The sequence below is a fragment of the Juglans microcarpa x Juglans regia genome, chromosome 7D (genome assembly GCF_004785595.1).
Source record: "Juglans microcarpa x Juglans regia isolate MS1-56 chromosome 7D, Jm3101_v1.0, whole genome shotgun sequence".
Taxonomy (NCBI): Eukaryota; Viridiplantae; Streptophyta; class Magnoliopsida; order Fagales; family Juglandaceae; genus Juglans; species Juglans microcarpa x Juglans regia.
Genome location: NC_054606.1, coordinates 9,488,501 through 9,560,589, shown reverse-complemented (window position 1 = coordinate 9,560,589; position 72,089 = coordinate 9,488,501). Strand labels below are relative to the sequence as shown.

Genomic DNA, 72,089 nt, shown 5'->3' with positions numbered 1-72,089 from the left:
AATCTTTTCCATTCGAACGAACATATTAATTTCGTTCAAATAGATTCAAACTTCCTCCACCGAAATAAATTACTTCTCCCCCAAGATTACCATTTGAACAAATTATAAACCATTAGAACAAATATTAATTTTAGGTTCGAATGTATTTTTTATCGTTGAACGGTTTTGACGTTTTGTGACGACCTAATTCGTCTCAAAAGATTTGGTTTGAACGGATTTTTAGTTATTCAAATGTTTTTATAAGGTAATCTATTTTTTGAGACGAAATTTAATAATTACTTTTAGAGACAAAATTTCTTTCGTCCCTATAATTAAAATTTCTTGTAGTGAATATAATTTTCCAATGCACGAGAAGGAAGGCAGGCCGGACATCATCATGACGCAGATGATACTATATACTTGTGGGTCAGAATTAAGCTAGGCCAAAGAAATTTATTATGGCGTCTAGCTTTATAATATTACTGACAGAATCTCATGGACAGCCTTGAAATTAAGGTTAGATATATCGAAGAAGATATTTATAATGCTAAATCGAAAAATGTCAAACATTTGAATTTTGAATCTTCTGCTCTTAATCAATGATACGTCACGGCTTCTAATGCGACCCCAACCAATTACTTCCCTATGGACCACGGCGCTTATCGTCTCTGACTTGTAAAAAATAGTACTGATACTACTTAATTATATATCAATATTGGCGTCGAATATGTATGCATGCATGGTACGTACGTATGACATGTCATGTGTGGATCACAAAATTAGTCATTTCGTAAATATTCCTGATCTAATGATATATCATCATCGACTTTTCCAATTTTCGTTAATGATCAAGCTTTGAAAAACGCCACGTTCCAGGCATGCAGGCACCATGCACCTTACAAACGCGCGTCCGTCCCATGCATGCATGCATGCAAGTCATTTTCAAGCTAATTATTGTTAATGATCATCACATAAAAGTTGAGCACGCGCGTCTATTTCAGATTTGTGGGTTCCAGATCATCGAAGTTTCCTTTCTTTCGATCTCTACGTACAGACTTTTTTCTTTTAATCGTTTTTCTTGACAAGGAAACAAGAGGTGGAGAATAATCTAATCTAAACTTTGGCACGAAAACGAGTTATTTGCAATGAACATCATAACTCGTGGGAATTAAGCCCATCGAATCATCGATATCCATGCTCGAAGGCTTTTTCGTCAAAAGAAGTACTTGAAAAGAAAACTGGTAAAACCACACGTTGTATATGAAATAAATTAGCTAGGGTGGTCCGCTTGGAAGCCCATTGATAGTAATAAAGAGAAAGTTGACCGTAGCTATCCTCTAAAGGAGGAAATTAGAAGCATCTATAAAATGAAGGAATCACTATTAATGTGGGGATGGAATAGCTAGACTTCTCTAGCTACTATCTTGGGGACAGATCTCTCACTAGAAGGGAGGTATTTTCGTCAACCTCTTGGAAATCATATTTTTTCTATGATATTAAGAGTTATGAGAGAGATTGTAAAATCATTCGATATAATAAATCTTGCCTCCAAACAATTCATGGATATTAATTTTTATGCTGAAACACGTAAATGATCTCAATGTCTCTTTCCTTATTTAATTACATTTTATACACTGTTTATTTCATATGTTTAGGGAAAATTGTATCAACATCCATATTATCATTGTGGGCTATTAAATCATGGATAATGCTACATATCCCGATGGTGCATCCCGTTTGACGTGGCCTTCCACTTTTCACTTCCTTTATTCTTTTTTAAGCCCATGTAAAACACATCCCCATCCCACCTACCCCCTAGCTTGCGTAGAACTTCTCCCAAGCCCCACTACATCTTCGACTTCACCTCCCAGCCCCATTGCAGATCGACATCGACTTCGAGTTCATCTCCTCCTCTCCATATCCGAAGGAATCTCCGACCGGCACAAGGTTTTTACCGAGTGCAGTGGAATTATGTAAATGTTTTTTTTTTTTTTTTTTTTTTTGTGGGAGTTTGTTATAGTCCTTGCTATGCGTCACTATATTGTCCTAAGGGAATGGAAATTGAATGATGAAGAATGCATATGGAATGGTTGTGAAAATGCAAAGGAGAACCGCAATTTGTATTAACCACTGGAATGCTTGAAAATGCAAAGGAAAAAGTTTGTATTAACCACATGTATTTCTAGTTTTCATTACTACGATTTTAGAGAACAGTTTCCCGGATTTTCAAGGCTTTTGTTGGAAAATAACCCCAAAGACAACAATGTGAAAGATTCTTTCAATAACTTTAGGTTTTGGAATTTGTATTCACACACACAAAAAGATTGAGGGACATGAATTTGTATTTATTTAGCTGGTACAGTTGTTGAGCTTTCAAGCTTGATTTTCAAGACTTTATTGATGGTTGTTCTTGTTGTTGCTAGTTGTCTAGTGATAGGTGCATATAAACAACAGGTATGTTATCTCTACCCATTAAGAGTGAAAATTCTAAGTGTTTCCATAGTTGGGGTTACGGAATGGTATTCTAATAGCATTGTGAAATGTGATGGCAATTGACATGAAAAGCACCAGCACCAACAAGTGCCTCCATAACTAGCTCCTCAATTTGCTGATATAAATGCAAGTCTTTGTACAAGCTTGTTGATAGTTCTCGTGTCTGGTTATGGAGTAGTCTTTATTTTTGTCCCACGAAAGAAATGTTGATTATTTCTCCTTTGACTTTCTACTTTTGAAGGGGCCTTATAGAACAATAGAACAATATTGACAGAATGTCTAAAGCACGTAGTAGCATTAGCAATATCTCACGTTTAAAGAACTCCTGTCAAAATGAATACCCAATATGTTTTTGTGGCATTAAAGCATGTAGACGAACTGCGCGTACAGAGGATAATGATGGGCGTCGATTTTCAATTGCCAAAACTTTGAGGCATGTTATTTTACCCTTCTTTGCTAAGAAGTGAATAGTAATCTTAGTTTGCTAATGCGTTTGTTGATTTTGCAGGCTGGGCATTCTTATGGATATTTTTGTTGGTATGACTCAGAAATACCACCATATGGCGAGAAGAGGATCAATCGTTTAAAAACCGAAATTCAAAAGATACAACTAGCAATTGATGTCCAAACAACTCGACATCGGCTAGAAATAAAGATTGAGAGGCGCAAAAGAAACGTTGAAAGTGTCATGTACATCTTAGTAATTTCAATGTCATGGATACTTTTTTTAGGCATGTTTTTTGGTGGAAAATTTTAAGACAATATGTAATCTATGAAGTTAATTTCATGTAATCTTGTGTCTTCATGTAGTACTGGGTACCTTAATGATACTTCTATGCAATTACCAGTTTAATATTGTTATTGTAATCTAAATTGCATGATTATGATTATGATATTGCATCAACAAAGAGTTACAAAAACCACGAGTGCTTACATCAACGGAGGAAAATCACAAAGAGTAATAAAAATAGAATCAATAAAATCCCATGATTACAAAATTGTGACCAAGATTACAAATTTGTCTCATGGCGTCTACCAATCAAAAAGCACTGAAGTCCTGATGAAAAGCCTCCTCAATGTTGTCCTAAAGGGGCATAAAAAAATGTTAAAAGTGGCAACGCAATTCACTAAAAAGATTATCGAAATAATTTAGTTTTACATTACCTGTGAGTGATGAGCTGTTGAAGGAGTTGAAAAAAATTCCGGCGCATGTGTTCAAACTTGACTTCGTTGATTCTAGTGTTAAAAGTATAATTTAAAAAAAAATTAAATAAGAATCAACAAAACATTCAAAACAAAGTGAATCGTAAATTTAGTATACAACATTAATATAAAAGGAAAAATGAACCTCAGTTTCGTTGTGGTGCAATCGCCTTTTATTACTAGATTTCTTAATACTCTTTTCAACGGGATGCACTTTTCTCTTAGACGGTAATCGTCCCTTACTCCGAACTACCAATGGACTAAGAACTCTAGGGGTCGTGCTCTCCATAGAAGTAGTTGTATCAATTGTGTTGCTAGTATCATGATCAACGATACTAGGATACTGTGTCTTCAACTGTTCTATCTAACTAATCAATTTAACACAACTATTCTCGGCCTTTGAAGTATTAGAACACAGTTCATAGAAGCAATTTTGAATCATATCGTACCATCGCGCATCGTCGATGCTAGTAGTGTCATAACTAATTTTCACGAAAGTGTATTTTCGCTTAACATCTTTCCTCCACCGATCCAAGATGTATTTTGATGATATTGTATGTTAGCCCATCTGAGTTAAGACACGGAGAGCATATCTGCACAAAATAGCCCTAAACTCAAATAACTTACAACTGCATTTCACGTTAAGGGGATCTTGATCAACTTCCACATTAAAGGTTATAAGTTTTAATAAGTCATTACCAACTTGAACCTCATCTACAACAACGAACGTATATTTATCATCCTCACACCTCATCTCCTTAGTAATCAAATATAGAAATTCTCACAATTCCTCTTGTACTTCTTTGAATTTAGTAAAAGTATATGCACTTTGAAATTGCTTCTCAAGAAGATAGCGACTGATGCAATGAATGTCCGTGTTAAAAGAATTGAAATTAGCAATTACTTCATTCTTTACCTTCCTCTTAAAGGCCGAATCATACTGGTCAACAAATTGCTTCAGAGTAGTTTTAGAGTGAATGTAGTAGTCGAAAAAAGCATTCAATCATTCATTCTGCTGTGTAGTTGGCATTCCTACCCGGAATATGTCTTTAATATAGGACGGCACCCAATAATGTCAATCACTATACAGTGATACTAACCATGCATTCTCATGCAAATCATGTGTATCAAGCATACAGCACCAATGTTCATCGAACTCATGTTGACTGAAAGAGTCATACACGCACCTATGTATAGTACTCTTGATTTCCACATATCGACAATGTGATCCAAATTTAATAGGAAGCTTTTTCATTATATGCCACAGGCAGAATCGATGCCTAGAAGTTGGAAACACCATCGATATTGCAATTTGCATGGCCTTATCTTAGTCTGTGATAATTTTATTTGGCAGTTGGTTATTCATACACTGTAACCATGACTCAAATAACCACTCGAATGTATCTGCATTCTCACTGTATATCAATCGACACTCGAGTAGGACTAACTGCCTATGGTGGTTCGCACCCACAAAAGGTGCAAAAGGCATTTTATATGCATTAGTCAGATATGTTATATCAAATGTAATCAAATCCCCAAATGATTCATATATAGCTTCACTCCAGGCATCTGCCCAAAATACATTCTTTAGCCGCATCTCATTGTCAACGTCTATCTTATAATAAAACTCCATATTTCTTTTTTGCATATCTTTAAAATAGTTACATAGAGCTACACCACCTCCAACCCCGAGGCGAAGTTGTCATACTTTATTTTCTGACAATCTTATTTCTGCCTCATCATTTATTTCAAGCCTCTTAGCGAAATGAGCATCAACATTCTTAAATCATCTAAAATGTCTTGTTTTTCCCGAACTACAAGTGTGTGTGTGATCCAATATCATTTTAGATATTGTATATCCATCTTCATCATTGAATACTGCATTAATCTTAGCCTTAAACCCAATTTTTATTGTTTATTTTGATTTCATAACATTGACAGTCCTACTCTTTGATGTGCCTCCTCGCGCGCATACCAAGCAAAATCATCTTACCGTCCTTTCGCCATCCTGTCTAATATTCATTTTGCATACACCAAACTCCTTCTTCTTACCTTACTTTATATAGTAAGCATGCACTTTTTCTACATATGAAAATTGCATTCTAATCGTGGGTTCTTCAATAGTTTCATCACCTCCAATTTTTTTATCAATTCCTACATCATCATACTCATTATTTGAATATTCTATGTCGGTATCCATTGCAATGTTCAAATTGTCTACAAATATAGAACATGTAAAACGAGATATTGAAATAAAACTTTAATGTTGTTATATAAAAAAGACCAACGATTCAAGAATGAAATGAGACAAAATGAAAAAACAAATTCCACTACACTCAGTAAAAAAAACAACAAAGAGATGAATTCAACATTTACAAAATTACACTACACTCGATATAAAAACCACAAAGAGGTGAAATGAACAAAAAAAATCTAGAGATAGAGAATGAAAATCAAACAACAATATTTTAAAATCGCTCAAAAGACCAAGCAAATTCCAGAAAAAAAAAAAAAAAAAAAAAAAAAAGTGTTTATCTTGGTAGGTGCAAGGGAAAGAAACTGAGAAAAATTTTTTTTGAGATTCCTTCGGAGATGGAGGGGAGGAGATGAACTCGTGACACTAGGGGCGAAGTCGATGTCGATCTACAACATTTGCAAAATTCCACTACACTTGGTAAAAGAAACCACAAAGAGGCGAAATAAACAAAAAGAAAAATTCAGAGATAGAGAATGGAAATCTAGAGATAGATAAAAAAAAAAAAAAAAAAAATCACTCAGAAGACCAAGTAAATTCCAAATAAACAAAAAAAAAATGTCGACAAGTACGTGCAAGGGAAAGAAAGAAACTGGGGTAATTTTTTTTAAAAGTGAAACGTGGAAGGCCACGTCAAACGGGATACACCCACGGGATAAACCAATGGAATATGTATCATTATCCTTAAATCATATAATATATTCATGTTGAATTGATCCAATCCGGTCATTTAGAAGAGTACTAGAAAAGTCTTGATGAAGTTATATATATATATATATATATATATATATATATATATATGTGGTTAATTATTATCTACATTACCCAAGGGCTAACAACTGAGCCATCGATCATCTAAGGAAATCTATTCTGGCTTCTATACCGAACAAAACATGGTCGCTTCATTTTCCTTGAACCATGCGCCCAATCAAAATCTGGATTTGCCACCATAAACCCCGTGCGGTTTTATTATGTTTGACTTTTAATACTTTGTTGACCGGATTAAAGAGATTGACTTTTCCACGTTTCCTACCTATGGCCCATGGGATTATAACCCTGCATGCATGCCTAATTTGTTCTTGCAACTTTTTTTTATTTTTATTTTTTAGAGTGAGTTAAATTGAAATGTGATGAGATGAGAGTTGAAAGTTGAAAGTTGAATAAATTATTATTAGAATAAAATCTTTTAATATATCTTTTGTTTTGAAATTTAAAAAAGTTAAAATGTTTATTATATTTTATTTAAAAGTTGAAATAAATTATAATAATTAGATGAAATAAGATGAATTAATAAAATTTTTTTAATCCAAGCTCGTACGTCCTTATTAATTTACCCGTGTGTCCAGGTCTAAATTAGTATTCGCAATGAAGAGTAAGGCTGTGTATTTTTTTTTTTCCCAGAAAAAGGGTTTCCATTTTTTTTTTTCCCGACTCGTCATCTTCTGATTTCTGACTCCAAGCACCCCGACTCTAGCACATAAATAACATCCCTGCCTCCATCTGAAGTGAGCGTTTAGGACTTGATAAAGATAATTGGGATTGATCAGATGGTTTCTAATTTATGGTTTTGTGTAGGTGTGTAATTGGTTCGATTCTGATTTATTTTGGATATATTTTGAAACTAAATCAGTTTTAAAATTTTTAAAATTGATATAGACTAGTTCATCTAGGAAATTGAACCTTTCGATTTTTTCGATCTCGATCTAATTTAATTCAGTTTAGTTTTAGATTTTTTGTTAGGCTAGTTGGTTCTTCTTATCTAAATGAAAAAATTATACCAAAAAGGTGTAGAAATATGCTTATAAAAAATGCATTTATCCTTAATATATATATATATATATATATATCAAATGTGTACTCTTATACAATATTATATATGGAAGTATGTAATTTAATATATAAGAATAAATAATAACATATTAATAATTTAATATTAATATCCATGTTTAAGAGTAAATTTATATAAAAAAAAGTATAAATAATAAAATTAAATCTCATGTTATATTAATTTTATAAAATGTGTAATATATATCATAAATAAAATGTTATATTAATTTTACTTTGGTTTGGTATAAATCGATTTTCAAAACATAAAAGTAAGATCGAACCAATTTTCAATCGATTTGAAAATGACCGAACCGAGCAGTTCGATTCAGTTCGAGCGATTTTTAGATTTTTTTCTTGCCCCTAATTTTGTGGTCGTTGTAAAGAATGTATCTGATATTAATTATTAGAAACTTTTAGTCAATTCCGCACCTATTTTTAAAGAAATGTAATATTTAACTTCTTGAGATAATATTAAATATCAGCTCGATTATTTAAGGAAAATGTTGCTATATCCTCTAATTTATTAAAAAAAATGCACCACTTGACTTATTAAAAAAATTATAAAAATATATATTTAAAAAAATATGACTCTTGAAAATATAAAAAGATGAATACTAAAGTTTTAGATTTTTTCTACTTTTTTTTTTATATTTATATTTTAAATTTTTTAATAAGACACGTGACATCATATTTATAGTGACATATCATTGAGATATAATAGTGATATAAAGTAGGTGACATAATAGCATTTTTCATTTAATATTAGAGATCGCAATTAATTTAGCAATTAGAAAGAATGTGGTTGAAAAAGTGTATCAAGCCCGGCCCAGAAGTTACAGTAGATAATTTGCTTGCCGTTTCCGACGTTTAGTTAATAAAGAAGGATCAGAATTAACAGTGAAGCATTCTAAAGTTGCGTTTAAATGTTAAGTTGAATTTAATTGAGTTAAATTTTTTATTAATAGTAGTAAATTGAGTAATAAGAGAATTATGTAGAGTTCATTTAAATTAAATATAAAGTGTGTTTGGATATTAAAATGGGTTTAATACTTTTATAGAAAATTGAAAAAGGTTATGAGTGTCACGTATAAAGATGTTTTTATGTTGAAAAAGATTGTGAGTCTCACGTGTAAGAAGGTTTTGAATTTTGATGAGTTTAATAATTTAAGAGTTGGATCTTTAAATATTAGACTTTATTTAAAATTAGACTAAATTCAGTTAAGTTTAAAAACAAACGCAGCCTTAGAAAGTAAAGCCCAAGAGATACTTATTACTTCCTACTGCCAGCCTTCCTCATTGGAAAGTACATCTTCCTTCTTCTTACCTCGGTGTCCCTTCAAAGATGCCTGCATGAATTAAACACCAGAAACAAAAGAGCCTTCAACAACCGTGAGTTGGAATAATTACCCATCACAGAGAAGTCGTGAACCCCAGGAGCCGAACCTAATTTCTACAAAATACAAACATAACACATTATGCAAATTAAATGACCCTTTCAGATTCCATTTCCATGCTGAATATATATATATATATATATATATAATTACTGTGACAAGAAAATGATTTTTCTACCATGTTGTACTCTTCCCCACGAGTTAGAAAGCGAGAGTATCATAAAACCAATATAATGCAATATTGAAATATAATACCGAGGGGTGCTACCTGCATCCCATGGACTGGGGTTACCCTGTCCCGCCACCGCCCCCACATGGGGGTGGACAATTTGGGCTCCTGTACCTCGGCACCGCCCTCAGTGGGCTGGTGCCCCCGTCCGAACGCCAAGGAGCGGATTGAACCCATGATTGTTTGCCCCACTCCACCCACCGCCCACCCACGGAAAAAAGTTGAAAACAATAGGATAACACCAAAAAAATTCAAAACAACAAAAAATCCACAACAAATCGGAAAACAAGAAACAAAAATTCAAAACCACATATCTGAGCAAACTCTACAAAGAACCATGATCGCAAATGGTCGTGGGTCTTTTCGCAAATCCACGACCATTCGATTTCATGCTTCAAGAAGGATGAAAAAAAAAAGTGGAGGAAGAGCCGAGGAGGAGGAGAAGAATAGGAGGAGGAGGAGAATGAGAGAGAGAGAGAGAGAGAGAGAGAGAGAGAGAGAGAGAAAGAAGGAAGGGGGAGGAAGAGTCAAAGAGATTGAGAGAGGAAAGAGAGAGATGGGGGAGGCAGAGGATTAGGTTTTAAATTAAACCTAACCCTAAATGACGTTGTTTAAATTATTTCATCAAAGAAAATTATTTTTTTAACGTGTGTGTGTGTGTGTGTGTTTGGGCTTGGGCTAAGCGAACTGAGTAAACCACGGGCGGGCTTAGATACAACCTGGGCCCTGCTCTTGACTCCAAACTGCGTGTGGGCATCTGTCTGCACATCCCCCATTTGCGGATGAGGAACCCTACCCTGGCCAGGTGGATGTCAGACAGGGTGGGGCAAGTGCCGCCCAACCCTAATAATACTAGTGAAAACAACTAAAACACTACTAAAGAAAGTAAAAATTAAAAGGACTAAAAGAATTGTACAAGGCAGAATCCAAGACAATTCAAACGAAATCACCTTTTTGGCAGAAAAGACAAGTTACAGGAACATCTCATGTAATAGAAAAAAACCGGTTTGTCTTGGACAAAATCACAAAAATTAGAACAAAATGACTAGTTTGATAAAGGGCAAGTTGCAAGATAACTCTCAAATTTGGCTAGAGTTTTATAATTAAGGTAGTGTAAATTCGAGTAACTTATTATGATAATCATGACTTAAAGATAATAGAAATTTGAAAATCAAGTGATCCCTAACAAGACACGTTTAAATCATTATGATTATAATCATTGATATACTTGTGTCTATGCAAACTATACAAAGATATTTGTGAAAACCTGATGCAAAAGATCAATGACAATGGATATAGGTTGTGCCTTTCCAGTCATTTGAAAATCTCTTATGCGCTCAACTTCAAACACCTCAGTCCGTGTTTTGTCGATGCTAGCATAAACTCAACGGCAAGTTCCTTCCAATCCTGGGAGACTGATACAAGGGAATTTAAGTTTGATGATGTTGAGTTTACAGATTCCACATTGATCGCACTAGACTATCTCGAGAAAGCAAATCAGCACAAATATGGCAGGAAAATGTTATATGGCAAGAAAAAGTGAAGATTGGGCGAATTGGGACAATATTGCCCATATGTTAGTATTTTGACCATAACTTTGGTTACGGGTGTCAGAATCGCACATACGATCCCAATTCGAAAAGCCTTTTTTGGCGCACATGTCATGGTCACCATGCCACGCCTAGTGATCCCTTTTTCATCCTTTAAATTAATTATTTTCCTCTCCAAACAATCATTTTAAGTTATCTTTTTCTTTTTATAGTAATATTTTGCTGTCATTTTTAGATATGATTTTTATTCCGATTTGGACCAGATTTTTGGCGAAATACTTATTTTATTTCGTATTTTATATTTATGTAATAATTGGAATTTTGCCTTTCCGGCAAAATTTTCAAGATCTCAAATATTTTTCTTAGTTATTTAAGCCCGACTTGGGGGTTTTAGAACCAGTTTTCAATTTTTATGAATAAACTCTATTATCAAAATTTTCTTTGTGTTGCATCTTTTGTCAATTTAAGTCCTTAATTTTTGTTAATTAACTAGCTGTAAGCTCGGCATCAAAACCCGAAGTTACTTTATCAAAAGTTTTAGATGAAGCTATAGACAATATATAGATAATCTATATTATCAAAATTATATAGCTTATTAACAAACTCAAACTCATTTAAAGAATAAATTGAGCTATTTGTTAACATAGATTGTAACTAAGTGATAAGCTCGAACTCAATTCATATTTAAATAAAAACTAAATGAGCAAAGTTTGTCCACCCACCGCTCATATTTGAGTTCAGCATGTTTATCACTACAACAAATTAGGTTTTTTGGAACGAAAATTTTCATCCCAAAAGACTGGTATTTCGTCCCAAAAAATAAAAAAATGGTCCCAAGTTCGTCCCTATAAAACTGTCCCAAAATATATTTTGAGACGAAAATGAAAAATTCGTCCCAAAAAATATCTTTTGGGACGAAATTAAACTGGACCGTTCGATCGCGTTCGAATGGAATTTTTTTTGGGACGATTTAAATTCATCTCAGAAATTCGTTCGAACGCCTTAAATAACGTTCGAACCATGAGTAATTGTTTGAACGGGTATTTCATGACCGGTCGATCGATACAAATCCGTTCGACCAAATACACATGAAGAAACATTCGAACAAAAAAATTATCGATCGAACGCAAATAGTGAATTTCCTGTTCGAACAGCTCAGAATTTTTTACCGTCTGAACTCTAACTTTCAATGTTCGAACGGTTGTGTCCATTTTTATATGTTTGAACGTTTGATAAGAGTTCGAACGGTTATTATTTTCTTGGACAATAATACGAATTTAAAACCAAATAGATATTTGTATTTCAAAAATACATTAGAAATTGTTCAATATAAATAAAACTAATCTAATAATTCAGAACTAAATTAATAAAATACTAATAATACTAATAAAATTATCAGTACATTATACATAATTGTTCAATATGCAAAAACACTTATAATGAAATTCAATTGTTTGGAGGCCTGAATTATTGCATAAGTATCTGCATTTGAAGCTACATCTGTCTTTGTTGTTCTTGCATTTGGAGTTGCATCTCTCTTTGTTGATCTTCTTGCTGTTTTATGCGCATCTCCATGTCTGCTTGTTTCGTCAATTGAGCCTCTAACTCCTGCTGTTTTGCCATAAATTATTCGATCCTAGAATTTGCATTCTCTAACGCAATGGCAATAGTACTTTATGTTGATGAAGAGCCTGAAGGCTTTACACAGCGACCCAAACCCCTCAAATAGCCAGAACGTTGACCCAGAACTTGTGTAAAAATTTCAACATCACTTGATGAATTATGATCTGATGCAGCTTCAGCACGAATGGCAACCATTTTATCCTACACACAACATATAAAATTAATATTGACACAATAATTTAAATATGATTAATTAAAATAAATTATAATACTTACATAATTCTCACGAGTATCAGGATAAGTCCACTCTCCATTACTATTAGTATGTGATGCAGTATATAATTTTGTCAAATCATAATTGGTGTCTGACTCTTGCTACAAGAGACATTGTTAAGATACAAAGTCTATATTAAAAACAAATTACATAGAATAAAAAAAATTAAAAAAAAAAGTACATTTCCAATTTATGAGATAGTCGATAGAAAGATCTTGAGCCTGCATGATGATAAATCTTTAACTTTGATCTATTCGTTTTATTTATAGAACTTCGCTCCTGCATAGAAGTTGTAAAAGTTAGTAAGTGAAAAATTAAAAATATGACACATAAAGAATTCATTTAATTTATCTTATATGATGGATCCTCAAACATGTTGCAAAGTTTTCTCCATTCTTCAGCTCGAACATCCTGAAAAGGATGCTGGCGTGCATCTTCCTTGTTCTCATACTTCTTGTAATGCTCGTGACATCTTGCCTTATACTTACGGAATGCATTAGACATAAGCTCTTCGACAGTCCTACGTTCCTCTCTCCGACCAAAATTTAGTTCGAAATCATCATTGAAAAAGTATATACACAAAGATCATTTAGAATATTAAATAATATGAAAAAAATTATTTTTATTTAAATATTACGTACCAAACAACGCATCTATATAAGCTCTTTCACATCTTGCGGGACTTTATGCCATGGACTCGTAGCCAAAGGTGCATAAGTCCTTATAAGAGCACCCACATGCAAAGCAAGCCAAGCTGCTTGTTGTCTCTCTCCTCCGGTATGTTTGTTAGGAATGTTAACCTTAATCTTACCTACTTTACGATATTTCTCCAATGTCACGCCTCTAGTAGTGTCTCGTCCGTGACCAGATTGTACTGTTATCTCTATAAAATAATATTAGTTATTTACCTTGTATCAATTATCATATATCTTAATTAAAAAAATGAGTATTAGCTATTTACCTTATTCCGTAGAGTCAGTCTCTAATGGTGAGTCAGACGGAGAACTAGGAACAGGTGGAGATGGGATGCGAACTTCTTTCCTGTTTGGTGGCATAATTACGAGATACTGTATCATGTGAACACAAAACCGATCAATCATCTGTATCAGTTTCATCTATAAATTCGCTCTCATCATCTGTAGATACTTCAGATGAGTCAACACTTTGATCAACTATCGCTTCAACAATTTCAGCCTCAATATCTTCCTTATGTAATGGGATCATCTCATATTGGCTCAAATCCATAAATAAGTTAATGGCAGGTTGACTCTCTTAGTATGCTTTTTGAGTAGATGGATCATCTTCTTCTTCATCTTGTCCCTCTGCCTCAGGGATAACGTCAAAAATATTTCTAGGAGAAAACTTTTGTACTACTTGCCATTGATTTCCTAACTGAGGATCCTCTAAATAGAATACTTGAGATGCTTGAGAAACCAAAATAAAAGGATCATCTTCATACCATTTTTTTTATGTATTAATACTCAGAAAATATTCATCCTGACATTTTCCCGTTCGATGATTGCTTAAATCCCACCAATCACACTTAAATATATAAACCACAAGCTCCCTCACATATCTCATTCCAATTATATCTATGATAACTCCGTAGAAATCAACATTCTCTCCATCATGACTCTCTTCGACAAGGACACCACTATTTTGTGTTTTCCTATAAAGTTCTCGATCAATTGTGTGATATCTACTTTCTCAAGAAATACATGCAAAATATCGAGCAGCGCGCCTCGAAGGTCCACACGCCAGTGCATATAGTTCGTCTGATATATTGTTCGGATTACTCGCATGCATTTGTACAACCTATATATTAAATAAAGTATAAACATTGAACCGTTAACAATCCTTTGTATTTAAAATATGTTAGTGCAAAATTCCATCTGTATTATATTCATTACCCATTGTTCGAACCATTTCGGGAACTCCTATTCATGTCTCTGGTCTATATCATTTACTCCCAGTTCTTTTAGCACGTTAATATGATCATTAAAATTAAAAATTATCAACAATAAGCATATTTGGTATGTTTGTTTAATATGTAAATTCAATGATTAAATAACAATTAATTTGAACTTACTTCAAGTGGCTCTCTATCTCTGGGCAATTTTTAGCACATACCACTGAGCTTTCTTGAACTCCCTTTCACATAAATCATAACCACGCTGAGCACCAAGTGGACGTACTTGTTGAGAAAATACAGAAAATCCGTTCCGTTGTCTTGCTTAGTCAACATCAAAGTTTCTTTCAGGCCGATCAAACCTTGTATCAACGCCATGGAAGTATTTGGAATAGAATGTATGCCACTCATCATCAATATATGTTTCTGCAATTGATCCTTCTGGACGGGCCTTATTACCCACTATACGTTTCAACTTTCCAAGTAACCGTTCAATGGGATACATCCATCTATACTGGACTGGTCCTGCAAGTTGAGTCTCACGAGGCAAATGAACGGCTAAATGAACCATGATGTCGAAAAATGACGGTGGGTAAATACTTTCCAACTTACACAATATAATTGCAATTTCTCGTTACATACGATCCAAAGCTTCTACATTCAATGTTCTAGCACATAAATCTTTAAAAAATGCACCCAGCTTAATTAATGCAACCTGCACATCTCTAGTCAAGAATCCACGGATACCAACAGGCAAGATACGTTGTAAAAATACATGACAATCATGGCTTTTTAGTCCAGTAATTTTTCAGTCATTTGTTCGAACACACCTTGTTAAATTCGAGGCATATCCGTCCGGTAATTTAATCTTCTGCAACCACTCGCAAAATGTAGCCCTTTCGTTCCTTGATAATGTATACCACCCAATTGGCATGTAAACAGACGAACCACTTTGTTGCAAGTGCATTTCAGGTCTAATTCCCAACCGCTTTAGGTCTTTCTGTGAGTTTATATTATCTTTCGTTTTACCTTCAATTGACATCAATGTTCCTAACACGGACTCGCATATATTTTTTTCAATATGCATAACATCGAGATTATGTCGCAATTTTAACGTCGACCAGTAGAGGAGTTCAAAAATTATACTTTTTTTTGTCCAATTGAACTCATTCGCACTTTGTTTTCTCTTTCGTTGTTTCTTACCAAAATCATTACTTCCAACATTCACAAACTGTGCAATAATATCTTCGCCAGACAATAATGGTGGAGGGTGCCCCCATTCAATAGTGCTTTCAAACATCCTACTATTTCCACGCCATCTATGGTCACTAGGTAAAAATCGACGATGACCCATGAAGCATAGTTTCCTCCCATACATAAGCCATTCAGATTAGGTATGTTTGTTACAAGTCGAACATGCCAATTTTCCCTTAGTGCTCCAACCTGACAAGTTTCCATAAGCGGAAAAATCATTTATTGTCCATAATACCGCAGCCTGCATCTTGAATGATTTGCATGTTGATGAATCAAATGTTAAGACTTCATTCTCCCACAAATCTTTCAATTCTGCCATCAGTGGCTGCAAGTATATGTCTATATCATTTCTTGGTGATCTCGGACCTAGAATGAGCAAACTCATCATGAAATATGGATCTTTCATACACTTCCACGGTGGTAGATTGTATAGCATATGTACAACTGGCCAAGTACTATGACTAGTACTCATGTTCTCAAACGGATTAAATCCATCTGTTGCTAACCCAAGTCGAACATTACGAGGTTTTTCAGCAAACCATGGGTGTTTCAAGTCAAATTCCTTCCAAACTTCTGAGTCTGCAGGATGTGACAAAACATTATCATTCTTGACTCTAAATGATGAGTGCCATGTCATATCCACAGCCGTTGAACGTGACATAAATAACCGTTGTAATCTAGGTATCAATGGAAAGTAACATTCAACCTTCAGCGACACATTCTACTTCTCAATTGTCCATCTTGATTCATGGCAAATGGGACACTCGTTCAACTGCTCATTCTCTCGCCAAAATAACACACAATCATTCTTACATGCATGTATTACATTGTAATCAAACCCCAGTCCTTTTTTCAACTGTTTTGCTTTGTAAAAGTTACGAGGTAAAATATTGTCCGATGAAAGTGCCTCCTTAAACAGCTTAAGCAACATATTGACAGCCTTAATAGATATTCGACACATAAATTTTATATGAAGTAGTCTAACTGTAAATGACAACTTACTGTGCCTTCTACACCCTAGATATAACTCACGCTGTGAATCATTCCACAAGTGGGTAGAAGTGTCATGGCACAAATCATTTGAATTTGATGGATATGTTCCACTTTCATCCATAAACATTCACGCACTAATGTTGCCCAGCATTTGTTCCATATCCTCTTCGGCCTCGTCACCAACAACCTCAGGATGTACATCTTCATCGATATCTTTTTCTTCATCTTGAAGTTCAAATAACGTTGGATACGGTTCTCCATGTAAGACCTAATCGGTATAACCTTGGTCAATACCTTTGACAAACAGATGCTCTCTCACTAACTCTATTTTATGAGAACGTAAATTCTTGCAAAGTCGACATGGGCATCTAATACGACCATCACTGCCAATTGTACAGGACTTAACTCCTTCAGCATATACATTGTAATCATCACCCAACCGATCTCTTACTCGCATCCAACTCTTATCCATGTCTAATATCCTATTGCAAACAGTCACGTGCATAAACAAACAATCAATTATCTAACATGTAGTGCAATTTCTTCATTTCACCGGATAGTTGGTCCTATCCCATTCGGGATTGTAAGATCATAATCGCCAACCTACCAACTATTATCTATCACTTCCAACAAGATTTCGGCAGCATCTCCCAATAGTTCTCCAAATATGCTCGTTAGTCGTGCACACCAACGAGTAATACATCGATGCACATTCACCAAAACTGCATATCCGGAGAATAATAAGGGATGACTCTACCAAAATCATAATGTCGGATGTAACAGATATAGTTTCATAGTTTGCGAGAATGATTTTACAATCTCAAACTGTCCACTCTGGAGAATTCAAGAGTTATCAATCAACCGTTCAACATGATTGATAACTATTGAACGGGTCTAACGTTTATTTCAATACCAAGTAGAAGATACGATATTAAAACACAACAAACATATAATATATATTCAGTATCCTAACATATATGCCAAGTATTCTAACATATATTAAAACACAACAATTTATTTTTAATATTTGTTAAGTTAGTTCTCATAGTTTAATATTAATTCTCTTTTATTATTTGTTAAGTTAATCCTCATAGTTTAATATTAATGCACCCAGCTATTATTTGTTAAGTTAGTCCTCATAGTTTAATTATCTTTTCTAATATAATCATATCCCTTTTAAGTGTGTTGTAAGATAGTTTTTACAATAGCTATTATGAGTTTAACTATTAATGTGAGTTTAAGTATTAATAATCCTTATGTTTTTATAATATAATTTTAAGACATATTAAATAATTAGTTGTAAGATAATTTTTACAACTATTCTCTTTTAAATATTAATATGAGTTTAAGTATTATTAATCCTTATGTAATTATAATATAATTTTAAGACATATTAAGTAATTAGTTGTAAAATAATTTTTACAACTATTCTCTTTTAAATATTAATATGAGTTTAAATATTATTAATCCTTATGTTTTTATAATATAATTTTAAGACATATTAAATAATTAGTTGTAAGATAATTTTTACAACTATTCTCTTTTAAATATTAATATGAGTTTAAGTATTATTAATCGTTATGTAATTATAATATAATTTTAAGACATATTAAGTAATTAGTTGTAAAATAATTTTTACAACTATTATCTTTTAAATATTAATATGAGTTTAAGTATTATTAATCCTTATGTAATTATAATATAATTTTAAGACATATTAAATAATTAGTTGTAAAATAATTTTTACAACTATTATCTTTTAAATATTAATACAAGTTTAAATATTATTAATTCTTACATATATATACTATAAATAATCTACTACAATATTACATATTTATATGATATGTAAGATAGTTTTTAAGATAGTTTTTACAACCGTTCGAACAAGGTAATATCCTGTTCGAACATGTTTATATACCGTTCGAACGATATATAACCACGTTCGAACGGTCTCAACCCAGATTACAAACTCCAGCCAGTTCAGACGAATACTATTAGTATCTTACAAACTTATATTCAGAAAACACTACAAATATACTTCGAATGGCACCCTCTAACAAACATACAACTGTTGAACGTCTAATAGCAATCCTCTAACAAATATATTTTGTGTTTAAACTAAGAAACACCTGCACAATATATATATAAACCACAAAATCAATAATAAAAAAAATGATAGATTTAGAAGTAAAATGATAAAGAAAATCATACCTTTAAGCAAAATATACTAAGCAATCCTCTTTGAATGATGATAGAATGAAGGAGTTTGTGAAGAAAATGTAAGATTTTCGAGAGAAAACGCAGAAGAGTGAAAGAGAGGAGAGAAAAATGAGGGACTGACGGCGTGCGGAAAAGATATAAGTTCTGACCAACCGTTCGAACGTAAATAAAGTTCGGTCGAATGCAAAATTTTTCAGCCCGTCAATTTCCTGCCCGCACAAATTTCTGCATTACCGTTTGATCGGCTAAAAATTCCGTTTGAACAGTAATCCAGCATTCTTTAATTTGCGGGATATTTTCTCACCACTGCAATAATCCGTTTGAACAATAACAAATTACGTTCGAACGGTAGTCCAGCAGTCTTTAATTGGCGGGATATTTTCCCACCACCGCAATAATCTGTTCGAACTATAACAAATTACGTTCGAACGGTAGTTCAGCAGTCTTTAATTGGCGGGATGTTTTCACACTAGCAATAATCCGTTCGAATGTTTTTTTATACGTTCAAACGCCAAATATGTGTTCGAACGGTTTACGAGTAACATTCGAACACATCACATTTATGTTTAAATATAATTTTTTTCATCATTAAATAAAAAGTACTATAAGATCATATTTATTAGTTATATGTACTATCATATATATTGTAATCTATACTAAATATCTTCCGATATAGTATAGCATACTAAAGTATACTATAAACATGTAAGTTGATATCTATTAGTAATATATACTATGATATATATTAGTAATATATACTACATATCATATATATAGTATCATATATATTATAATATACTAAATTAGTATAAAGGAAAATATATTAGTAATGATTACGATATGATATATAATAATCTATACTATATATGATATACATCGTATCATATATATTATCCTATACTAAAGTATAGTAAAAAATATAAGATCATATGTATTAGTAATATATCCGGAGAACATATATATTGCCTCAAATATACTAAGGTCACATAATAAAGTATAGAGAAATTTATAAGATAATAATATATTAGTAATCTATACTCTATATATACATGTTGTATAGTATCATATATAACTTATATAGTAAAGTATAATAGAATATATAGTATGATATATATTAGTTAAGTATAAACTCATACCATATAGTTCTATATGCCATCATATATATATGAATATATATATAGATATATTACAACCTCATATATAACACTTTGATAGTAAAGTATTATGATATATTACTATTATATTATAAAAAAAATGCATATAAGTTATTATGTTTTCATTTAAATTATTCTACTATCATAATATATATTATAATATATTATAATATTACATATATATTACAGTATATATAATCTACTATAATAGTATATATATTATATTAATTTATAGGATTATAAATATAATATACATTTAATATAATTTTTACTAAACTTAAAATAAATTACGTTCAAACGTGAAATATTAACGGTCGAACGGTTTTATATTACCGTTCGAACGTTAATATTTAACGTTCGAACGGTTATGCACATATAAGTTATTGCGGGCAGATATTTCTCTCACGCCACCATCCCCACCGTTTGAAAAAATGAGAAAACATTTGAACGCACTACAATCACCACCGTCAGCCGCTGTAATCAGCATCTACGTCAAACACTCTTCCTCCCAAGGGAAGGTATCCATTTTCAAACTCATTTTACCGTTTATTTTATAATTTTATGGTTTTATTCGTTTTTTTTTAAATTAGATTTTTTCATCAATAGTCACCGTAGAACATCTTAAATCTACCGTAGAATGTTTAGAAATGAAGAGTACTATGTATTTTGTCGAAGAAACCACGAAATCGATACTATTTTAGGTGTTTTCATGGCCTTTGAGTTGACTCAGCCATGGTCGAGTTAGATCTGGTTTCCATTCGAACGATTTAACCTTTACGTTCGAATGGTTTTCAGTTTCCATTCGACCATATATTATATTCGTTCGAACGCTTTATATTAAATTTGAATCATTTTGTTTATATTAGATTATTATATTGTGTTCATCGTTTTATTGAATTGTTCTATCAATTAATTTATTAAAGTATATAATTTTATAAATCTTTCCGTTGTAATTAGATTTTATCACTAATGTTTAATATATATTTTATTTTTAAAATTTCAGGTTCATAATAATATCTTATCAGAGCCGTAAACGTGGTATATCAGGAGAACCTTCCATCCAAACAGTTCGAGAGCGAACTGTTTTACTTGAACGACAGGTAAAACTGTCTGATTTTGTAGCTCTTATATAGGAGGGTCATTCCCTCCCATCAGTATTCAATGATCATGGTTGGGCACTAATCTTAGATCAGCGAGAAGAAGGAATGAAGCCCATTTCCTTCATTGAGATCATTACTAAGTTCTATAAAGAGCACGATGCTGCCAGCCCAGATTATGGAGGGGCATACAGGATCTGTGTCCGATGAGTTCCTATTATATTTTCAGCGGACAGACTCGTTGCATATCTGGGTATTCCTAGGCTTCTTAATGCCTATCCAAACCTGCCGCCTAGAGAGTCTGACCTTCAAGTGATGCAGCTATGTCTCAGGACGAGGGACTAAATTACACAAATGAGATCGATACACTTGCTGATCATGAGGTCAGAGAATTGATTGTTGGTCCAGATGCTCTAGTGTACGATGGGACGAAGAGTATTAGGCAGGCAGATTTATCTTCTTTCCTCAAGATAATGAATTTGATCATTGCCAACAATATTGACCCACGGTAGCACAAGACTGAGGTCGGCATGGATCGAGCGAGATTTATGATACAGGTCGCTCGTGGCATCCCGATCGACCTCGTTGGTTATATATTTGAGAGGATCCGATCAGAGGCACGGTTCATTACGATAGATATTTTGCTATTTGGGATCCTCATCACTCGATTTTTGCTACATGCCGGGGTCGTGTCCGAACTTGCCGAGCGTTCCCGATTTTCGATGGCACCAATCAACAACACCACCATGTCACGGAGCACGGGACATTCGAGATTTTGTTTTCGTGGGGCTGTTCCTGATAGGGCTGAGATTCAGAGCGATGCACAGCCGGAAGATACTGGAGTATCGACTGGTGAGACATCTGTACAAGCTGAGGCATCACGCACATCTATTCGCGAGGAAATGGCTGACATATTGTGTGCTAAGCTCGGCGTACACACATCAGCAATGATTAATGCAGTACATACTGCAGTGCATATTGTCATGTCTGAGTTGCGTACAGAGATTATGGTTGCCGTCTCTGGGTTACGTACAGAGGTTAATGAGTTACGTACAGCGATTAATGCCAATAATGCAACTCCGGTCACGCTCAGTACTCGACTGACACAAGTAGAGACACAATTAACTGCAGTTGAGGATGTGTGTATAGACCTCGCATCATAGTAGTTTCTATTTTTTTATTTATATTTTCTTTTGTTATAGTTATAAACAATATATATGGTGTTTTGATAATTTATTTTATTTGTAAATTAAATATAAAATCTTTTCTGGAGTAATTATTGACTTATATTATATGGTGTATGGTTGATAATATTTATTTAACTAAAAATCTTATTTAACATAAAAGAAAAGTATTAAAATATTTTTAAATTAATTACATAAAATTAATTAATGAATTTGTATATATGATATATATTTTTTATATTTTGAGTTTCGTACCGAGATTAATATTATACCTTCGAATGTATAAATATGGTACTTGAATATGTTCTAACTAAATATATTTCATTCGAACGGTTTAGAAACTTTCCCACCAGGATTTGCCACCAAATATTTTCCGTTCGAACGCAACAAATAATCGTTCGAACGTTTGTGAACTTTTCCCGCCATAATAAATTAATTCTCCGCCAAATTTTACTGTTCCAACGTTTTTTTTATGTTTGAACGGGAAAAAGTTTTTTAGACGATTTAATTCGTCACAAAAAATTATGTTTGAACAGTTATTGTAACGTTCGAACGATTTTATAAAGTCATCAATTTTTTGGGACGAAATTTAAATTTCGTCCCAAGAAATGACTTTTAAGGATGAAATTTTTTTCGTCCCTAAATTAATTTCGTCCCAAAATCTCAAATTTGTTGTAGTGTATACACCTCAACATATGCTCTTTTCTTTTCTTTTCTTTCATTTTTTTTTCCTCTTTCATTTGTGTTTTGGTTACTTACAACATCCTATATCTCGTCTTATTTTAGATCAAGATCAATATTAGAGTTTATGTTTGAACTTTAAGACCCAAGATTGGAGAGAGTACTTAAACATAAAAGGGAATTCTAAAATATTTATTGAACAAATACACCATTTATTAAGCATTAATAATTAATATTAATATCTAAAACTTCACACAAACAATAATAAATATTTTAAGACCCATTTTATGTATCTATATGGATCTAAACTTGTCTAAATTTTAAAGCTCATACAATAATTCTAAAGAATCCTAATCTTTTATTTTGGGAGATTTTTTGGGCTTTCTTTCGATTGTTTTTGTGTCATTATATTAATTCAATGCTAAAATATCTTGGGCAGTGAAAAAACCCTAGCACACCTCTCGCTCTCTCCCTTTACTCTCTAGAGTAGCCCCTCTAAAAAAACTCAAACCAGAGGAGGGGGGTTGGAGCTTTGGCTCCTCCCTCCCTCATCCCTCCTTCCTCTTCTATCTAGTTTTTTTCTTTTATTTTTTTTAGTTTTGTGTGTTTTTCTTTCAAAATAGGGTGAAATGCCAATCTGTTGTTCTCTGGAGCCCCGCAACCACCACGCGCCCCACTGCAAGATTCCCAAGATGTCAATCCTTCAGGCGAGAGAAGAATCTCGTCGAACGGAGCGGCGTGTGAGCCACATGCGCGGTCCATAGTGCGCACGTGACTTCCACGCGCCACCGCAATGGGAGCTCTACCGTTGCCACGTGCGACATTTCTGGGACCAGGGCCATCGATTTCTTAAGACTCGACTATCCGCTGTACTTCCAAATTTTTACTTTTTTTTTTTTTATTTCCTCTAAGGTTGAAAATGCGGATTTATAGCTTTCCAAGCTATATTTCGCTATTTTCCCATGTATCATTTACGTTTTCAGTTATTTCTTTTGTTTTAGTTTAATAATAAAAAAGAAATAGTCTCTCGAACATTTTGTCTATAGAGTGAAAGTCCTCTCTTCATTTGGAGGGTGGGATTTGAAGTTTCTGCTTTAGGTTGAGTGTGGTCTCTCAGACGGTTTGTCTGTAGAGAGTTCTAAAAGTTAAGACCATATCAGTCACAAAGGAATTTGTGTATTGGTAGAGCCCCAACTGTGAGTAGTTAGCTTATAATCTGAATTTTTCACTGTACGTATCAGTCACAGCTGTAACTTTACTTTCATAAACGAATGAAGTCTATTTTCCATTAAAAGAAAATGCTAAAATATCTCATGAGTATAATAAATGCATAAATTTTAGGATTTAAGTAGGATGCATGAAACTGATTTTTTAATTGAGAAAATGCAACAAACAAAGAGGTCAGATAGACTTATAAAAGTTCAAAGGAGAAGGCGCTATATGTAAAATGTCTAGAGCAACTATACATGTCGCCCAAAATGTTATTACTTTAAGCTAATATATCCGCAAGCAAAAGATGGTAAATATGTCATCCCCAAATTATATATCTTTCAGAATTGTAAAAGGGTTGCACCCAAAAATACTGCTATCATTTACCAAACAAGTGTCTGCAAGGAATAGATCACGTGGATGATCAAAATGTTAGTGAGAAAGAAAAAAGCAAAAATATTTTAAATTCATGAAAAGAAAATGGCATTTCTCCTTCTTGTATATTTCTGCTTACGATCAGCTAGCTCATTCATGTTTTGACACTCGCAAGGATACAATACTCGGCTATAGAATGAAATTTAGCCACATGAGCTTTAATTTGCTAGCTAATTAAGATTGGTATTCCAAGTTTTTTTTTTTATATAATTTATTTTAGATAATATTGAAGTGTAGAAAGCTCTGATCTTGCAGTCTTTTGACATTTTCTTTTAGGTTTCTATTGATGTAGCATTATTTTTCTCAAGAAAAGCTTTGGCGCTTAACTTTTGCACTGATCTATATATTACTATATAGATTAATACTAGTTTATGTAATCTTCTCGCTTTTGCTTTGGCACATGGGTTGGCTTACATGATCCAAAAAATGTTAAAAGGGGCATGTATGCACATGATCATGTGCTTAAATGATCCAAAAAAGTTGGATTCCAAAAAAAAAAAAAAATGATGGAATCCAATATCAAATGATGGTAATAAAAGCGAGTAGGTGATACAACATTTCGAAGTCAAATCCATTTGCTTAATCTTTTTTGGGTCGAGGCGATGTCTCAGCACAAACATCAAGGGCGGATACTGTGACAAGAATCTAGCTATGGGGTGCATTTTGTAAGTTGCATTGAGAAATCATAAATAAATAAATAAAAGACAAACTCTGGTCCTCATGATTTTCATGGTAAGCATTGTTTTACATATCATATCGTACCGATTGGTATATGCTGTATTGGTTATTGGCCCGATACAAATATTACATATATTTTATATCGGTCTAAATATTGGCTGTATTGACTCATATTTCGGTTTGTATCTATTTATATTTTGGCCTGTACAGGACAATATTTTAACCTTTAATTTTTTTTTTTTTTTTTTTAAACCATAAGCTCATTTTTTTACCCACAATTCAGATTAGGCTATTTATAATTTATATATAATTTTTTCATATATAGACTATTATTTTGAAATATAATTTATATATATTTATGTATATAATTTATTCATGTATCGACTATTTCGAAACGATATATAAAATAATACTAGTATCAAAATATTTCGTTACAATACTTTGACCGATAAGACATTTGATACGGTATTCAAAACTTTGGTAGTAAGTACTAGACTAGGGATACGCTCGACTCGATCTTTAAGAAAATGATCAATAAGGTAAGTAAAGGAAATTTGACATATCATAATTTTGTTCATGATAATCAGAAACATGAGAATATCTGCAGTACGTACCGATGCGTAGGGCATGCAGGGATCCCGACGGTGAAGGAATTAATATTAGTGTTCATCTTTGAAAGATCTAGAGCCCATAAATTAACTAATGGATCGAGCGGCATAATCATGTGTAGCATATAGTGTCGACACAAAAACAGAATGACACAATTAGAAGCCCACCTGCCTGTTTAAAACATATATATATACACCGCGGAATTAATCAGAGAGGAAAGATGGGAAAGCAAGACTAGGGAAGATTCTCCCTCTTTTCCGATAGGTAAAGTACACGTATGGATTGATATTTAGGAGAAATGATATTTGTATTTATAGAGTCTAAAAATATTTTGTATTTTTTTAAAAAAAAATTAATTAATATGAGATTTAAATAAAAAAAATTAATTTTTTTAATAATAGATCATATTTTTTTTAAAATAATATAATTAATAATTATATCTAATATTACTCTATTTTAAGGGGGAGTAGGAGAAAAGTTTAGGCGAGAAGGAAACTAGCTAGGATTGGTACGTATGACGTTTCATATATAACAAGCTAGCTAGTATTAATTAAAACTTGAGAGTGCCGTTAGGTAAGATGACAAAAGACAATTCAAACGGAGACTCTTCTTTTATTGGTCGGAGTATGGACAAACAAGGCCTATTAATTGTACCGACAAAACGTTACGCATGCACTTAATCCAGGTGGTCTTGCCTATATATACTCTCTATGATGATACTGTAAAGAAAAGAATTAACAAGCATTTCATTAATTAAACCGATGGAAAATACATGATGGGAAAAGTGTACGTGGAAACTTTCAATTACAAACACCGCATTACAATTTGTACGTGAACGTATATAAGAATAAAAATCTACAAAATAAGATTTGAAACGAATAATTTGATATTCCCCCATTCTTATAATTCCTAAAGAATTCAAGGGAGAGAGTCGCTTTGAATATTTTTATTTATTTTATTTTATAATTTTATATCCTAGCTTGTGAATTATGGTGCCATGCACACATTGGAGATCATGCACCTTGGCAAGTTCAAGATCGTCGTTGCATTTCTTGGTCCTGGACAAACCGGCAGTGAAACTCACTTCATCTATCTTTCTTGTAATACTCGATTAGGGAAAGCAGTAACTTGGATGGATGAATAGCCTTCAAGTGACCTAGGGTTGGTGTCTGAAAATACTTGTTTGCAGTTTTCCTGACGTGTGGGATCATCCCCACGCTGGGGTGGTCATGTGATAAGGTGGGTCAAATATGGAGAATTGAGCTGGATGTTGGATCCATAGATGTCATGCCTGCCGCGCCATCAAACTTACAGAGGCACGGTAGCACATGACACCCACTCAATCTAGGCAGCACCTCGGATCGATCGTTTTGTGGCTATTCTTTGTAGAACCGAGATATCAATAATTGGGGAGTTGTATAAGGCTGTGCGTACGTGTGAATCTGCTAGCTTGTGTCATCAAAAAGGAAATAAATTGGGCCTAATTCAAGCTAAGGAGAAAAACCAAAATAAACCAGGAAAAAAGAAAAGGAAAAAGAGAGTATAATTAACATGGCTAGGAGAAGGAAAAAGAAAAAGGGGGAATATGGGTGTTTGTGTGGTAAGCTTTTGGAGAGAGAGAGAGTGAGAGATGACGATTCCCGTACATGCAGCACTCAGTTTTCTGTAGTAGTTAACTGCAGAAATGCGTCCATGCCTCCAATAACAGAGCGATGGTGGGCTTTAGTTATTACTATTGAACATAATAGAGCTTGGAAAACATCAATTTCAAGTCATGCATGGATCAGTATGATGAACTGATCTCAAAGTCTTGTCACGTACTTAAGGAGGAAAGAATCAAAGAGGGCATGGGGGATTCAAAAAGCAAAAGCAAAGAAAGAAAAAGGAAAAAAGAGGGCAATTAAGAACTAATAAAGGACCCCTTCTTCCTCCTAATTCCTTTAACTTATTAAAGAAAGACCCACATCTTTAAACGCGTGATTATACATTAACAAATGGCTTAACATGATATTATACATTGTAAAGTACTTGATCAGAGAGTCTGATAAAGGCTGAAAAGAAAAGATGGTTGATAAAGAAAAAAAGATGAGAGAGATGAATTAGAAGTATATATGCATATGGAATTAGAAGGTGAATGCATGTGCATGCATGCATACGTATCATGTACATATATAGACATTCTTGTACGTTTAAACTTTGATGGGGATCTGTGATCTTGGGAGATCCTTTTGGCTCATCCTTATTCATAATACTCGCACTTAAAACCCTAATTTTGAACATACAAGATATCTATATAGAGTACGTACTGAAACGTGATCAATCTGAATTAATCTGATACTAGAAATAGAACAAATTTATAATAAATGAAGTTGCTCTATAATATTTATTATTGCACACATAAATTACTAGAATAGTATCAAATATTGTTCAATAAAGAGTATTTATTCATTTTATGGGTCTCTATCTCATCTAAAAATTTAAACAATAACTTCACGAAATATAAAGGGGAGTGCTACTCCCATGACCATCATTCGGTACCGAAATGGGTACCGAATGAATGGTGTATTCTGTTTTTTCCTTCTTCTTTTTTCACTCTTTTTTTTTTGTGTATTTTAAAAAAATACAATACTTAATAATAAATAAATAAAAATGCTAAAAAAAAACACTATCGATATCATTTTCCAAACATAAATTACTCATCGTAAAAAAAAATAATAAACTTCGTAATAACCAGTTGAGTCCATCATAAATGCGTAAAAAAAAATATTTTGAAGAAAGGAAAATGATATTATACCATCTAAATTTAACCCCTCAATTTGAATTTTTAGATATTTTATTTTATTTTATTTTATTTTTGCCTAATAGTTAATAAATTAGTATATTAATTTTTTTTATTTTTAAAAATATTTAAAAATATATATAATTTACACTAAGAGACACACGTAACCATCAAAACTGGGCGTCATGGTAGCAACATCCTTCAACAAAATATACTTGATATATAGATCGTGATTAGAAGATACATTAGTGATTTTTCAAACTTTATTACTTGTCAGGAAAGATGGATGTTGGACCCACAGGTTCGCCATTTGATGGAGAACAGCTCAAGCCATATCCACACTTAATCATTAATGGCATGCATTACACACAGCCCTAAATAAATTTTAAAATAAGCTAAAAGTAAAACAGATACTATATATAGGGAAACTGTACGAAAAGAATGACATGTATTATTATCTGAAATGGAGAATATTGACCCTATTTTATTAGGAATAATTAATAGACTATGATTAGGACTCCTATTTTATTTCCATCGAATTTCAGGAACAAATTTAGCATATTTATGAATAAATATATATTAGCGTTGATATATATTGTAATTTGAGTGGAGAAAATGGCTAATAGTTTTTTTTATATGGTAATTAATTAGTATATCAAGATAATTCTGGACACCAAGAATCATAATAAATTCTTAATCTTTCTCTAAAATTTAATAATTTTTATAAATAACTAAAAAGCCATGAGTTGAGAAATAGAAGAATGCGTGAGAAAAATTACAAATTACTTAACTTTAAATAACAATTAGTAATTTTAAATATATTAATGTTTATTTAATCATATTAGAGAAGATGAAGTTATATATATATATATATATATATATATATATATATATATATATATATATATATACACGTTGGCTGATACGAACGTAAGATTGCTTGAACCCCAGCTTAGAGCATTAGTATTGGATTCATCATTTTCATATTCAAAATTTGATGAAAAATATATATTTTTCATAAATAAAAAACATCTCTATCCATAACCCTACATTGGATTAGCTATTGGATTCATCAAAATAATAATATAATATTATTTTGTTAATAATAATATTTTTAATTTATTTTTTTCATATTTTACAATTACACTAACTATATTTTAATTAATAATTTAATTTAATATTTAAATTATTATTTCTTAACTTTAATATATTGTGGCTCAAAATTAGGAAATAATAATTTAAATAAATAAAATAATGGTTATAGAGTGTGAATAGTGAGCCTTCAAATTTGAAAATGAAGATGAATGTACTATAACTAAAAGCTTGACATTTGAGCATATGGTGAATCCAATGCCAAGATTTTAAAACTAAAATCATCAAATTTTAAAGATTAGACTCATTTGATGAGTCCAATACTAGTGCTCTTAGATCATCTTCTTTTTACCCTAAATTCTAATTAATTATCTGCATATATCTTCCTAATACTTAAAAGCATGTATAAGATCTACAGTAGTGAACAGTGTTTCATCCAGTTTCTCGTTGTTCTTTCTCTGTTCTTTCTCGTTGCATTCGAAAATTTTGTTCCCTTCTTCGTTCAGTTAGCATGATCTGAACAATCAAAATATCTCAAATGATAAAATATCTAATCTACACACTTCAAATTCAGATTTACATAACAATTCTCAAACTCAACTACACAATTTACAGAACAATTCTCAAACTCAACTCGAGGAAGAAAAAAAAATTTCCGTGAGATTTCTTCTCACCGTTGGTACGCAATTCTCTTCTGATTTCACCTCTAACTTCTGCATCTTGTTTCTTTTTTTTTTCCTGTGTTTCTCGCATGTTTTTTTTCTTTCTAACTTCTCCATCGCACACTGTGAATCTCAGATTCACAGTGTGCGATGGAGAGGCAAACGGAACCTCGTGGTGGGTGGCTCTGCTAGAGGTTGTCGTCGGTGTCAACTGGTGGAGGTGCGGTGGCTTGGGTGGCTGCCTACGGCCGCAGAATCGGTGAACAAATGGGTGAAACCCATTTCGGTTCGGTTTCCGTGGGGGAGAGAGAGGGCTGCGCGTGGGGGACTTCGATGGTGGCTGGGATGGTCGCCGCCTTGAGGGAGACTCCTCGGTGGTGGTCGTGAGGTTCGGTGGCCACGTACGGCGGCGTAACATGACACAAATGGGTGAAACCCATTTTGGTTCGGTGTCCGTGGGGGAGATCGAGGGCTGCGCGTGGGGGACTTCGACGGTGGCTGGGTTGGTCGCCGCCTTGAGGGGGACTCCTCGATGGTGGTCGTCAGCTTCCGTGGCCGTGTACGGCGGCTGTAGCTCACATAAATGGGTGAAACCCATTTTGGTTCGGTGTCCGTGTGGGACATCGACGGTTGCGCGTGGGGGACTTCGACGGTGGCTGGGTTGGTCGCCGCCTTGAGGGGGACTCCTCGATGGTGGTCGTCAGCGTCGGTGGCCGCGTACGGCGGCGCTATCTCACACAAATGGGAGAAACCCATTTCGGTTCTCTTTCCACGGAGGAGAACCATGGCTGCGCGTGGGAAACATTGGTGGTGGCAGGGATGCTCGTCGGCGTGAGGGGAACACGCCGGTGGTGGCGGTGATCATGGCCGGGGCTCGGCGGCGCCGAGCTGCGCTGGAGGAGAAGAAGCCGCGCGGATAATCGCCTAGGAGAGAGAAAATTTGGGAAGAAAAATTTCTTCCTGCAAAATGAGTTAAAATCGATTTTATATGTTTTAATATTTTACAAGTTTTCATCTGAAAACATTAAATAACAGTAAATTCTTTTTTTTTTTTTCTTTACAACTTTGCTTTTGTCCTTACTAGAATATTATATTGTTGAATTTTTTATATAGGTTGAACTCTGTGAAGTTGAAAGTGGAAACAAGATATCCCAACAACTAGCTATTTATAAAAGTGTCAAAAGTATGAATCCTTTAACTTTTTAGTTTCATATTGTAAATTAATAACTGGAATAATCTATTTTTTTCTCTGATTTTAAAATCTTTTAAGTCATTTATTTAATGTTATTTATTGAATAACTTACATCAATATTTACAGTCTTCCTTATATACTTACATGTAATCAATTATTAAAATATTGAAAATTTTAAAAAAGAATTTAATAAAATAGAATACGTACTCATTAAAAATAATATTCTGCATAAAATTATACTCTAAAAAATTATTGAAAAATAAAATGAAATAAAAATTTTGTGAATATTAATAAGAAATTTTGTGAATAATAGAGATGTAATTTTGGATTAAACACTTATTGAATTTTAAAAAATGAGATATAACAGTTAAATAAAAAATATTATCAAATTAAAATATTTTTAAATTATAATTCTATAATTATACCTCTTTTAGTATTATCTTACTATTAAGCAATTTTTTTTTCGTTTTGGTATTTATATTTCAATTAAAAACTTCAGAATTTATTCTTATTACATAATATACAATAAAATTAATTGAATCAATCAATATAATTATATAATTTAATTAAAAATAAATTTAATTTTATAAAATTTAACATTTTTTTGCTCTTTGAGTTTATTTTTATCATCAAGTAATATCAATTTCTTGAAGTTATAAACTTATAAATTAACGTTCCGACATAATTACATGTTATATCTTATTAGTTATATATGCATATTTATCAAAAAAAAAATTTTAACAAAATTGCTATAAAATTATTCATAAAATTTTACCAACAAATTTAGTTCTATATGTAAATACTTACATCAATACTTAGAATTTTACCCATATAATTATACATAATTAATTATTAAAATGTTGAAATCTTTAAAAATTCAAAATTCAATTAAAGAATTTGATAAAATAGAGTACATATTCAATGAAAATAATATTATGCATAAACTTGTATTTTAAAAAATGCTTCAAAACTCAAACAAAATAAAAATTTTATGAATATTGATAATAAAGTTTGTAAATAATAAAATTTATTTCTATTGTAAATATAGATTAAATAGATTAAATATTTCGAATTAATTTAAAAATAGTACTACATTTTAAGAAGATTTTTTCTGAAATCTTCCACTCTAGATTATCTAGAGTATTTTGCAAATATAGCAACTTCTATATAAAAGAGAATCTATTATAATTCCAAAATAAACAATTAGTTCTACCTGTCTTAATTGACTTTAAACTATAAGTTTATTTCTTTTATAATTCCAAAATAAACAAAATACATTTGCCATTAGAAAAATTACATCAATATTTATAGTCTTACTTATATAATTATATATAATCAATTATTGAAATATTGTAAATTTTAAAAATTGAAATTTCAATTAAAGAATTTAATAAAATAAAGTACATACTCATTAAAAATAATATTCTGCATAAACTTATATTCTAAAAGATGCTTGAAAAATAAAATGAAATAAAAATTTTGTGAATAATAGAGATGTAATTTTAGATTAAATACTTATTGGATTTTAAGAAATGAGATATAACAATTAAATAAAAAATATTATCAAATTAAAATATTTTTAAATTATAATTCTATAATTATACCTCTTTTACTATTATCTTACTACTAAGCAATTTTTTTTCCTTTTGCTATATATATTTCATTTAAAAACCTTAGAATTTATTCTTATTACACAATATACAATAAATTAATTGAATCAATCAATATAATTATATAATTTAATTTTATAAAATTTGACATTCTTTTGCTCTTTAAGTTTATTTTTATCATCAAATCATATCGATTTCTTAAAATTATAAACTTATAAACTAACGTTTTAACATAATTAAATGTTATATCTTATTAGTTATATATGCGTATTTATAAAAAAAAAAAAAATTTACAGAATTGCTATAAACTTGCTCATAAAATTTTACCAACAAACAATTCTATATGTAAATACTCAAATCAATACTTAGAATTTTACCCATATAATTATACATATTCAATTATTAACATGTTGAAATTTTTAAAAACAAGATTTATTTATAAGAGGAAGGGAAAAAGTTGGCTTCCCCAAATCAGACAAAAAATACAAATAATAAAAGAAATATATATAAAAACTTGCAAACAAAATATAACATTTTTATGGATTTCAAAATTTGTTGTTTCTTTTTATTCGTTTAAATAATTGATTTAATTGTGAGTTTTTAATTTCTACTTTCTTCATCTGCAATTCATGCTATAACAGTCATATAATTTCTATACCTATTGGTTATTCATTTCTAATTTTCATTCTCCATTTTTTGCAGCTTCGTTGAATTTGCTGAATTGATTGGATTTTTTTAGTCTTTTTCTGAGACTACCAAGGTAACCAACGATGCTACAAATATATCTCTTTCAATAGATGATTTAATTTTGTTCAAATATATACTTAAATTGAAAAAGTTTTTGATTTTGCATTATTATAAGTTTTTCTTTTATCCAGTTATCGACAAGAGTTCTTTCATTCCATGTATAAATGAAAAGTGGTAAGTTTATATTAATAAATCAATACAAATTTAACATCATATAATCAATTATTTATTTCATATTATTCTTACTTTAATCTTTGTTTAAAATAATTCCCAAGGTGCTGCAAAACATCCTAAGATACACAATTTACATGAGACTCTTTCTTTAGAAGAAAAAGAACATGTACGACAAAAAAAAAAAGAAAGATATCTTCAACAAAGGAACTCTACGAATGATACTACTCAACATGAAGAACAATTTTTCTCCCAACGAATCGTTCATAATGAAACAAATGTGTTGGGAGATCATATAGAATTCATACACAATAATGAAGACGTCAGGCCATATTGTACAAAAAGACAACGCACTTTTCGTGCTGATGCTGGAACCAGTGATATATCTTCCGTTGGTAGTTCCGGAGCTCCCTATCAGGAAATAAACACAGTTGAAATTATGTCAACAGAACCTCTTTCTTTGGACGATACCACAATATCTTTAACACTTGGGGCAACAAATACATGTACAGAAAATGTACATACATCTGGTTCTCTCCAAATCGAACAGGTTTATTGTATTTCCTTTATTCTAACCGTACTTTCCCATCAATCATTTTATTCTTTTTTATTCAACATACTTAATTCTTTATTGAATAGGCACATTCCCTTCCTCAATGCCAACCCAACTTTGACACAAGGTTGTTAACAAATTCTCAGGGTAAGAAAGATATATAAAATTAAGTCGTACTTCTTCTCCTTTTTTTCCTCCCTTATATACAGTTTCATTCAACGATACCTTTATTAGAAATTATAGCAACTTTAAGAATTTACCTCAATTCTATGGTTCATTTTTCCTCCATAGGAAATCAGCATCAACAATCAGCTGGTCATAGGAAAATATTACAAACAGTGCCATTTGAGGCAACTTTCTTATCATCAGTTCCATTCTGTAGATTTTGTGAAGCAAAGAGATTTCAACATGAAACGAAGGGTTTTTGTTGTGCCGATGGAACAATCTCTTTAACTACAAATGATGTTCCAGACCAACTTTACCATTTGTTTACTTCTAATACAGTTGAATCTGTCAACTTTCTTACGTATGTTCGCACATACAACAACAAATTTGCTTTTACATCATTTGGAGTTAAATTTGATAAAGATTTGTGTAGAAGAAACAGAGGTATTTATACATTTCGAGCTCAAGGTCAAATTTATCATTACATTAATGACTTGGTTCCTTTGGATGGACATCCTTCATATCTACAACTATATTTTTATGATACCGAACATGAATTGGACAATCGTGTTTATGACATCGAAAGATTGGATTCATCAACTGTTGCTCAACTAATGGATATTCTTCATGTTAATCCATACTCAACATTCTTTCGAAGTCTTGGGGATTTGCCCAATTTAGAAAATCACAAAATCCATATTCGATCAGATGCGGGTTTGGATCAGCGTGTTTTTAACACACCGTCAGCTTCCCAAGTAGCAGTCATTTGGATTGAAGATGATGATTCAGAACATTTAAAAGGACGAAATATTGTGGTATTCAATCATGCAGGTGGAAGTCATATAGTCCAATACTATTTTGGCTGTTATGATCCACTGCAATATCCATTGTTATTTCCTTTTGGTGATACTGGTTGGCACCAAGGAATATTAAGAGTAAAGAAAGGGGAAAGACTACCACAACGAGTAACAAGAGCAACAATTGACCCTCAACAATCAGTATCAGCGGAACAACTGCTTATAAAGGAACAAGAAGGTTAAAATAATTAATTTTCTTTTAACTTTTAATTATTCTAATATAACAATATTATATTTCTAATTTGTTAAATTTATCATCTTACAGTGCTGAAAAAGAATAGAAAACAACAGGTCGTTTCATGCCGCGAGTACTATTGCTACAAACTTCAAATTAGGAAAAATATAAAATCTATTTTGTTGCTCTCGGGACGTTTACTGCAGCAGTTTGTTGTTGATATGTACGTAAAAATTGAGACATCAAGATTGGATTATTTTCATAATAAGCAACAAGAGATTCGATCTGAAGTGTATCAAGGAATAGTTGACAGTATATCAATTGGAGAAAGCAATGCTTCTAAAGTTGGTAAACGTATCATTCTGCCTTCTTCTTTTATTGGAGGTCCAAGAGATATGCGCAAAAGATATATGGAAGCAATGACTTTAGTCCAACGCTTTGGAAAACCGGACATCTTTCTAACCATGACATGTAACCCAAGTTGGAAAGAAATCTTAGATGAGTTGGGTCCACGAGAAGAAGCACAAAATCGTCCTGATTTGATTGCACGTATCTTTAGAGCAAAATTAGAAGAATTGAAGGATGAATTATTCAAACGGGAGATATTTGGGAAAGTTTCAGCATATGTATATGTCATTGAACATCAGAAAAGAGGACTACCACATGCACATTTCTTGATCATACTACAAAGAGATTGGAAAATCTATGCTCCAGAATCTTTTGATGAAATTGTATCAGCAGAAATACCTGACAAAGAAAGAAATTTACATTTGCACAAGGCAGTAATAAGACATATGATGCATGGTCCCTGTGGAGTACTAAATCCGAGCAATGTGTGTATGAAAACAAATGGCAGTTGTAAAAACCACTTTCCAAAAGGCTTTGCATCTAACACAACTGTTGGAATCGATTGTTTCCCACAGTACAGACGTTGTGATAATGGAATAACTGTCAAAGTCAGAGGTAAAAATTTGGATAACCGTTGGGTTGTTCCACATAATCCATATCTCCTCGCAAAATTTGATTGTCACTTGAATGTAGAAATTTGCTCAACAATCAAAGCAGTCAAATACCTTTATAAGTACATTTATAAAGGTCATGATCGTGTTGCTTTCAACTTGATTCCTGGACAAAACATCCAAGATATAGATGAAATCCAACAATTTCAATCAGCTAGATGGATTGCTCCACCAGAAGCCATGTGGAGAATATATGGCTTTATTCTTAATGAAATGTATCCATCAGTTTACAGTTTACATCTACATCTTGAAGATCAACATCTGGTAGCTTTTCATGCACATAACGACCTTAACAATGTTCTGAGATCTGATTTTACGGCAAAATCAATGTTGACTGAATTTTTTTCAACAAATCAAACTAATGAAAATGCACGAAGACTACTGTACAAAGAATTTCCTGAAGCTTTTGTTTGGAATCAACAACACAAAATATGGACTCCAAGAAAGAAGAAAACTGTTATAGGCCGCATTGTTACAGCAAGTCCATTCGAAGGTGAAAGGTATTACTTACGGATATTGTTAAATCATATAAGAGGCCCTTTATCATTTGACCACATCAAAACAGTTGGCAATGTCACTGCACCAACCTTTCGTGAAGCAGCTACATTACATGGTTTGTTACAAAGAGATACCAGTTTGCAAGATTGTATGCAAGAGGCTTCCTTATACCAAATACCACACAGTTTAAGACGGTTATTTGCAACAATTTTAGTATATTGTAACCCAACAAATCCTAGAGAACTTTGGGAATACTTTGAACAAGATATGTCAAGCGATTTCCAAACAAGTGTTGCAACATCAGCAGATATTAGGACAAAAGTCTTACGAAGCATCTCTTCTACACTTGAATCGATGGGAAAAGACATAAACATGTTCCATTTAATAGAACATGATGTTTCTTTTGATCAGAATGAAACTGAATCTAGGGAAATAAATGATGAATTTGCAGTTTTGATACCAGAAGAAGATCTTATGGCTTCGATGAGTCTTAATCCTGAACAACAACATGCATATGAATCAATTTTACAGAAAGTCCTTCTAAATGAATCTGCTGCATTCTTCATTGATGGTCCTGGTGGAACAGGGAAAACATTCTTATATAAAGCACTTCTCGCTACAGTGAGATCAAGAAACTTAATTGCTCTTGCAACTGCATCGTCTGGTGTTGCTGCATCTATTTTACCTGGGGGTCGAACAGCACATTCACGCTTCAAAATTCCATTAGATCTTGACAAAAATAGTACTTGTTGTGTAAGCAAACAAGGTGCTCTTGCCAAATTGTTACGTCTTGCAAAGTTAATCATATGGGATGAAGCACCTATGTCTAGAAAAGAATGTATGCAAGCATTGGATAAAATGTTACGAGACATAACTGATTCAAGATTACCATTTGGTGGAAAAATTATCGTATTCGGTGGAGATTTTCGTCAAGTCTTACCAGTGATTCGTAAAGGCACAAGACAAGAAGAAGTTAATGCCAGTTTAGCATCGTCATATTTGTGGTCCACTTTAACTAAGATTAGTTTAAGTGAAAATATGCGAGCAAGATTCGATCCAAACTTCTCAAATTATTTACTTCAGGTCGGAAATGGAACAACACCAATCACAATTGAGAATAAGATCAAAATTCCCAGTGAAATGCTCATTCCTTACAAAAATGATGTGGAGTCTTTAGATGATCTGATCGATGCAGTCTTCCAGGATATTGGCAGTTATTCAGAAAATTTATCCGAAATGACAAATCGAGCTATATTGACACCAAAGAACAACTCCGTCGATGAGATAAATACAATACTTATTCAAAGATTTCCTGGTACAGTTACACAATACTATAGCTTCGATGAAACGATTGATACATCAGAACAAGGCATCATGGAGGATTTCTTAAACACATTAACACCAAATGGACTTCCACCCCATGAATTATTACTAAAAAAAAATTGTCCTATCATGTTACTCAGAAATGTCAATCCTTCAGAAGGTTTATGCAATGGAACACGTCTTATTTGTCGCAACTTTGAACGAAATATCATTGATGCTGAAATTGCAGTTGGTCACCACACCGGAAAAAGAGTTTTCATACCAAGGATTCCTTTCTTGCCAAATGCAGACGATAATAGTGGTTTTCCATTCAAAAGAACACAATTTCCTATCAGATTAAGTTTTGCGATGACAATAAATAAAGCACAAGGGCAGACATTAGATTTTGTTGGTGTATACTTGCCTCAACCTGTATTTTGTCATGGCCAACTATATGTAGCACTGTCAAGAGCCAAAACTTCTGCTTCAGTAAAAGTTCTTATAAGACCAGTGTCAACTCATGATTGTGAAGAAGCTGAAACAAATAATATTGTTTATAGAGAATTACTAACACTAGCATATCCATCATAAACTTCTGTGAGTAATCAAATTTCAATATATACCTCTCAATTAAATACAATTTGTTTTTCCACTATGTAATTTTCACAACTTCTTATTATTCTTTTATTAAAATTGTTTTATTTAAATTCAATTGTTTGGACTAATATTTCTTTCTTTTAATTCATATGTAGGCTTCAACATGCGGACTGTCTATACATCAATCAAAAACATTACTCCAAGTACAAGAAATTGGAGCATCAAGATGATTGTGTCAGACAAATCACCCAAACGTACTGCACAACATTCACCAACAAAATATCAAAATCTGACATTGATAGACCCTGAGGTAACACATTGACATCAATATCATACTTGCAAGAACATACTTAATGTTTACATTGTATTCTTTCACATGATATATTCAAAATATATATGTTTTCCCCTTACAACATAGATTCATTCTAACTATATTTTTAAATTAAATCTTATATATATATTTAATAAGTACTATTTTCTAATCAATTGAATGCAAATAACTATTTACTTATGCAATATTATGCAGGGCAACTGACTACAAGCAACAATTTTCGGCAAAGATATAGACCTACGTAATGACATGTTACACATATTCCGGTCTTACTACATCAGTAATGCTTATGTTAAGCCTTTAGATCCCAAGCATAGAATTGAAGCACATGAATACCAGTGGATCTTAAATTCAAGAACAATCATCGAAAATATTCCAGATGACGAAGTGGAATTACAACCACCAGAATATGATATTATCCCATTCACCAATCTGCATGACTACAAAAACACTGGAACTGAAATAGGTAAATATCACATCAATATATTTAACATACTTCTTAATACTCTTATTCAGTTTTCACAAAAAAAAAAATTCAACATAATTGAACAGCTATTCTGGCGATCGCAATATACATGAAACCTCCCAGAGAAATTACCTCAATACATGGGCCAACAAAAATTCAAGAAATATATGTTATCGACCAGAGGTAAAGAAGATTTCTCAACTATATATGTGATATTAATAAATTCTTTAACTACCTTGTTTTCAATATTATTTCATCATACTACACTTTTAAATACTTTATCCTAAATTTTACAGCTTGATGCCGATATGGTTAACTATGTGTAGTCGATTTGTAGACGGTGAATGCCGAGCAATCTCTGATATTATTGAAGCTAAGCCAACTCTACTCGCAACACGTTTAAAAGTCGGTTCATACAATGGTATATTACACAACTTATAATATCAACATTTATTAAAAATAGAATGTTATTATCTACTAACAAATTTTTTTTCTTTATAATATAGGTCTTTCTCTTTCATCTCAACCGACAAGCGTATTTACCTTAAATCCTGTCATCCCTGCTGCAACTCCATTATGTCAATGGTAATTCTTCAAAATATATATTCATCAACTAGCTCTAAAATTGTTTTTTCTTTTATATCTTTTCCTCCATGATTTCTCTCATTCATTTTAAATTATTCTAAAAATATTTAGGACGATGCTTAATCATGCACTGCTTGAAGAAATCGTCGAAAAAAATCTACATCATACAACGGCATCAGCATCAGCATCGACATCAAATGTTGACATGAAAGACATAATTAAGCTTGATGATCTTGCTGGTTTTCTTAAATCACTACAACCAATGACGGTACAATTCTACGGTCTTCTTAAACTTTTTTTTCTTTATATATATTGCCTTCTAAAAATTTTACACATGCCTTTTCAAAATAAATATAACCTTATCTTAAGGCTACATACTATTTACAACCATTAAAAACATATATCTGTTCCAAAATTAATGCAGAAAGCAAAATTTTGGATTAAAGCAACTATTTGTGTGGTTGATCTCCATCAAATATTCTTCTACATGTCCTGCATTGGGTGTAAGAAGGGGACTGGATATGAGCAAAATGAAAAATTTCAATGTTATCATTGCAAATACATGAGCAATGCACAACCACGGTATATATGTTATATTCATATTTTACGTCGTAAATGTTTCTTTAATCAATTTTATGTTATATTTAAATTATTACTTAATCATTCAGACTAAAAAATATAGTTTGTTTATATAGCTGTCGAGCTTACATCGAAGTTGACGATGGTAATGGACGACTTGGGGCTGTCATGTTCGGTCAAATTGCAGAAGAAGCTCTGGGTTGCACAGCAATCGAACTAATGGAACATACAGGAAAGGTAACCAACTTATTCATATTCCAATTTGTATTTTAAAAACATTTAATCTTAGATATTCAAATAGAAAGTTATCAAAAATATCTTTTACATTATATTTATTCACCATACAGGAACATTTACCGTATATCCAAAATATTGCAAAATTATGTTCAACCAAAAAATGGATCATACAATTGGGTGCAGATTTGGATCAACTCCAAAAACAACGTCACAAAAACTTCAATGTTCTCTCCATAAATGCTGTAAATGACGAGAACACACCACTTTGAATCCATAACCAGCAAACTTTATTTTCAGTAACGAAAGAAACAATTATGTAATATTTAGTCGTTTTAGACTCTACTTTCAGTAACGAAAGAAACAATTATGTAATATTTAGCAGTTTCAGACTTTACTTTCAGTAACAAAAAAATAATTATGTAATATTTAGTCCTTTTAGACTCTTTTCTTCTACACTAGATGTTTATATTTTAGAATAATTTAATACAGGACAAACGTGCATCGCACGTAAATTCACTGCTAGTATATATATATATATATATATATAAGTTGTCCTCATTTCAATTTTCTATCAATTTAATGCAGTCGACCATTACTGACTATTTGACCTTTTCTCTGTCCCATTCGAAGGTAATCCCCGAATTATTAGGTTTCCAAATTAATTCTTTAACGACTTTTTTGGATTATACTCTTGAACTTGAAATTCCTTTTTTTTTTTTTAATCAGATGTCCGATGATGTCGGCAAAAATAGTTGCAGCAGGTGAAGGAGTTATCATAAAATTTATGGGAATTATAGGGTAGTCAAGCTTGTGAAATCATGCATGATTGGTTTTATTATAAAAATTGGTGGATTCTATTTTTTTTTTTTAAATAAAGTGTACAAGATTTATACACATTTTGCATACTTTAAGAGCGTATATAATATTACTCTTATGATCTAAATAGCCACGCGCTGCTGAACTGCACGGTTTCCATCTTATCCAACGTTTATATATTAATCAAATTATTCAAAAGAATATTGTTTTCTGTCGACTGAGATTATCATAAAGAGACCAACTCCCAGCTGGGAAACGCATGTCCAGTTCAGAATTAAAAAGCAATGGAAGTACTAAAAGTTATACAAATTGGTTTGCACATTGAATACACAATATTGCCACCCACCCCCTTTGCCCTATTGAACCTAACATTGGTGGCCGTTTGCTTGAATCATTGCAAGACTTTCAATATAGTGGTCCATTGCAATGGAAATGATGAGCACAATTTTCAAAAATATGAACAGTTCTTGAATTTGTTATAATTGTAAAGGAATGTCAAGTACTAGATGATTGGAGAATTAATTAGATCCAGCCATGCAGGCTAGTTACAAATCCCAAAACCAAATGTCCCACGTAAACATGAGTCGCACCTAGCTAGAATTAGGTTGCACTGCTGCAATAGTCGATGGCAAGACAATGATGTCTAAATAATATGATTTGCTTGATTTGAGGCTTTCTTTTCACTACTAGTAGTGGTAGTAATCATATCACACAAAGATGAGCCTAACCTTTTAAGCACCCCCACCTGTTAAACAATGAAATTAAAGGGAAAAAAAAAGGCTGAGACAACTTTAAAGGTCCAGATTAATCACATATCCTCCAAGGTATCAAGATTCATTACTCAACCTCAGTCCCTTTGGTGGGACCTTGCTGCTTCTTTTTCTGTATCTCTCTCTCTTATCTATGAGGCCTCTCTCATCCAAATTTAAAAGGAGATTAGTTGGCCTCACTCTGAAGATACTTTCTTTTACTTATTCCAGCTTACTTTGCTTCAGTTGCATATTCACAAAAGCAATCGCTTCCTAGTTATTCCCAACTACTATTCCCCCCAACATGAAGGGAATGGATCTTTTCTGTGCATCTCCAGCCTCCACAGCTATATGCTCTAGCATGGAACACCGTTATTCCATGGTTCGCCGTGGCCCGGCCAGACCCGACGTTGATCAGCGCCACAATCCACATCTCCATGGTCGAAGAAAAACCCAATTCCATTCTCACTTCCCCTGCACTTCAATATCTCAGTTGCCCATAAATCCTAAGCCTTATTATGAAAAGCAAAGGAGGAGTTCCGCCAAGCAAAGTGATTTGCGCAAAAAAAGCTCCGCTGACATAAATGATCTTAACAAGGCCCCAGGACGTTCCTCTAGATCATATCTCTTGAGTGACACACCCTTAATCGACTGGTTATCAGAGTCCGAACCCATCTCTGCACTGGTTCCAGTTGAAACGGCAAAGCCTAGCCGCCTGAGTTCAAATGACTCTCCTGCCTTGAAATCCTCTTCCTCGTCTCGCCCCCACGAACAGGTTCCTTTTATTAATCTCTCTTTTTCTTTAATGCTTACTCGAACATATCTACTTAAGAGTCTTCATGATATACATACGTAGTACTCTTTTAGTTTACTACTGATACTGGAATTTGCAGGTCGTGGTTTTGAGGGTGTCACTGCACTGTAAGGGCTGTGAAGGAAAAGTGAGAAAACATATTTCTAAAATGGAAGGTTAGTGATAGTACTAGACATATAGTCTTTGTCTCTTTAAATAGCTTAATTAATTATTTCCATGTACTAACATTGAGTATATACACTCACACTTCTAAACATTAAACCTAATTAATTGCTGTAATACTTCTTTCATATGTTGCTTACACCCTGGCTTTGGGTTAGCCAGTAAACTAACATTAATTTGCAGTGCTGCCATTTTTAAAGTGATTTTTTTTGGCTAATTAACTTTGTGCAGGAGTGAGATCCTATAGTATTGATTTGGAGACAAAGAAAGTTACTGTAACCGGGGACGTGACCCCTTTAGGTGTACTTGCCAGTGTGTCCAAGGTGAAAAACGCACAGCTTTGGTCGTCTCCTACATCATCATCCTCGTCCCCGATATTGCCATCTTCCCGATGGTCAGCATGAATAATTACAAATAAACTAGAGTTTCCTTTTAATCTTGATGTAAAAGTTGGGAATTCCAGATGGGTGTGTGATTCCAGAGATGTAAAATCAACTTATCATGCTTTTATATGTGATGTAAATTAAATGTGAGCTCTCTCTTCTATATATGGGGATTGAAATAAGTAAAAGCAAGGGGGATTTAGTATATAATTAATATGGTACTCATGTTGTGCATTCTGATCATCATTTCTTGGAACAAACAATATTGGTATCTTTCTAAGTATTCCCTTATACTTTATTTGAATTCAAAAGCATACTTAGGGTTGGCAACTCTGAAAATGTCTCGTAGTTTACTGTTTCCCATATAATGCCCGACGTGTGTGTGTGTGTGTGTGTGTGTGTGGGGGGGGGGGGGGGGGGGGGGGGGGGGGGGGGGGGGGGGGGGGGGGGGGGGGGGGGGGGTGTGGGCATTCTGTAGCCATCCACTTCTGCATGCATCAAAGCGTATGGTGATTAATGTGTAGAAAAAACAACCTCGACTCGATCGCTAAACCCCCAGGTCGATGTATCACTTTCCGTTCAACTTTTGGTGATCAACCACCATATGCATTTGAATTTGATTTGTGTCCTGCCTTAATGTCCTTAATTAGATTAAAGTTTCTTCATTCTCTAATTGGGGCTTATTTTTCTGAATTTGAATGGCTCGATCGCTTGGAAATTATTAATTATGACTTCCTTATTAATCCCTTTTCTTTGTTAACTTCATTTTTTTATGAATATCACAAATAGGGGAGAAACTTTACACTACTTGTCATCAGGCTTTAGGACTATGATATGTTACAAATTAGATCATTGTGGAGAGAAAATTACTAAGAATAGTACTACAATAATTACTTGAGCGTTAGAACAAGAGATCTGTACATGATGTTAATCGAAATTAACGACCAGACAGATGGAATATATATACCATGGTTTCCAAGCATGAACAGATAGCCTGCGCCCAAAAGTGACTAGATCAATCATGTTATAAACAAAAAGATGACAAGCATCATTTCAAGAGAGCGTGTCGAGATCATATTTATGAGAATGCGCGGGTGCAACGGTGGGCAATCGAGGACGAGCGAGGTTATTGCTTGGGAGACAGACATGCGGCATGCACTTTTACTATACTTTTTCTTCTCTGATCTGTCTTCAGGATTCTGCTAGATCGCTTTGGTGGGTGGTTCTTCTGTAATTGGATGGTGGTCAGAACTTGGATTCTTGTGCTTTTCCCCTTAAAACTTTAGCATGAATTACCTCTTTTCTTCTTCTTCTTCTTCTTCATGGTTTGGACAAATAAATATGATTTTGTTTCACAATTTTCCATGGCTAGTACTTTTGGGAACTATGGATATGTATGCAGTCACAAGGGAGAGAGAAAGGGAGGACGTACCTAGACAATAGTCATCATTTCATGATATCCTTGAGCATAATATTTAATAAATTCCCAAGTATTATACCCTAATTAATCTGGGCGACCTGTGCCAGAATAATATTGTTGGCAATCCTTTGCAGGTTTGTGCATCAATGTCCCATCCTCGTAATGGACCAAATGATGAAAGCATGGTAAACTTTTAGACACAAGTCCATTTCAGATTTTCTAGTGGTGGGGCTGCTTCATGATCAGAGCTTTATGTTTCTTCCTCTGTTCTTGCTTTTGAAACTTCCTGATCTCTCAAGAAATTGACGATCGAGACAAAAGTACTGATTTTGGATTATCATGATGTGTATGTAGTCCGTACTGTAGAAGCAAGAAAATTTTCATTTCTCTATCTTGATCCAACATAATTTGTGCCTTTCTACTTTTTCTCTACATTTGGTTCCTTTATTTCTTTGACTAAAAAACTTGGACGGCTGGAGAAGAAAATGACAGGAAACAAAGAAAAAAGTGGAGAAAGGACCACCCAGCATTAAGAAATTATTATATGATTTTGATAGAAATGTTTGGTGATTTGGGTAGTTACACCATCCATGGACACAGAGCGCATGCAGTACTCTCTCTTTCCTATCTAATTATTTGTGTTTCATTTGAAGTTCTATTTTTGTTCATCATTTTCTGATCATGTAACATTAATTACAGTAATCATTTAACAATATTGGTTGAATGATAAAAAGAAAAATAAATAAATATGGAATAAAAAAAAAAAAAAGACAAAGGGCTTTTAAAAAGAAGTAATGAGGACAAGCTAGCTTAAGATGATCAGCTGGCTGGTTGTATTCTATGATGCAACCAAAAAGAGAAGAGGAAAAGGTGAAAATGAAAATGATAAAGTTGGGAAAGATGCCACAGCGTTAATTCTTTGATCATATCCACAGGTTATCCGAAACAACTTTGTCGCCTTTTATCTTCTTTTTGAGACAAGAAGTTATAATTTATGTCTCTTGGAGTTGAAATTTTGGATTGCTTTAGGTAAATATATCTATATATATCTATATATATATATTGAATATCGCCTTTGAACTTTCAATGGGAGCTCAGGAAATATAGTTCAGCATATATACCTCAGTACTGTGATGACTTCTGTGGTACCATTTTGGAAGTTTTTCCTCTAAGCTAAACTGTAATTTTCCCTTTTAATATATCGACATTAATGGAGGTCTTTTCTTTCTCATTAACTCAAATTTCACAAATACAGTATAAAGGCTTATAACTTCATGATCTTAGTGACAAGTGAATTATCGAATGCAGAATCATCCTGAATCCATGATGATTCTTCACTTGTTATTAATGGTGAGATGCAGTTACAAGCCTCTATACCATAAAATCGTTTTTCTGACGTATGAATTCTTTTAAAATACCGTTAAAATACAATATTACAAGAGGAATAAGCCACCCCACGTCTCCAACTTGTATGCTGCTCATGACAAATTCAACCAAAAACAACAATATATATATATATAATGTGTACATATCTTCAACATACATAGTAAGTCCACTCTCATCTGCTCCACTTTTCTTCAGCTAACCCTTCTAACCACATAAGAAAAGCTGGTAAACCATTCCCCTTCCAATTCCATTACAAGAATCTTGATTCTATTTGTACAATCAACAATTCCCTCAAGTTGACAAAGCTGAAATGGCCAAGAGGCCGCTATCACACACCTCTTTTGTTCTCAAGGCCGCATTCCACCTCTTACTTGCAGCCATCACCACATGTCATGACAATACAACCACAATCCTTGCTGAGGGGGACACTCTTGCACCAATCCCCACAACTGAAGAGTCGAATTATGTCCAGTCACCAGGTGCCAATGTGTCACCGGTGGCGGGTCCCACTGCCACAACACCGGCAACCATTTCAAGTGCCAGGGTGGAACAACTTCCATTCTCATTTTTCATGCATGACATCTTTGGTGGATCAGCTCCCACAAGCAGAGTTGTGGCAGGGAAGATTGCTACTGCTACTCAAATCAACACCCCCCCTTTCTCAAAGACCAAGAATTATGGTGGGGTTTTCCCCATGAATGGTGGTATACCTCTTTTCTGCCATTTCTGGCTAGTCTAAACGGTGCATACAGTTTATTTATCAATGGAAGCTTACTTCCATTTGTCACTGCAGGCCAGTTCCTGCCAGGAGCCCCAATGCAAAAGCTTACAATCACCGTTCTTGACGATGAGCTTACTAAAGGGCATGAATTGGGCTACTCTGTAATTGGGAAGGCACAGGGATTTCACTTGGCTACCTCACTGGATGGAAGCAGCCACACCATGGCCTTTGCAGCAGTGTTTCACAACGAAGATCATCACTATTATGATACAATTAGTTTCTTTGGGGTCCACCGCACGGCTGCTGCACGTGACTCTCAGCTTGCTATAGTTGGAGGAACTGGGAAATATACGAATGCTAAAGGATATGCAACCATCCAGACTCTTCATCTATCCGATCAGCATATCACTGATGGTGTGGACACGATTCTTCAGTTTAATGTCTACCTTATGCAATAGCTATTTGTTTTTTCTTTCTTTTTTCATTTCCCCCCCTAAATTGTTGCAGAGAAGGTTATATTTGTTTGTTTGAAGTTGCATCAGATGCGAAGAAATTTAAAGAAAGAAATGATCTGTAGATAAAACAAACAAATTGTAACATAAAAATAAAGAAAACATTGAGGAAGGGAGAGAAGGAAGAACGCAAAAGAGGCCTATGTCCACTATTTAGAATTTTAGAGAGGAGAAGTATTACATCACGTAGCTTCATATTTCAAATGATACGTTAAATCTACTTTACAATAAAAATAATTTTATAATTTAAGGTACCACATCAAGTCATGTCATTTTATAAATGTACTTTTATGAGATATATTTATAACTAAAACATTTCTCTTTAGAGAGCTCAATAGATTGTTAAGAAAGAAAAATCTCATAAATACATCTTAATTTATTGTATTTAGTCAATTAAGTTTATGTATTAAACTAAAAAAAAGTTTATGTATTAAAAAAAAGCGACATCACATTAGTACAAATATCGTAAGATGATAACTTAAGTAGGTGAAGCATCACTACTGAAGTATTTTCGTATCTAAACAGGAAAACACGAAGTTAGCTCTTAGAAGCCATTTAAATAAGAATATACATGATGATTTCTTGTGTATCTAAAGGCTGGAGGACCTCATCGATTATTAAGCCCAAGTATCAATTACCCTGGTGACAGTCACAGAGCCTTACCACCACAAATCTTAGAACAACTACTAAATGTCACACATTTTTTAGCAGTAACCAGTTCAGTTAGCCCACAGAAACTTCCATCTCCACTACAAGCATCCCTGATTAAGGCTTCCCAATACTCCAAATCAAAATGAATCTTTATCTTCACCATCTCCTCCAAAACAAAGGAGGCATTATCTATCTTCCCAAAACTCAACAGTCCCACTAACAAACATTTAAATGTTTCCGAACGTGGATAATGCATGCCTACATGCCAATATCGCATTCAATACCTTCAAACCTCCTTCAAAATCCCCAACCCTGCAAAATCCATCAACCATCATCCGGTATGTACCAGCATTCAGCTTACAACCTCCAAGCCGCATTTCAATCCAAACTTTATAAGCCTCAGTCACTGACTCACTCTACCTTCCTTGCGCATGATGTAATTTAACAATATATTATACGTCACAACATGGGCCTAAACCCCCTTTTCTTTATCTCGTGAAGTAGATATTTTTCCTTCTCAATCTTCCCTCTCTTTCCAAGGTCACTCATCAAAACACCAGAATTCACCATGAGCTGCAGCTTGCACCCTCGATACTTCATATCAAACATCATCTTTTTTTTCTTCTGTATACTCTCCGATAGAGCACAAACCTTCCATCAACAACGGATGTCACCACATTTGGATGTTTTCCTTTCTGCATCATATCCTTAAGCAAACTCAATGCTTCATCCAAACTACCCTTTCTAGACAAAACCCTGACAAGACTATTTCATGTAGGGGTGGCAATATATGATATGACTTGTGAACTCAACACGAACTAGACACGAAATTAACAGATTTGAATTTAATATATATAGGTTCAAGTCGAAACAAGTTGACTCATTAAAACACGATTAATAAACGGGTCAACCCGCAATAACTTGTTCAAATTTTATTTCAAAATTTTAATTTTATTATTGTTGGATTGTAATATTAGTATTTCTCAATATGCTTATATATGTTTTTGTTGTTGTAATTATAATTCTGAACCTATGCTCATATTTGTTATTATTGGGTTTGTAATATTGTTTTTTTTTTATAGATTAAAATCTGAAAAATATTGATATTTTTTGTTAGTATGCAGTCTTTTTTTTTTTTTTTTTTTGAGATATTGTGACTAATAATATATATAAATTTTATCTTTTATGTGAAATTATGTTAATCAGGTCAAATGGTTTATACAGATTAGTTCAACTCATTTACATGAAAATGGTTAAAATGGGTTGTGTTATGTTGACCCATTTCTAATTAGTTATTAACGGGTCAAAACAGGAGACACTTCATGACCTGTTATTTAAATGAGTTATGTTAGGGTTTGAAAGTCTGACCTGTTTAGCTTAACGGGTCGAATTCGGGTAACACTTCACGACACGAACACGACATGCAAACAAGAATTGCCACCTCTAATTATATGTCATGAGTCATAACATTCATTTGCACATTTCTTTCAAACATTTCATCAAACACATTGCAAGCTTGTTTCCACTCACCCTTCCCTAGCCAGCCTTTTATCATTGTTAGGAGTAAAGCCAAAGCGGAATCATTCACACACGACACACAAGATTTACATGGTTCAACAATATATCTACGTCAACGGAGCTACATACAATTTTATTTTAGAAGATAGTCAGATACATAGTGCAGTAGTAAAGCGACCGTACGGAAATAATACAATATATATAGTCAACTTTAATTAACAGGTAAACCCTAATTAGCGGGTCGGATCAAGTGGATTCAAGAGGTAAAAATGGGTCCAATCTATGATACATGAAGGACACGTTTAAATTACACGTGAATTTCTTCCAATCTAGTACAAAGGATATCTTTGTTTTTTGCTTGGACTCTTTTAACCCAGAAGTGAAATGCTTGAATTGTTCAAAGTTTGAATAAGAGGGATTGATGCAGATTCAAGAATACATAATAGAAATTTAGTAATTGAGAATGTGTGGGTAGACCGCAATGTTAATGTTGATGCGCTTAAAAAAATCGCAACTATTGTTAACGATGAAGGCAATGCCCCCCAACTATACAACCTCTATGGCAAGTAATATTCTAACCTCACACTGTAATAGTGCAAGATGTTTTTTAAAAGATCAAAGAAGTTGAAGTTTTGCATATAGCTTGACTTCTTGCGCTCTTGTAATCTAATGTGTACCCAAATGTACCCCCAATTGTAAACTCATCCAAACAATCAGGCTAAGGATTGAAGGACAAACTTGACTTTGTGTCATCTACATTTTGAAGTTCATGAGTTCGACACAAGGCATTCAAAAGGATTCATCTTCTTCCAATAATGCCAAACCTACTAATCATGGGCAACCCATATGGCAAATAGTTTTTGGGGCCTCTTCAGGAAAGCAACATAATGCTTCAACTAGCCGAAATTCTTTTTTCTTGGGACAAGATCTGATGTTTTCATCTCATCTACTTTGGCAACTACAATGAAACCATATATACTCAATCCGCATGCAATTCAAATATAAACTTTTTGTCACAGTCCACGAACGAAGTACATGGCCATGGGCCTTGGGCCAGTTTAATTTTATTAACAACTTCCTTTATTTTGATTCAGCATGTTATTTGGACTATAAGATAGCTAGTGGGCCTGGGCCTCTATTTTTATTTTCTTTGTATGCTTCAAGTTTTTTTAGCTTAGGCCCATGTAGGGGGCATCTTTTTTATGTACAAGCCAAGGGCTCTAGTATTCATCATCAAGAAACTTAAATGAAAATCCTATTTTATTTTCTCTTATCATCTTTTTCCTCTTTTCTCTGGAGGTGCTCCCCTCGAAGTGAGCAATTTAAGTGTATTTTATTTTGAGTAATTTGAGGTGTGTTACAAATTGGTATTAGAGAGACACTGATCTCTATGCTTAAAAAAATGCAAGAAACTCTTGCATCGGTTCAGAAGATTACGAAACTTGTTCTTCAAACTCAGCAAGGCTATCAAGTTCTTGAGCAACATTTGAATGAAATGCACAAAGCATTCTGGCAGCATGTAAACGAATTTGCAAGCAACTTTAATGAAAGCTTCAACCACTTGGAGAATCAAATCTATCAAATACAGAAGGAACTTGCAATACAGGAAGATGAAGTACATGCAACGTCGGAGGAAGAAAGAGAGAAAGGTCCAGAGGACCAGGTCTATGTGATGCATGAAGACAAAGAACAAGCAACGACAAATTTCTTGTCCAATTTCATCTTCAACCAAAGCTACCTCTCTCAGATCCCGATTTCATCTTCAACCACTGCTCACATTCGCGTTGAGCATATAGTTAGAGAAGATAATATGATGGCTGCTCAAAGGACAAGTGAGTCATTCTGTGAGCTAATTGTCATCTGCCTTCCAATTATCAAACCACAAAGGGACTATCCTCTAGATGTGAAGGAAGTGATATCCAATGTGTGCTTTGTAGCACCAAGTTTTGCAAATCTACCAGAGTTGTTGTGGGTTCAAATGCTATTTGCGACTAAGTATGGCAAAAAAGTTGTATCAGCTGCAACAAAGCTCATGCCAGATTGTGGTGTTAATCGCTAGTTAATAGAACTACTAACAATTGGTGCTCCTTCACTTAAAAAGAAACTAAAGCTTATGAAAGAAATTGCTGAAGAGCATGAGTTAGATTGGGATCCAGTGGAGACGGACTCTTCTTTCTGGACCATCAAGGATGATATAATGCATCTAACACTACAAAAGAGGGATAAAGTTTTGGTAGGTATGACTTTTGCTCCCCAACTGCTTGATATATTGCCACTTAAGGGTGTTTTTGGACCCTTTGATAAAGGAAGAGAAAGAAAAATTGTGGGAACAAATTGTAAGAGCCAACATAACGTCGATTCAATGGGAGCTGGAAAAAATCAGGATGATGTGGACAAAGCTTTCTACAAGGAGTTGGGTAAGGTCATTGAAGCATCAAATGTTATTGTGGAGGTTCTTGATACTTGTGATTCCCTAGGTACTCGCTGTGTTGATATGAAGAAGTTGGTGATTAAATTTGTACCTCACAAGACTCTAGTTTTACTTCTGAATAAAATCGATCTTGTTCCTAGAGAAGCTGTTGAGAAGTGGCTCAAGTATCTTAGGGAAGAATTACCAACAGTTGCATTTAAGTGCAGTACTCAACAGCAAAGATCAAGCGTAGGGTGGGAGTCGTCATCCAAGGTAGCAAAACCAAGCAATCTTCTGCAAACGAGGGATTGTATAGGGGCTGAAATTCTTATTAAATTGTTGAAGAATTACTCAAGAAACCATGAGATCAAGAAGTTAATTATGGTAGGTATTATTGGCCTACCCAATCTTGGTAAGAGTAGTCTCATTAATAGCTTGAAGAGGTGCTATGTCACCAATGTTGGTGCTACTCCTGGATTTACAATATCAATGCAAGCAGTTCAGTTAGGCAAGGATGTCAAATTGCTTAACTGTCTAGGGGTTGTAATGCTTAGATCTGAAGCATCTTTCTATAGTTTTTACTAATTGTGACATTGATAATTTTAATCAATCATGTGAGTCTCAGCCATCTATAGAGTTTCATAGGAAGAATGATTTCCTTGCCATCAATTTGTTCATAGGAAGGGATCAATTGAAATATGATTCAGAGAAATGGAAACGTGCATATATGGTTGTGTGGCATCTAGCTGAAGGTCTTACTTCTAACCATGCTACTAAGATGAAAAATATCCCCACAAGGACCAGTTGCATAATCCCAGAGATCCTCGTCTGATTATTTGGAAGGAAGCCTTTTCATAAATTCAACTGATAATGGATTTCAATGGAGTGGAGATTTGACCACAGCATCATCTCAGTTTCAGAACAGCATGTTCCAATTTGCTTCTGATTATGAGTCTTTTTCTTCCAATAACAACTTCCCTTCCTCTTCCAGAAACTTTGAACTTAATGGTTTTGTTGAGCCTCTTGAGAACTTGCATTGGTTGGCAGCAATAGCCAAGATAGAGAAGACTCAAATTGTTGGAACTACAGATCTTCTCAGTGAACTTAGTATTCCACAAACTTTGGCCTATGAAAGTCTTGATAAACTTGGGCGAAGGTTTTGGATAGCGTTGAGGTGTCAGCAGTTACATTTTTTCCAGATGATTGGAAGATTGGCATTTGTGAAAGAGTTGGGTGTTGGCTCTAGGTTGATTATATGGGCATACCACTTTGATTCCCAATAAATTTTAATTGCTTCTTTTCTACCTAACAAACCAACTTGGCAAGAAATGCAGGCTGTTGGAGTTGGATATTGGTCTACTAATACAACACAATTGCATGCATAGATGGAGAAACTGGCAAGATTACAATATCTTAAAAACAAAAATCCCAATGATTGTGCTTTGTTATATACAACATTGAATAGACTTCAAGTGTTGGTTGGTCTTTTTATAATCAGCAGGATGAGAAGGATAAGCTTTTGGTGGCTTTTCTTGCAAGGACTTTTCAGGAAGAAAAATATAAAGCAGTCACTTTGAAGAAAGCTTATGTTTTGATGAAGAGAAATAAGCTAGAGCTGGCCATTGCTTACTTTCAGCTTGGAGGTGATACTTATTCAGCTCTCAATGTTTGCTCAAAGAACCATGGGGATGAACAACTTGCAATTGTAGTTTCTCAGCTTGTTGAGGAGCGGGGTGGACTATTACAACATCATCTAATAACAAGTTTTTACTTCCATCAGCCATTGAGTGACACTTATCAGGCTTCCATGTGCAAGTTAATAGCTGGTGCCACAACAGCTAAAAGAACTGTTGCTCTAGAGTAGGAATTGTTCTTGTGTGTAGGTGATGTTACGAATAGAATGATTGTTATCCATGTGGCCTTAATGGAGGCCACATGCTTTGTAACAACTATTTTTGGTGGGCGACCTACAAAACAAGACTACAAGAATGTACCTGTTGCTGTTTTCAGCAGACCACCCCTTTCTGTAGTAGGCCTAAAAAATGCTTTGCAAAATCATGGTGTGGCTGCTGAGATAAGGAAAATCTTCATTTTTTACCCTGGTGGTAGGACAATTGTGGGCAATGATATCGCACCTTGTGGACAAGGTGCTTTTATGGAGATGGTTTGTCACAGTCTACAAATGAAGTACATCGGCCATGGGCCAATTTAATTTCATTAACAACTTACTTTATTTTGATTCAGCATGCTATTTGAACTATAAGATAGCTAGTGGGGCCAAGCCCTTAGTTTTATTTTCTTTGTATGCTTTTAGTTTTGTTAGCCTGGACCCATGTAGGGAGCATCTTGTTTATAGCCAAAGGCTCTAGTGTTCATAATCAAGAAACTTAAATGAAAATCCTCTTTTCTTTTCTCTTTTCATTTTCTTCCTCTTTTCTTTAGAGGTGCTCCCTCGAAGTGAGCAATTTTAGTGTACTTTATTTTGAGTAATTTGAGGTGTGTTACACTTTTCAAGGGCCATGTAGAAGTATTTGGAACTTAACCATTCCCAATATGGTTAAAACAAGAAAATGAAAGATTGCGGCATATGAGATATAAAAGAAGAATCTTTTCCAATTGGCTGAAGGAAAATTTTCAAATTTAGACGTTTACCTATGGAAGCTGTCCAAAGTTCAGCTGTAACTTGATTTGGTTGTTCCAAGTGGAGGTTTGGGTAAATGTCCTGCAGCTTCTACAACCTCATAAATCCTATTATTGAGTTCAACCCCACATTTAAAATCTCTCAATTTCCACAAGCATTATAGTTTAAGACCACCTTCATCATCCAATAGCCTCCAGCCAAGCACCTACTGAAAAACTCACAAATAATACTTTTCATATAGGAAAATTGTGTTTTTGTGTGCGTGTGAGGAAGCCTTGCCCCCTTCACTGTAAAAGTTTGAATAATTCCTTAATATATATTGCTGTCATTTTGAAAAATAGATTCAAACATTTAGAACTTGTGGCTCCAATCTGAAATTAAGTTTTTCACACGTATAAAATCTATTTGGGAAGGTCTAAAATTACCAACTCTCACTTTAAGTACTAGGAAAAAAAAAATAGTACCAGAAGTGGTTGACATCCAACCATTTTTGTCAATACCAGCATATATCTGCTAATGAACATATCATCATTTCAGGTTGGAGTCTTTTACCCCAAACCTAAAGTCCTGGCACCACCACCAATGTAGAAACTCTTTCTATTACAAGGGATGATAATAATTATGGTTGATGCTCAAACTTTTTATATTCGCTTCAGCTTGGGCTGAGCCTGCCCTCTATGGCCCAAAATTATCTCAGGTTCTATACCCCATCCTGAAAAAGTGTGAAGTAATGCTCATTTCAAATCTTTGAAGCACAGTGGTACTCAATTGTCTAAGCCAGCACTCACATTTTGTGACCTTTCACAGTTTCACTGGCAACCAAATTTGGGCCACAACGAATATTATCTCCAGTAAGTACAAGTTAAAAGTATGTGCTTTGAGTTTTAACAGATTTAGTCAAGAGTATGTGCTTCTAACTAAAACAGCTTCCGCACTCTATAAATGAAGACAATAATGAAAAAAAAAAAAAAAAAAACTCACACAAAATTGCTAGTTCTTGATGATATTACGAAACAGGTGCATTTCTGCAATTTGAGTTTATCAAGAGTATCTTCCTTGTATGACTCTGCCACCCCAAATATTTCACCCGAGAATTGGCCAGGTTCAAGTATAATCCACGTCACTAGTCATAAATCGTAAACCTTGCAGCCTTACCAGAAGCCTGAGAAAAAACTAGAGCATTAAAACTTAAAATAATCCCAACAGGAAGGCTTTAGGAGATATTTTGGCGAGTAATGGCAATTTAGGATTTGATGGTGAGAGCACTTTAGTCCTCATTGACTGGAACATGTTTCAGCTATCTAAAACTTGGAGTTAAGGTGGATTGATAGAAATGCCAAACAAAGAGAGAGATTGATAAGTCTATGCATAAATCAAGATGCAGCCACGGATCATACCATGGATGGGTGTTTAAATACAGAAACATTGTAGATGCTGCTTCCTTGGTCATGGGAAAGCCGAAGCCTAACATGTGGGATGCTCTTCCAACTCTCTCCAAGAGCTGGTTTAGAGATACCTCCCTCTCCACCCACAGTGTGATTCGTCACCTTCAAAAATATGTTCCACGGAATTTATTTCAAGGCACAAGCATTGTACCCAGCTAAATAATCAGAAATTGAAAGCATAGGAAATCAAATTTTACCGTCATTCCCATAAGCATAAACTTAACTACATTTTTTTGCACCTACTCGATACCATGACAATTGGGCTTATGGCTACTGATGGAACGTCAGGGATGCAAACCAAGTAATAGTTTTAATAGTATAATTTACACAGGTCAAAGTTACTTAGGAAGATGCCAATTTATTAAAAGAAAATAGAGAGGGCTGTAACTGCTTAAAAAAATGGAAGTGAGAAAACACTTAGACATGCAAACAATAATTATTCATGAACTTCTATATTTTTCTATTTCTTTCCTTTGTTTTCTCCAAGGCCGTCAATTGAAAAACCCTGGCTTTATCTTTAGCCACAGAGAGGGATCCTATTATAAAACAATGATTTAGCCACATGGAAATTGGATTTGCATCAACAAGACAACTCAGGAAGCTAGGATCTTAGTAAAGAAGGAAACCAAACAAGAAATTCAATCACAAAACTTACCAATACGACAAGATTATGCTCATGTGCTAATTTCTTCAGCAGAAATCCAGCAGAAGTCATTAATGCATGTCCTGTATTTATCAACCAATCATAGTACCTTCAATTCCTAACTGATGCTATTTGAATATGAAAGGTTTTAGAACTAGACAATCCAATATCCTAGAGTGGAGAGAACTATATACTATACATGCTTAAGAAACCTCCTTTCCATGGAAAATGAAATTTAGCACCTATAAAGAGAAACAATTGAAAACAAGAAATAGAATTCCTCCTATCACAAAAAATTTTAAACAAAAGCAAAAAGAGCATTCCTAATCAAGCTCCTGAGCAGCCAAAAACATCCATTTAATAGATTTGAACGAGTTGGTAATGAATACGGTCTCTGTTGCAGTCTATTTTCTCTGTTGTTGCTAGCACTAATCTGATCCAACAAATATTCATTTTTACACGGGATCACTAAGTGAACAGTCACGGAAATTAGTGGTCAATCACGGAAACCATAGATTTTTATGTCAGAAAGTGTCTTTATTCATGCGGTGAGTATTTATTCAAAGGTTTATATTGGCGGCAGAACATTTGATATGTTGAGACTTGGTTTAACAAAAGCCTAGCACTCTCAAAACTGTCATGCTGCAACACAAAATTGAAAGTTCATATCTCTCCCCAATAATCAAGAAACAAATACACACATGAATAACGTTTCTAAATGGTGCAGAGTCAAGAATTTTTGGGGATGCTTCAGGAAGTTTCATTTATTCTCTTTTAAATAGAAAAAATGTTGACAACTGCCTGGATAATTCTACAAGTAATGACAGTACAATTATGAACTATATAGTTCACAATTCCCTTGACTATTACACAATAACTGCATTCAGTGAAGAAGAAGATAACAACATCAATGTTTAAACTCTTGCAACTAACTTCTTCAAGTATGAAAAAATTTTCCCAGAATGTTTGTATATCAAAGTATAGATGAGAAATCATAAAACAGACAATAACCCGGGGGGGCTGGAGAGAGTCAAATGCTACTGTCTGAACCCAGAAACATCATACTACCATTAAAAAAATAACTACGGGAATTTTGGTTTTCCTAATTGTGAGCCCCCAAAAGTTCCAACCTAGACTCCTCCCTGCCCCCCCCAAAAAAAAAGGCCCAAGCTTCCCTAGCTAGTATTCCAAGCTTCGCTCCTAATTCAAGCTGATGAAGGTTTGTGGAATCATGAGAGACACAGAGAGAGATGAAAAACTTTGCCCAGAATGTTTGTATCTCAAAGTATAGATGAGAAATCATAAAACAGACAATAACCAAAGGGGAGAGAGAGAGAGAGAGAGAGAGAGAGAGAGAGAGAGAGAGAGAGATTCAAATGTTACTGTCTGAACCCAGAATTACTAGTATTCCAAGCTTCACCCCTATTTCAAGCTGACAAAGGTTTGTAGAATCATGAGAGAGAGAGAGAGAGAGAGAGAGATTATGCAACTTTTGTGAGAGATTATAAAAAATATATTAATATAGCAAGGACTGTCTGATTTATGCACAAGAGTGTATACCCTGAGAACCACCTCCTCCAAGGATTGGCGTAACCAGTGATGACATCGAATCAACTATAAGCAGCTGCACCTGACAATCTCCTTTCTGTATCTGAACCAGTTGTCATATGTTCAATAAACTGAAGTGAAATTCAACCAAAATTTACTAGCCAAAGTGCTTCACATCTGATGCAAACCTGAGATCTCAGATTGAGTTCTAGCTGATGTAGCACATCAAACATTGTAAAGATGTCAAATACTGAGTGGCATAATATTCTATTCATTACCTTCTGCAGAATTCTGTGTTTAGCCTAAAGCAAAATTTCAATTGCGATAAAATTAGACAGAGGAGATTTACAGCACGTTGAAGATTAAGAAAAAAGAAGAAAGAAAAACAGTGTACCAATAAAAGTGATGATACGCTTAACCTGATCAATGGCAGGGTCAGAATTCTGACGAATAAAGTCTATAACACGTTGGGGCGAAAAGGAGTTGCCTGTATCTAAGTATACAACACCGCCCATATGCTTTTTTGCAACATTTGAGGTGGCTAGAAGGCAAACCTAGACAATAAGAAGAGTTTGGTCATTAAGAAGAGTTTGAGTAAGCTGTAAAGCATGTTACAAATAATGCATGTTAGAATATTAACTCAAAGTGTTGATACCTTTAATACCTAGAAATATCCATTGTATTGTGACCACATAGTATTGTTAAGCATACCAACACATAACAATGACCACAACATCCAGATGAATTTGGAGAGACATGACTCAGACAGTCAGAGTATTCGTCAAGAGAATATAAGGGTTATCACAAATGAAGGGACTTCGTACCTGTGTTTTACCAGACGATGAAGCCCCAACAAGTTCAGTTAACTGTCCCATGCGTAATCCACCTTGAAGTAAAAGATCAATCCTATGTCATGTAAGCATTCAATTCAGTTACCGTGAGAATTCTCACTCTCATTGTAGCAAGAAATAGGATAATGTCTCTGATAAAATTACCCCTCACAACCAGTGGATAACACATGTTTATTCAGTTGAGCATCTTCCAACAGCTCCATACCATTCAACCACGGCTGATGCTGACCATCAATGATAGAGAGGACTTGGGTAATGCCCTAAATGCCCAGGATCTACCAGGTTAAATTACCCCACTTCACTGAACTAAATAATTTTTTTAAAAATCATAGGGAGTGCAGCCTTCAACAAAAATTCCTCAGGAGGCTAACCTGCTTTAATCTCTCAGATGTCGACTGTTGCTCTGCAAAAGCAACCAATACATGGAGGTCATGCAAGAGTAAATCCTCCTCTGCAAACACACAAACATGGAAAAAATATAATAGTTGAAAGAAAAGGAAAAGGCTGGAAGTAAAATGGACGGAGTGATGGTGAGCAACTTAAAACACTATGCTAATTGGATAAACGAGATTTGCGTATATCATTACTTTTCCCTAAGACCAGAATTGATTAAGGGGCTAAGATTCATAATTTTTCCCATATCAAAATGCGTTATAAAGTACAACAGAAGAGAACATAACATCTTCTGTTTTCTTATGTAGAGCTCTAAATTTCATATGCTTAACATCTTCTGTTTTCTTATGTAGAGCTCTAAATTTCATATGCTTTCTTCTCGTCTCCTTCAATTCGGAGCAGTCAAACAAGGAGCAGCGCCAAAAGAGAAGTAAAATTGGAGCAAAGCGAATTCCGAGGAAAGTAAACGGTGGCGTGAGGATGGGAGAGTAAATGCGGGAAAAGTTGGAGGGGGAAAACGGACCTGAGAAAATGCCGTGAGTAGCACAGAAGTTCTGGAAGTTGGAGTCTAATATGGGATACTCTTGCTCCAAATATTTCAATGGTGCCATTTCACATTTGCCCCGCTCTCCTCTCGCCGTCGTCACATGGAGAACTATATACAGCTGATGAATCAAAACTCCCCCCTCCTCTTTCTTTCTTCTCTCTCGTTGAAAGAATTTGATGTCAAGGCCCACTTCCATCTGTTTCAAAACTTCGTTAAATTTGTGTCAACAGGTTTCTAAGAATATTCTTGAAAAGATTATACATTGATTGCCATTTCTTACAATTTTTTATCTAAATATTTTTATAACATCGAGAATGAAATCATGACTATAAAAATAATTTTATAATATTATATTAAGTCATGTTATTTTGTATGTTTATTTTTTTTTTATATGTAATCAGTACTTTTGTAATTATAGGACTAGTCAAACAATTTCATACAATAGCATTCTAAGATCGTTTTTAATTGGGGTGACAAGCAAGCTAGCTTTTCGTTTAACTTGGTGGAGGGAAGAAAATGGCATCAGAAGTCATCTTTGATGCTCCGTATCTGAATTGAATGCAGCCAAGAGCAATTGAGGAGACAGCCTTCCACACTAAAGTCCTTCCAGCCAAGTGGCCCTGTTTGGATTCACAATCCATCTCAGCTCATTTCAGCTCATCTCAACTTATCTCAACTCATCTCACTATTATTCACTACTATTCATCAACTTTAACTCACAAATTTCACTACTATTCACAACCCATCTCAACTCATCTCAACTCATCTTCGAATCCAAACGACACCTGAGTGAATATCGAATTGCCACGAAAAGGAAAATTACACAAGGGGTTAATTAATACACTTCACTGGAGAATAATTCAAACTAAAATATAAGACCTTCAATTGCCTCTACTGCTAAGTTCTTGATAAAGAAACAATTGCTTCTACGACATCTACAATAGGTAAATAGTATCTAAAAGAGTAAAAAGACTGTTACGATCTCATATCGACTAAGTATGAAATTAGTTAGTGGTTTATAAGCCCCTAGACATCCTTCCCTTGCAAGCCGATTTTCAAGAGTAAGTTCTACCTAATGGGTTTATAACAAATGATATCAGAGTCATTCCACATATACAGTCCATATTGGCACGGTTGCAATCGTGCGACAAGGGAGTGATGCCGGCATGGCAATGTTTGTCCAAGGCTAGGAAAGACCTAGCGCACAGTTAGCTCGTGTGAGTGCCAAGACTGCCGTGGACGTCGGCTACGGAGCGTGATGGTAATTACGATCCCACAACTAAATATGAGATTGGTTGGTGGTTTATAAGCATCTAGGCACCATTTCCTTGAAAGCTGAGTTTCAAATGTGAGTTCTACTTAGTGGGTCATAACAAATGTAACACAACCCAATGTTTTTTTTTTTTTTTTTTAACACACCCCAAGTTACTTAAGAACAAATATGCTAAAATTGTTCACTTCGAGGAGAGCACCTCTATAGAAAAATGAAGAATATGAGAAGAGAAATAAAATAAACTTTTCATTTAGCTTCTGGATGCACAAATAGAAAGCCTCTGGCTCTTTACATAGCAACTGACCCAAGTGGGCCTAAAGCAGTAAAAAAACAAAAAACCCTAATAGTCCATATTAAACTCTTAACACTAATACAACTCACTTCTGCAGCCCATAACCATTGGACCCATTAGATACCCGACATAATTTCATGCAAAGAAACTAAAACTATGGGTCCAAGCCCACTTACTATATTATTGTCCCAATAAAAATACTGAATTAAAATGAAGGAAATAGCTACTAAAATTATCTGGCCCATGGCCCATAGCCCATGTATTTTGTTTGTGGACTTGTGACAAACTATCCCCCATCGAAGCACCTTGCCCACAAGGTACGAATATTCTTGCCCACAATTTTCCCACCACCAAGGTCAAAAGTGAGTATTTTCTTTTTACTAGCAACCACTCCAAGTTTCATAATAACAACACCATCAAGAATTGTTTCAGCATACACCCTAATCCTCTTGGGAACACAACCACAAGTGACACACCATGTTCCACCAATTCCTCCCCTAACTTCTAAAACTATTGGAGAAAATGGAAGCTCAACATCGTATTCTTTACTGCCAATTGTCATCCTTTGAAACATTTTGGTTTGTGCACATTGCTGGATCAAGGCATTGGCCAACACCCTGGAGCCTTCCTTGTCTAATTGATCTTAGAGAACCCTTAAGGCTCGTTGGAGAAACAATGGCTGGATAACTTGAATCTAATTTGTGCAGTACCTCTTCCAACAGTGACAATCTCACTGAGGAGACAAAGTGTGTTGTAAGGCCACAAGCAAGCATTTCAGCCCCATCCAACCTAGTGCCGGTAAAACCCACATGCTCTCCAAAGAATCTTTGGGGTCTGGACAAGAAATAAGAGGCACCCACACCTGGGAAGAGTCCCAAACTTGTTTCTGGCATTGCAAATACCCAATTTTCTGTTGCAACCCAGAATTTACAGTGAATTGAAGTGTCGGCTCCACCTCCCATCACAATTCCATTAAGAATTGAAACCTAGGGTTTACAACAGGTTGCCATGATGTAATTTAAGAGGAACTCCTTCTGAAAATAATTTGCTCCTAATCTCCAGTCACTTTTACTACAACCAGAACCACAATTGCAACATCATCACCATCACAAAATGCTCTCCCTTGTCCCTTCACAATTACCAACTTGACATTTGAATCCTCCTCATAGGTACTGAAAAGTTTCAATAACCGAAAAAACATTTGAACTAGAAGGGCATTCACTTGTCTCGGTCTATTCAATGTCAATATTCTTACAGAAGACCTTTCTTCAACAAGGACCTCAAGTATGATAGCTTCCATCAAGATTTGAGAATTAACACAGAGCTTCACGAGAATTGGAAGCACAATCATCTTCTACTGGAAGTTAGGTTGAACAACATTTTCCAAAATTCTCAAAACAGCCATAGGAAAAAATAGCCTAATTTCTACTTCGAGTCCAGTTCTAAATTTTGATACCAAACTAAAGAAAATGGAGTCAAACGATTGAAAAATCATCATAAGATTTTTTTCAAGCATTTCATCAAACATTTGAGGTTCCATACCTTTCGTCCATGCTTGGTCAGAAAATCCATACAAGTAACTAGAGCCAAATCCTCCCACTGTCGTTTGATGCTCGATTATTGTTCCACCCAAGCAAACTTTCCAAATCTTACCATCCCCAACATCACGGTCAAGAATAAGAATTTCAACACGAGTTATTTTGAATTCATGCTCACTACCTCCCTTGCGAAATAACAGCAGCTGATCACGCCTGAGGTAACCAAAGGCCATAGCAACAACAGCTTATTGCATCAGCTGAGACAAAGCAACTAGATCAATTTCACCATGCTCAGGAGGTCGTGTCATGTCTTCCAGTTCCAAATCAAACCTACCTCGATGATAAGCAATGTGATTTGAGTGGGTTTGCAACCAAGTCTTCACCCCATGAAAGTCATTGGCTTTAGGATCAAAGAATGCAAAATATGCTTGAATCACACCTTCAAACTCTTCTTCATCTGAAGACACAGATTGTTCTCCCTTCTCTTCTAAAGTATTATACAAAAATCCATTAACTACAAACTTTGGGGAAGATTTTATGTGTTGTTTGGAGTGTTGCGTTCGACACTTGGTCTTGAAAGATGAAGCTATCTGAACAACCCCAATCCTACTCACAGTAAACTTTATCCGGTGCCAGTGGACCATGAAAATCCAAACAATCTCACTATCATGGCAAATGGCAAGGGAGTTGCGGTTGTCAGCAACCAGGGGCGAACATATTGCGTGGTGTAGACAAATTGTACAGAGTAGAGACGACATGAAAAAGAGGAGAAGGGCATAAACTGAGGATCCCATGAGCGGCGATGCCTTGTCGGCCTTCGAGGCATTTTGATAATCTTCGGCGTTACCATTTGAACCCTTCGTTTAGTGTTCTATTTCTACCTTCGTCGACAGCATCCCTCATCGATCTGTTTCTATTCAATCACTAGTGAAGTGTGGGTAGAGGCAAAGATGATTAGGGATGTCTGCATTTTTTTAGGGTTTGTTCTTCGAAGAGACATAGAGAATTGGGAATGAGAGAGATCTACAGGGTGGAACATGGTATGACTATTGTTTTATGGTGAGGGTGAGGAATCGAAAAATCAAAAATCGATTCCACGGAGATTAAACTTCCATCGAATGGCTAGGTGTTCCCCTTTTACAGTCAATGAATCATTAGTGCTAGGGGCAACCGACTTAAAGGAAGAAAAAAGAAAATAGTTTCTGAGAGTAAGAGAAGGAAGTGAGAGTTGAAGAAGGAGATCAGAGAGCTGAGAAATTTCGTCGGGATTCACTTCCCATTTTTCTACCGCCATTATTGCGTGTTCTTCTTCTTCTTCTTGCAACGCACAAAGTTGGTGTTGTAGATAGGTGAACTCTTCATTGAAGTTTGGTCTTGAAGTCTTCAAACATGTTCTTAACATCTTTGAATGTCTGTAGAATAACTTTACAACGTTGTTGTGACTGTTCCACCATCTCTTTAATTTTGAGTAATGAGGAGATGATTTCTTCTATTTCCATGGATCGATGAAGCAACTGCCAAGGAAAACCTAGCTCTGATACCAATTGTAATACACCCCAAGTTACTTAAAAACAAATATGCTAAAATTGCTCACTTCGAGGGGTACAGCTCCATAAAGGAATGAAGAAGATGGGAAGAGAAAGGAAATAAACTTTTCATTTAGCTTCTGGATGCACAAACAGGAAGCCTTTAGCTCCTTACATAGCAGTTGGCCCAAGTGGATCTAAAGCAGTAAAAACAAAATAAACCCTAATAGTCATATTGTTAACACTAATACAACTCACTTCTACAGCCCATAACCATTGGGCCCATTATATACTCGACATAATTTCATACAAAGAAACTAAAACTATGGGTCTAAGCCCACTTACTATACTATTGTCCCAATAAAAATGTTGAATTAAAATGAAGAAAATAGCTATTGAAATTATCTGGCCCATGGCCCATGTATTATGTTTGTGGACTTGTGACAAAGTTTAATAAAAATATAAGGAATAATATTACATAATTGTGATAATATTTTATTTAATTTAGTAAAATTATGTACAATTTGACTATTATTGATCTCCATCAAGTAAATCGTAACTAAAAGGGTAAAAAGACGTATGCCACAACTTTCATTCGAGAGATAATAGGGTTCTAAATTGTTAAATAAGATTAATTCGAATTTCTTCAAAAATTAGAATTCTCATAAACCCCGATCTTTACTCATCTAATAGCTCACGTCACTTTATTATTTGCACATCTACTTTGCTTAGGAGGCTACTAGAGTCTCCTAAAAAATTTCACACCTCAAGATCAAAAGATTTAGATGGTTTCTCTAGGAAAATTGTAAAGAGAAGAATTTTTCTTTTGTACATTCACTTTTTCACTCTTCTTAATTCAATATACATAAAACTCTTATTTAAAGAATTTTCTCATGGGAGATTAATTAACTTCCCTAAAGTTAAGTGATAGTGATCCCTAAAGTTAAGTGATAGTGATGGTGATGGGGAGTTAATTAATAACTCCCCCACCCATATGGACACAACATGAGTCATGGGGTACCTACTACCAATGTCTCTCAATTGTACATAATGGATGCTATGCTTATTAACAATTTCCTTCTGATCTCTCAATCAATTATTCCTTATACAGAAAATGAAGCATGTGACCTGACAATAAGGCAAAGGTTAGGAGTACTATATTAAGTCACCATCATACTAACATAATATACTACTCATAACATCTCGTCTATGCTCCAGACTATTTGATCTCACTAGGTCAAGAGTACTTAATCCCTCACGAATTTATAATTCAAAACAATTATTGATCTCACATTATATAATATGTTCATGATTATATCAAGTTCAAATGACATAATTGTCTGGGCTATGAGACAAAATAACAAGTAAGGATCCAAATAATTTTTTCTAGACACTTGTGTCAATTCAATTAGACTTGACTGCTTTCTTAGACATGTTCTACAAGACCATATCATTCGTGGCCCTAAGAAAACATGCTAAAGTAGAAACATTAAGTTTTCATCTCATAACATAGTTCTAAGTACAAGGGCATAAGAATAGATCATTTATTGATCCATTAGGGCTCACATAATGATGGAGCAGAGACCCATCCAATTACTCATTCATATGGTCATCTATAACACATACAATATGAAATGTATGTTACGGCAAAAGTCTTACTTAATTGGGCTTGTCAGGTTCAAATGCCGTACGAATCTTAGTCTAGTCACTACAAAGGCGCACTAATTTGAGTTTCTTAGCACAATCACTCATCTAACGCCTGACTAAGATCTCACATTCTGCTTTAATTAGGCTTCATGAAGTTATGCAAATACTTCATATATGACTCTTGTAAGTCTTATCTTAGTCAAGATAAAACGACATTCTCCAAATTTATCTTAAATGCTCCATAAGCATCAATATGTTCACTTGCTCACTTTCCAAGCGTCAATGTAATTAATTTGTCTCATTTTGCTCGCTATTCAAGTGCTAAGGTGATCATCCATGTGAGTGGACTGATATTTTCCTTATGACATTTTTATATTGCGTGCTTTTACATAGTATCATTTAATTTATAATATAAGATAAACACAATAATTTCATTAATGCAATAGATGCTAATAGTGTCAAATGTATTATAAAATCTAAGATATCTTTAATACAACATATATCAAATCCAATGAAGTCTCAAACTCCTAACATGAGTCTGGAAAACATTTCTACTAGTAGCCTTAGTAAGAGGATCAGCTACCATCTTACTAGTAGAGATATGTTATAGGATCACCTCGCCCCGTGCAACATCTCAAATGTAATGAAAATGAATATCTATCTGTTTAGTTTTGTAATGACATTTAGGATCCTTGGCATATGCCAAAGTTATCATACTATTATTGTATATCTTAACAGTTTTATCAGCATGAACCGTAACCTCTAGGTGCTGAAAAAATTTCCTCAACTAAACAACATCTTGTATAGTTGCTGAACAAGCAACATACTCTGACTCCATCATGGACAAAATAATGCATGATTGTTTATTGCTACACCAAGAAATAGCTCCTCCACTAAGCATAATATGTAACCCGTCGTGGACTTACGCACATCTTTATCACTAACCCAATAAGTATTGTTATAACCATTCAGTATCATGTCTCCACCTTGATGGCAAAGAACGAGGTCTGCTGTCTCACGAACATATCAAAAAATCCTCTTAACTACCTGTCAATGAACATGTCCTGGGTTACTATGATAACGATTAACAACCCAACTACAAAGTAAATGTCAGATTGTGTACACAACATAGCGTACATTAGACTTCCAATTGCACTTGCATAAGGAACTTTGGTTATTTCTTTATTTTCCGCATCATTCTTAGGGCAATGTTTTAAATTCAATGTATAACTTCTCAATTGGAGTGTCTATGGGTTTGGAGGTGTACATACAAAATCATTTTAGAATCTTCTAAATGTAAGTCTCTTGAGATAAACCAGGAAGCTTTGTAGATCGATCCTTTAAAAATTTAACTCTAAGCATATAATTTGTTTCACCCATGTCATCCATCTCAAAAGTAGAGGACAACTACTTTTTTTTTGTGACAATTATCTCCATATCATTTTCAGCTAATAAAATGCCATCCATGTATAAGGACAAAATTAAAAAACTCTTCCGTTTATGTTTGACATATACACAATGGTATTCTTTTAGCATTTCAAAGCCAATTGAAGTTAGGGGTGTAAATCGGTCCAGTCCAGGGGTGATAATACATCATTTTCCCCGGACCAGACTGAACATCCATAAGGACTCCGGTCCTATCGATCCGTTCAGTCCAGCTCAATTATTTTTTATTTTCTTCTTTTTTTCAAATAAATTAATAAAAACATTTATTTAAATTACTAACTTAAAATTAAATGAATTATTAAAGTGGATTATGTAACTAACTCATTAAAGAAAGTATTTTATATAGTCAATAATAATAAATTAGATGAAAATTATATCATTAACTTATGTAATTACTATATAAAAATAATTTATTAAATTATTAAAAATAATTTTAAAATATATATAGGAGTTCGGTCCAGTCCGGTCTAAAATTTATAGACCTCGGGATCGGATCAAATGGTTCAGTCCGGTCTGATTTTCTGGTCCAAACTGAACTCCTTACACCCCTAATTAAAGTAATGGCATCATGAAATCTGAAGTACCATTGTTTAGACAATTGTTTAAGGCTAGAAATGAAATATTTCAGCTGGCATACTTTGTGCTCTTGTCTCTCAACCTCAAAGCGAATAGGTTGATCCATATAGATCTACTCGTCTAGTTCTCCACTTTGAGTATAGCCCTTCGCCACGAGTCGGGCCTTATACTTGTCAATTAATCCATCTGTTTGAGGCTTAATTTTTAAAACTCATTTGTTTCCAATAGATTTACTCTTAGTTACCTAACTCCCAAATTTGGTTCTTTTTCATAGAATTCACCTCATCTCTCATAGAAGCTAGCCATTTATTTGAAGCAGGTGAACTTAGTGCTTCCTCATAAGAAGAAAGCTCATCAAAGTTACACAGAGCACACATGAAAGATTTCATCTTCAATCTCAAAATGATGACGAGGAATGGTTCTACGTTTACTTCTACGTAATTGAGACTCTTGTGAGTCACTTTCTTGTGGTATACTCCCACTAAAAGGTAAGTCACTCTCACTATCTTTTGCAATTCTAAGATTCGATAATTCTCCACCCTCAACAAAAGATGGTGCAACTCGTTCAAGTTCTTGCAACTCAAAAAGTTCAATATCATTCTTTGTTTCACTAATATTGGAAAAATCATTCATTCGCTAAGATGTTCACCAAACTCTATTTTTGTCATTCATCCGTTAGGATGTTCACCAAATATTACATAGCTCTTTGAGTTCTTTGAATATCTTATGAAGATATGTTTATTTGCTCGAGGACCAAGTTTTCCATATGTATGAATAATGGTGTGAACATAACCGGAAAGCCGCAAATGTTCTAAATTTAATTGTGCATCATTCCATAATTTATATGAGGTTGAAAGAACGAACTTATAAGACACATGATTCAAAGTGTAGGCAGTAGTTAGAACATCATCCCTTACAATGATATTGGTAGGTTAGCTTGCACCATCATTGATCAAACCATTTTTGTTGTGGTGGGATTTCTCCTTTCCGCAATATCTTTTTGTTGTGGTGTACCAAGAATCGTTAATTGCTCACATATATCTTTTTGCTCACATAGTCCCTGAAACTCTTTAGACAAGTATTCTCGATCCCGATCAGTTTATAGAGTTTTTAAATTCCTTTCTTTCTGATTCTCAACATCAGCCACAAAACGCTTGAAGTAGTCTAATGCTGCAAAGCGATAGGAGATCAGATAAAAATAACTGAAATGTGAGTAGTCATCTATAAAGGTGAGAAAATAAGAGGCGTCATAACATGCCTTCACATTTATATGTTCACAAATATCAGAATGGACTAACTCTAAAGGATAAGATGCTGTAGGAGTCTTTCCAAAAGGATTCCTACAGGCCTTACTAGCTAAACAAGGCTCACACACAGGTAGATTTACATTTGAGAGAGATCCCGATAGGCCTTCTTTAGCCAGCCTAGGCATTTTATCTTTTCGTATGTGGCCTAGTCTAGCATGTCATTTTAATGAATTAAAAACAACATCATCATCATTTGAAGCCATAAAAGAAAATAATGAATTATCTAAATCCAACATAAAGAAACCATTCGAAAGAAAACCATGTCCATAGAAAACCCTATTAAAATAAAAGTCCAGTTGAGGGCCATCAAAATGAAAATTAAAACCAATTTCCAACATAAAAATAACTGAAAATAGATTAAATTGAACACCAGGTGCATATAGCACATCATGAAGAAGTAACAAGCGCCCCAGACGCATCTTGAGTTGGTAGGTGTCACCTCCAAGTACTTCCACCCGAGTTCCATTACCCAATATAACGTACTGTCTGCAATCTATAAACCCAACTCAATCTCGAGCTATATGTTTGGTTGCTCATGCGTCTACAATCTATTCAGGAATTGAGTAAGCAACAATAATATATGAACAAATATAAGTAATGAGAGAGTTGTATTTAGTGGATACTTTTTTTTCCTCAGTGCACTCATAGGCAAAATGACTAACTTTTCTATAGTTATAACACTTCAATTTAGACTTGTCCTTGCCAGCACCCTTGCCTTTACTACGCTTTACTACTTTTTTATCCCTTGGCCCAAGACTATCTGCCGCTCTAGTAGACCTCTCATGTTGCTTGCGCTTAGGCTTGAATGTCTTGCACTTCCTAGCTTGAGCAACAAGAGGAGTATTACGATGCGCATTTATGCGCTCCGCCTCTAGTTCCAAATGGTGAGATATATTAGTAAAATTCTTATTGTATGTTAAAATGAGCTTCATTTGCCCCTATGTTGACTTGGGCAAAAATCGTATCATAACTGTAACTTACTATTTATCAGTGAGATTATTGCCA

The 72,089-nt window shown here is 34.2% G+C and overlaps 2 protein-coding genes and 3 pseudogenes across 7 annotated transcripts; 2 read left to right on the top strand and 3 right to left on the bottom strand.

Moving 5' to 3' along the window:
* Positions 1 to 43,607: 43,607 nt before the first annotated feature.
* On the top strand, positions 43,608 to 44,956 carry LOC121239718 (protein SODIUM POTASSIUM ROOT DEFECTIVE 2). The gene is made up of 3 exons (XM_041137017.1): positions 43,608 to 44,209; positions 44,328 to 44,403; positions 44,642 to 44,956. The coding sequence occupies exons 1-3, from the start codon at positions 43,739 to 43,741 to the stop codon at positions 44,812 to 44,814; spliced, it is 720 nt and encodes a 239-aa protein (XP_040992951.1). The 5' UTR covers positions 43,608 to 43,738; the 3' UTR covers positions 44,815 to 44,956.
* Positions 44,957 to 47,909: 2,953 nt separating this feature from the next.
* Positions 47,910 to 48,975, top strand: LOC121238108 (annotated as a pseudogene).
* Positions 48,976 to 49,444: 469 nt separating this feature from the next.
* On the bottom strand, positions 49,445 to 51,038 carry LOC121239717 (annotated as a pseudogene).
* Positions 51,039 to 52,979: 1,941 nt separating this feature from the next.
* LOC121239716 (DNA repair protein RAD51 homolog 4) lies at positions 52,980 to 61,724 on the bottom strand. Of its 6 annotated transcripts, XR_005935348.1 has the most exons (11): positions 61,456 to 61,721; positions 60,911 to 60,990; positions 60,684 to 60,799; positions 60,513 to 60,594; positions 60,108 to 60,242; positions 59,877 to 59,990; positions 59,701 to 59,791; positions 58,153 to 58,223; positions 57,450 to 57,599; positions 57,034 to 57,214; positions 52,980 to 56,260 (listed from the first exon to the last, which is right to left on the bottom strand). XR_005935348.1 is itself a non-coding variant. In XM_041137014.1 (10 exons), the coding sequence occupies exons 1-10, from the start codon at positions 61,673 to 61,675 to the stop codon at positions 57,176 to 57,178; spliced, it is 1,092 nt and encodes a 363-aa protein (XP_040992948.1). In that variant the 5' UTR covers positions 61,676 to 61,723; the 3' UTR covers positions 56,811 to 57,175. The 6 variants fall into 6 exon arrangements, 4 of the variants coding, with proteins under 4 accessions (XP_040992948.1, XP_040992949.1, XP_040992947.1 ...); XM_041137014.1 differs by lacking the exon at positions 52,980 to 56,260 and having other exon boundaries at positions 56,811 to 57,214; positions 59,701 to 59,785; positions 61,456 to 61,723; XM_041137015.1 differs by lacking the exon at positions 52,980 to 56,260 and having other exon boundaries at positions 56,811 to 57,214; positions 60,911 to 60,942; positions 61,456 to 61,723.
* Positions 61,725 to 63,589: 1,865 nt separating this feature from the next.
* On the bottom strand, positions 63,590 to 64,344 carry LOC121238107 (annotated as a pseudogene).
* Positions 64,345 to 72,089: the final 7,745 nt, after the last annotated feature.

Bases quoted from the DNA above. Each gene is read 5' to 3' on its own strand.
- LOC121239718 (XM_041137017.1), top strand. From the start codon at position 43,739: ATGAAGGGAATGGATCTTTTCTGTGCATCTCCAGCCTCCACAGCTATA. The intron at 44,210-44,327 runs GTTCCTTTTATT...TGGAATTTGCAG, and splicing joins CGTCTCGCCCCCACGAACAG to GTCGTGGTTTTGAGGGTGTC. The intron at 44,404-44,641 runs GTTAGTGATAGT...AACTTTGTGCAG, and splicing joins ACATATTTCTAAAATGGAAG to GAGTGAGATCCTATAGTATT.
- LOC121239716 (XM_041137013.1), bottom strand. From the start codon at position 61,675: ATGGAAGTGGGCCTTGACATCAAATTCTTTCAACGAGAGAGAAGAAAG. The intron at 60,595-60,683 runs GTAATTTTATCA...TACATGACATAG, and splicing joins TTATCCACTGGTTGTGAGGG to GATTGATCTTTTACTTCAAG. The intron at 59,991-60,107 runs GTTAAGCGTATC...ATTTTGCTTTAG, and splicing joins CTGACCCTGCCATTGATCAG to GCTAAACACAGAATTCTGCA.